The sequence below is a fragment of the Felis catus genome, chromosome B1 (assembly GCF_018350175.1).
Source record: "Felis catus isolate Fca126 chromosome B1, F.catus_Fca126_mat1.0, whole genome shotgun sequence".
In the NCBI taxonomy this organism is placed as follows: Eukaryota; Metazoa; Chordata; class Mammalia; order Carnivora; family Felidae; genus Felis; species Felis catus.
In genome coordinates, this window is record NC_058371.1 from 167,001,942 (window position 1) to 167,074,030 (window position 72,089).

A 72,089-nucleotide genomic window follows, 5' to 3' on the forward strand; every position below is an offset into this window, starting at 1 on the left:
TGTAGGAAAGAATCAGATTGTGTCCCTACATTACACCATACATAAAAATCAGTTCCTTGTGTATCAGAGTTCTACATGTGAAGGGAAAAATTATGAATATTTTAGAGGATAATAAAAATATCTTTATAATTTCAGGGTAATAAATGATTTATTAAAACACAATCAGTTATTAATTATAATAGAAAAGATTAAAGTATTCAATAGTATTACAAATCATTCTTCTACAAAGACAATGTAGAAAGCACGGAGTGTGAACAAATGTTTGCAACACACATAACCAACAAAATAATTGACAGTTAAAATATATTGAAAACTCCTACATTTAATTAGGAGAAGGAGAGAGAACCCACTTAAAAATAGAAGCTGTAAATGACCACTTCACAAGAGGAAACTCAATTAGACAATAAACAAATGAAAAGATGTCAACTAGTTAGCAAAAATTCAAATTAAAATCACATAGTAAATCTATTATGCACACATCAAATGGGAAAAAATGTAATTCTAATTTTGCAAAGGAGAACATTCATATGCTATTGAGAGTATAAAAGTTATTGCCACTTTGGAAAAAAATTGAAGTCATCTAATAAATTTGCATTCCCGCATATCCTATAACCCATCAGTTTCAGTCATAAATATATACCTTAGGAAAATTCTTGTACATTTGTGCTAGGATATTCATACAAAAATATATAGAGAACATTATTATTTATAGGAGAAGCAGGAGACAGTTTATCTCCATCAAGAGCAGAATGGGCAAACACGCTATTTTATACTATGAAATATTCTAGTGAGATGGCACATATCAAAATGATTAAGAATACAGTACTTGGAGCCAGATTACATAGATTCATATCTGAGTTTCATCAATAATGAACTCAGATTGGTATTATATTTAATAATAACTTCTAGAGTTAAATGAGGATGATATCATCATGGTTAAAACAATAAAATTGAATAAGTGACAGTTACATAACAGTGTAAATAGCTCTAATAAAGATAACATAGAGCAAAGACAAATATTGTATATGGCATAATTTCATTTGTATAAGCCTTAGAGACAGAAAAATATATATTATTGGGGATATATCCAGTAACATATGATATTAATATTATATATAGATATATAATATTATATAAAAATAATATAAATAATATATAAATAAATATATATATAAATATATATAAATATATATAAATAATAAAAATAATATATAAATAAATATATAAATATATATATATATTATATATAAATAAAAATAATATATATCAATATACAATATAGGGATGGCTGTTTGACTCAATTGGTTAAGCGTACAAGTTCTGATTTTGTCTCAGGTCATGATCTCACTGTTCATGAGTTTGAGCCCCACATCGGGCTCTGTGCTGGCAGTGCAGATCCTGCTTGGGATTCTTTGTCTCTCTCTCTCTCTCTCTCTCTCTCTCTCTCTCTCTCTCTCTCTCTCTCCTGTGTTTATGTTCTCTCTCTCTCTCAAAATAAATAAACATTTAAACATAAAAAATAAATAAATAGGAGTGCCTGGGTGGATAAGTTGGTTAAGTGTCCGACTTCGGCTCAGGTCACGATCTCACGGTTTGTGAGTTTGAGCCCCACATCGGGCTCTGTGCTGACAGCTCGGAGCCTGGAACCTGCTTCAGCTTCTGTGTCTCCCTCTCTCTCTGCCTCTCCCCTGCTCATGCTCTGTCTCTCTCTGTCTCTCAATAATAAATAAACGGTAAAAAAATTAAAAATATATATATATAACATATACATATGTTTATATATATGTAAACATATAAAGCATAAAAATAAAATGCAGTCCAAATGTCTACATAGTGTTTACTTTAAGGAGTGGTAGAGAGATATGATTATAAAAAACAGCATCAGGGTTATTGGGAAGATTCTCATTTGTGAACTGCATGGTAGGTACATGGTTGTTTTTATATTATGCTTTAATCTGCTCGTTTAGATTTTATTCACTATTCTATACATATATCTCACAATTAAAAATGCACAAACAAAAATAAATACATGGGTAAAATTAATTGGAACAAATGTGAGGTTTTGTTTACAATAACAAGATAGAAACTTACACCAAAATGCTTTCCTGAATGGCAGAGGTAAGAAAGGCCAGCCAGAAATTAGCTGTATGTGACATGTGATCACTGGGGTTCAGATAAGGATGGGAGGGAACAACATTTCTAATTTAATTACTTTGGTAATTTGTATATGTAGTGAATATAGTAATAGCTGCCTTTAGGGAGATGTTTCAGACTAATAATTTGTTTCCCTTTGACAGTAATGGTCTTTCCATGAATCCTTTATTCTGCCCAGCCTAGAAACTTCTTTTAATGTTTACTTTGAGAGAGAGAGAAAGAGCATGTGTGAGTGTGAATGGGGGAGGGGCAGAAAGAGAGCAAGACAGAATCCCAAACAGGTTCCACACTTTCAGCGCAGCGCCTGATGTGGAGCCCACGGAACCATGAGACCATAACCTGAAAAGAAATCAAGAGTTGGACGCTTAACTGACTGAGCTGCCCAGGCACCCATAGAAAGTTTGTTTTTAAGGTACAGATAACATAAAGTATGTGCTCTACTTATTATAAAACTGTCCATTGTGTAAAGACATCATTTTAAAAGAGAAGACAGTTTCTTTTACAATGAGAAGTTTATATGTGTACTAATTATCTAAATGTAACTATCTTAAGCTCAATTTATAATTGGGAGTGTCTTACACAATAAAACACAGTACTCAACTGAGTTGGGAACTGAAATTATTTTGAGCCTATAGTTTGGTCAAGAGCCAGGTGAATTGGTTAGTGAGCAGAGATGTTTCACCAAGCACTGTTCTCAAATCATTCTAATTATGATTTTTTTATAATCCTCCAGTGCGTCTCGATGGGACCAGACAGATACTTTAAATTTGGCTTTTTAATATTTTTTGTATTATGTGTACCAGTGTTTTGCTGATTGTTTAAATATTGGTTTTGGTTTAAATTCTGAAATAAAACTCCTATTTTTCGGAGTCTGTTATTCCAGAGTTAATCGTGTTATACAAAATATATATATATAGTAATAGTCCTTGGACTCCTACAAAAAGGGAAGGAACATTTATATTGCTTTAATGTAAGTAGATCCACAAGTTTAAATATAATCTATGTTCATATGACTGCTACAAGGTATCACTAACCATGAAACAAATGAATAAGTTATTTTTACCTAATATATTCCTATAAGAGTCCATTTACTGTGATGGTTGAAAGTTTTAGAAGCCCTGAAACAGAGTCTCTCAATATGCAAGTTGAAATCTCTTTCACTGTTGGTAAATAGAAACAAAAAATTAGAAGGTATAAGCTGAGGATATGTGGTTGTGCTGTAAGCCTGAAAATTTCTCTGAACCAAATAGGTTGTCATAAGTATCAAAGAGAGAAACAGAATGCAATGAGAATTCTTTTCAGGGTCCATACTCATAAAATTGTAAGGGATACTGAGGTAGTCTGGTTTAAAAATCTTCCTCTTAAGAAAATTAAGCTTCCAATGGGATAAAAATTTGTGCAAGATAAATAGTTATCAATTAATCAGGACCAAAATGTGAGTGTGCTAGCCCTCAATTGTTAGCTTTCCTTGACAACATATTGCTGAAAACTACGTTTATTTCAGGAGATGTGTAGTTATTTCCCAGTAGCAGCATTTTTCCCCCTCAGCTTCTTTTGCTCTTTTCTTCAGAACTATTTTTTTCTGGAATACAATATGAATTGAAATATATTTTAGCATTATATAAAATGTTATATAAATGAGGCTTGTCACAACCAAAGATTCTATTCTAAAACCCAGACTTGATAGTCATACAGAAATAGCATGATGACTAACCACCAGGGCTCTCCAGAAAGACTGGGAGCCTATTTAAAAGTTAATAAAAATTCTTCTCCGTATTCTCATTAGTCTTGGCTGACAGTCTCAATCACAATTCCATACAGACTAAAGTAGAATCATGAAAATTTCAAAGGCTGCACAACCAGAGGTAAAATCTCCCAATGCTGACAGCCAAACCTATGAGTCTGCAACATTTATCGTGTGCCTGCTATGGGACAGATGTTGAAACCCCATGACAGTGGTCAATGAAACCAAATCTCCTTCCTTCTCTGAAAAGAAAGAAAGAAAGAAGAAATGAATAAAGAAAGAAAGAAAGAAAGAAAGAAGAAAGGAAAGAAGGAAGGAAGGAAGGAAGGAAGGAAGGAAGGAAGGAAGAAGGAAGAAAGAAAAATAATTTCACAGTCTAGATAGGGAGAATAATACCTAGCATCTGTTGAATTCTTATAAGTTACCAACTGGCATCATATATATAATAACCATATTTCATGCTCACTCAATGATATATATTTTTCTTCCCATTTTACTGAGTAAGAAATTGAAGTACAAATAATTTAACTGAATGACTCAAGTCAATAAGCCATTCTATTTTTTTTAGCTTATATATTTCTCATAGGCTAAAGGTAGTTAAATACAAAATTATAATCTGCTCTGTGGATGCTATTTCCTGTATTTTTATATTAGGAAATCATGAGAATTATTTTTTTCTCAATGAAAACTATCAGCTAAGTGTACCCAATTCCCATCTGATTACATGTGTATTCTCCAGCAAGTCTTTCTCTGGTTCTAGTATCTCTTTTCAATTTTTACCAAACCCTGGGTATTGATACCACATGCCTAGACCTGAGTATCACTCATAAGAAAACTTACCATAGATATTTTATTTATTTATTTATTTATTTATTTATTTATTTATTTATTAAGACAGAGAGAGACAGAGCATGAGCACGGGAGGGTCAGAGAGAGAGGGAGACACAGAATCCGAATCAGGCTCCAGGCTCTGAGCTGTCAGCACAGAGTCTGACACGGCGCTCGAACTCACGGAGCGTGAGATCATGACCTGAGCTGAGGTCGGACGCTCAACCGACTGAGCCACCCAGGTGCCCCTAGATATTTTAGAATAAAAGTGACCCTACACATCACTAGAACTAATATTTTCTTTCTGTTTCTTCAGGTGAGGAGACTAAGCCTAGAAAAACAAAGCACTTTCAGAAAACCCAGAGCTGGATAGTTCATTGAAAAGTTTGGGGTAGGGGGCGCCTGGGTGGCGCAGTAGGTTAAGCGTCCGACTTCAGCCAGGTCATGATCTCGCGGTCCGTGAGTTCGAGCCCCGCCTCAGGCTCTGGGCTGATGGCTCGGAGCCTGGAGCCTGTTTCCGATTCTGTGTCTCCCTCTCTCTCTGCCCTCCCCCCCCCCCCCCCCCCCCCCCCGTTCATGCTCTGTCTCTCTCTGTCCCAAAAATAAATAAACGTTGAAAAGTTTGGGGTAGAGGGAGGGATGAGGATTAAAATCTGAGTTCTTGACTCTAATCTGGTAGTATTTTTCCATATTTTATTGTGTCTTAGCATTGAGATGGACTTTTACACTTTATTTTCCAAAATGAATATTGATAGATTGTAGGTAAAAGTCTGAATTTTCAGTATTCTATTTCCATCGGTTTCTTTCCACAACATTTAATTTTGAAAACATAACTTTTATTTTTGCTTTAATGTCTCATACTTTACTTGCCAGTTTATTAATTCAATAAATATTATTTATTGATCATAATGCACATACTACATATAGAAATATATATTTTTATGAATATCTATGTTAAAATTTACTGCCTTAGTTAATTACTCCAAGATATCAGTTCAAAAAAAAAAAAAAAGGAATCAGTTCAACTATCAGTTTAACACAATTGTTCTTACTTTCAAATCCAAATAAAAGTTTTAAATAATGCAGTCTCTTTAGAGAATAAAAAGTTTAAAATTTTGAATACTTAAAATGAGAATTCTAGATTAGTAACAATATCTATAATTTATATAGCATATAATAGATGCCAGCTAGGAAGAGTGGTAAACATTTTACAAATATATTCTAATTTATACCTCAAATTTAGCTTATGGGATTGGTACTAATGTTATTTTCATTCTATAAATGCAGAAACTGAAATTCAGGTAGGTTAAATCATTTACACCAGGCCATGTGTAGCTTACTAAGATGTAGAAACACAAAACCTCTCATTATCCCTTTGGTTTATTTTCCCACTCTAGAATGTTTACTGACTTAAATATCTGTTGCTAGTAGCAACAACATGGCATACAAACTGTTTTCTCTAAACACATATTGTGTGGAAGAATAGAAAATTTTAAATAATTTAAATAATCTAATTTTGTCATATGAAGAACTCGTATAGAAAATCATATTTTTTAACAAGCCGTTCCAACCAGCTGGCTCTTACTTCCAAGCCAGAGGGGAGAAGGTATAAACTAGGCATACATCACCCATCTTTGCCTGTCAAATCTGCAAATATTAAAACAAGATAAATTAAAAAGTAGAAATGGGTAAGTGAATCATATTTCTTTAATGTCTGTCTTTAAAGAAGCCCTCAAGCTTTATCATCCAATTTGTCAATTACAGTGATTTCTAAGATATAACACTTTGTCTGTATAGCCACAGCTCTTCCATAGAAGTTTCTGTTAAATTAAAAAGACATTTTGTTAGAATATCCAATAGAGGAAACATGTTGCAAGTCATGGAGGGAACTCTTCAAATTTAGTGCATTTTAGCTTCAGGCTTGAGACACAATTTAGGTCTTCAGGGTTTATTTGCTGTAATAGGGCTGTTAAATGGAGACATACTAAGCTTTTACACAATCTTTGGAATTGCACCCACAGGACCACTTGGTGCTGTTATCAAAAATAATTGCAAATAGAAAACACATTTTAAAATCTATTGTTTTAAAAGCTGTAGCCATGGAATCTGTGAACACTATTGTTCTACTAATGTCCCTAGGTTGGAAGAGACTATGTCAGTAGAGAGAATGGTCCTAGGTAATGATGTGCAGTACAGTGAAATACAGTAGGTTCAGCTGCAAACTCTTCCTGACTCTCACACATATGTTTACTTATTTTGTACAATTGTCTCATTAAGGGCAGGACTTGCAGGTGGGATTGAAATTTTGCCCTGGGTTGAAAATATTTCTCCAAGGAGTACTTTATATTAAATCTTTTAAGAGCTCCCTCAACTCTGAAATATCAGGGCTAGTACATCTACAGAAAAATATGGAATGTGATAACTATTGCTACATAAGCAGTCATATTACAATACATAAATGTAGCAAAGTAGCCCACTGTATACCTTAAGCTTATATGACGATAAATGTCAAATTTATTCAATTAAAAAAAGAAACGAAATAAAATAAGCAAACAGCAAAAGAGAGAAAGACGAAAATTGTAAATAGTGTAGTTTTCTCTGTGATTTGGGGGGAGGCACAATTACTTTTCTCTATAGCACAAGAAAAGAAAAATTAGATTGGTAGGGCTTCTTACGTCTAGGGAAAATGTGATATTTGTGGGGGTGCCTGGGTGGCTCAGTCAGTAAAGCGTCTGACCTCAGCTAAGGCTATGATCTCATGATTTGTGGGTTTGAGCCCCACGTTGGGCTCTGTGCTGACAGCGCAGAGCCTGGAGCTTGGATTCTGTGTCCCCCTTCCTCTCTGCCCCTCCCCTGTTCACACTCGGTCTCTCAAAAATAAACATTAATACAAAAAATATTTTTTAAATGTGTTGTTTGTAAAATTAAATCAGAAGTTGAAGAAGAAACTTAAATAACAGTGCTAAATAATTGCAAGTATCTATTGTAAGGTAGTATGAGAAGGTATGGGAACTTGTCTTTTATTTTGTATTCCAGTGAAATGAAAGTTTACATTTTCTAACTCAGCAGTTGGCAATGATTAGCTCTACTTTAATATTTTCTTTTTAGGAAACATAAAAGTCATGAAAGTCGTATTCACATGTATACCTGCTGTTAAGATCTTAATAACAGAAAGTGACTCAAAGTTAAAAAATAGAATAATGAATATAATATAGAAATGAATAATCCTATAGCTAAACTATTATTGAAATGTCTATATCTAAATAGTGAGCATCTGTTTTTCAAATAACACTTTTTAAAGTTAACCTATATCATATAAACTCTTTGAGACATGTACATAAATGCGATAATAATAATAACACAGTCTCTAAATATACACATGCACCCAAGTGAGTATCACTCTGATTTGTGCCAAATGATTTACTATGCATCCAGAAGTTGTACACCGAATAAACAGAACTCAATGAATCAGATAATCATGAAATGTCATCTCTTACTCTCCAATTAAATGCATTTCAATGATGCTGGGTTTTCTACTGATTTGAAAGGAAACTCTGGCAGAATCAATGTGTTTATATTTAAAACAATAATCAAATTAGACATTAAGTCTCAAATCACAGTTTATTTTCAGCATTAAAACTGTTCAGTTCAATTTTATTTCTGTAGAATAGCAACAAAAATTGGAAAACTCAATTTAATGTATCACTTATAACAGGATCAATAAGCATCAAATAACTATGAAATTTATCAAATATTGTGAATGACATATATCCTAAATTATTTAACATTACACAGAGAAATGTATGCAGTCTAAGTCAGACATACACCACACACAGATGAACTCAAGGTTAAACTGTTAATTCTCTATAACTTGTTAGATTCAATGAAAATTAATATCCCTGCAAGTTTCATTATTAGAACTGAGTATAGGGGCTCCTGGGTGGCTCAATCAGGTAAGTGTCCGACTTTGGCTCAGGTCATGATCTCAGGGCTTGTGGGTCAGAGCCCCACATAGACTCTATGCTGACAGTGCGGAGCCTGGACCATGCTTCAGATTCTATGTCTCTCTCTCTCTCTCTCTCTCTCTCAATCTCTCCTTTCTCTCTCTCTCTGCCCCTCCCTTGCTCACACTCTGTCTCTCTCTCTCTCTCTCTCTCAAAAATTAAATAAATATTTAAAAAATTGAGTATAAAGTCCATAGAGAGATTTATCATAAAGTTCATATGGAAATGCAAAAGGCCAAAAAATTAGATAAGCTATATGAGGAAAGTTGGAGAATTTTTATTACAAAATATTAATAATTAAGGCAATGGGAACAAATAAAGTGGGGACAGATAGAGTACAGAGCAACAGACAAATGGAACAGACTGTAGAGTCCAGAAAGAGATCTATACATATGCAATAGATTTATAATAAAAGGACCACTCAAATCCAACGAAGCAACAATGTTCTTTTCAACAAAATGTTCTGGATCTAGTGGAGTGTCAAATCGGGAAAAAGGTAAACCTTGACTCCTACTCTCACATCATATGCAAATATGAAAAACCCAGCTCTATTATAGACAATAATAAAATAAAATAATTAAACCCCTAAAGATAATAAGAGGAAAATGTCTTCATGAACTTGGGAGTAGGCAAAGATTTCCTAACCCATACATAAAAAACAAACAAACAAAAAAAACAGATTAATATAAAAACTGATAAATTGAACACTGTTAAAGCTTAAAGACGTTGTGCATTGAAAGATTCCTTTAATTAGTGAAAACATTCACAGACTGTGAGAAGATATTGCTAATACAGGTATCAAAAAGAACTCGTATCTAGAATACATAGAGTTTCTCTATAAATTAGAAAAGAAAGGATAAACTCTCCCGTCTTTCCAAGAGAAAATGAGCAAAATATTGGAAAAGGAACTTTATATTTTAAAAATTTTTTAATGTTTATTTTTGAGACAGAGAGAGACCGAGCATGAGCGGGGGAGGGGCAGAGAGAGAGGGAGACACAGAATCTGAAGCAGGCTCCAGGCTCCGAGCTGTCAGCACAGAGCCCAACGGGGGATTCAAACTCAGACTGCGAGATCATGATCTGTGGAACAGGCACTTTATAAAAGAGGACATCCAAATGTCCTATAAGCATATCTAAAGATGCTTAATCTCTTTAATCAAAAGGGACGATAATTTAAAAGAACAATGGAATAATCCTACAACCACGAGAATAAGATACTCTTCATGAGGACAAAGATAATGCTAAAACAACAAGAATTCTATCCATTTTGAATGGCTACAAAAGGAAAAAAAAATAGTGGCAAAACCAAGTGATAGTGGGATGTGTGTACAACTGCAATTCCCAAGAACTGCAGTTGCATTTTCAAAGAAAAAAAATAATGTTTATTTATATTTGAGAGGGACAGACATAGTGTGAGAGGTCGGGGGGTGGGGGGGCGGGGAGTGGCAAAGGGAGACAGAATCCCAAGCAGGCTCCAGGCTCTGAGCTGTCAGCACAGACCACAACGCGGGCTCTGTCTCCAACTCAGGAGCCTTGAGATCATGACTTGAGCTGAAGTCCGATGCTTAACCCCCCTGAGGCACCCAGGTGCCCCTGCAGTTGAAAATTTTAATTGTTAAATCTTTTTGAAAAAACTATTTGTCAGTGTTTGCCAAATGTAAATATATGCATATCCGATATTCCAGCCATTACCACCTCTACCCATCCTACTACTGCCCAAAAGTAACATGAAAATTTTGTATCAAAAGACATGCACAAGAATTTTCCTACCATTGTTATTTACAGTTGTCAAAACTGAAAATATTTCACTTGGCCATTAGCAACAGAGTAATAAATATATTGTGGGCTACTCATATAACATATATATAATGCTTCAATAGAGGAGAAACAACATGCAATGGAAATGAATTGTTTTGACGTAACATTAGGTAAAATGATCAAGTAAGTACACACAATTTTATTGCCTTTACATAACAAAATTTGGCTTAAGTACATTAATGTGGAAGAAGTCAGAAAGAGTTTCTCTGAGGAGGAAGCATGGTGAAGAAGTCTAGAATTCCTTAAACACTTGTGCATAGTCGTAAGTTTTGTTTTTTAATCATCTTTTTCTGCTAGTTCTACTATCTCTGTCATTTACAGATTTATTTCCCTACTGATTTTTTTTTTTTTTTTTTTTTTTTTTTTTTGGTTTTGAGTCACATTTTCTTGTTCTTGGCCTGCATGAGAATTTTTGATTGGATGTTAACATTGCAAATGTGATATTTTGAGTGTCTGGATTTATGTCTTCTGGGAAAGAATGCAATGCTTTGTTTTGCCACAGAATTGAGTTACATGCTGAGTACTTTGATTATTTTGAAATTTGTTTTTATAATTTGCCCAGGTGGCTCTAAGAGAGTCTGCACTTCAGAGAGTTCAGTGTCACTACAAAGTGACGACTCATCTGGGCTCTCTAGGATCACTCCGAGTGATCTCTGAGGGTGCTCCATTCTGGCTAGGGATAGTACATCTCATTGTGTACTGAGCTCTGGAAATTTTCAGTTTATAACTCTGGTTGTTGTTTGCCTGGTCCTTGGGAGTTTCACATTTCTCATGGCCGTCTAGTAGTCAGCAAACACTGTAGAGGCCACCACTGAAAATCTCCAGAGGTCTTTTTCTACACAGATCCTTCAGGCCCAGAAAACTATGCTGAAATTTCCAAGCACCTCAGCAACCCTAACTGTTATTACTAATTCCTTAACTCAGGGAGGCTCCCTTGTTCAGTTTGGGATTCCCTTCTTTGTACTGTGTACTGGAAAATGTCTTAAACAGGAAAGTCAGGATGATTTTAGGTCTTAGTCCATGTGTCTCCCTTTTCTCAGGGATCACAGTCATTTGTTGCCTATTGTCCGATGTCTGAAAAGAGTAATTCCATACATTTCGTTTTCTATGCTAGTTTTATTGCAGGAGGTTAAATCTGGTCCTTGTTAGACCATTAGGGCCGTTAGCCAAAGTCTTCATCTTTAATAATAGATTTTTTTATGTTTAAAAATTTTTTTATAATTGATTTTGCTCATTTTTGATATGTTTGATTTCTGAAAATCAGAAATCTATTTTATGTAATTCCTATTTTATATAATTCAATTAGTTGCTTTTGAAGTATAGTAAAATTTCGGAATGCAAGTAAATTGTTTGGTGAGTTTCCTCAAGGTGAGCAAACATTTCTAATAAATTTTAACCTGATAAACAAGTGATGTCTCGCAGTACAAGTAGGATGTGACGCTGAACGTCCCATGGTCACAACTGAGACAATGGTTCTTCTCTCTCTGTCTCTGTCTCTCTCTCTGTCTTGCTGTGAGATGGTGGGTGATCGTCTCCCATGCTTAGATGCTTGGTCTCAGGCCGTGGTGTTTGGCAACAATCAGTGATGTTTCAGAACATTGGAAGGTGCCCACAACTGGCACTAGTATACTTTTTGTCACTTCAAAGCACCTGTGGACAGTCCTTTGCTTTTCCATACAAGAGGAAGCCTAGGAATGCTTTGCCTCATTCTAGGTCAGGCTGCCTGCAGATATAGACCCTTTCCTCCGCTACCTTATTGCCAGTTCCACTAAGTACGGTATATGACAAGAGTTTCTTAATACTGTTCTGTAGTCAACATCCGTGGGAGTGTATACAATGACCCCCATGCAGAAAAAGATTCCTTTGAACCAATAGATAGCAGTGATCCCGTTAGTGATAGTGAAAGTTGTCCTACATAATAACCCTTCTCTCTCTTGTCTCCCTCACATCAGCCACAAAGGTTTTCAAAGATAAGTGCAGGTTAATTTATTACTTTTAAGATTTGTATTTTCTTTATTATTTTGTATTATATTACAGTTTTGTAATCATTTTATATGAATATTTTTGGGTTGTGGAAAGAATTATCCGAGTTTCCATTATTTCTTATGGGAAAATTCACTTTGATATACAAGTGCTTTGTATTCCAAGCATGTTTCCAGAATGAATTAGGCTCGCAAGGCAATGTTGTACTGTACTTATAAGGTACTCAAACTGTGACCATCTGTCTTTTGTCACCTATCATTTTTTACCAGCTACTAAGTTCTTCATTGATTAATCCTCTTATATGTATATTTCTCACAGAGCAATGAGGGAATCTAAACTCTATTTATCAAAGGTTAAAACTGTGCTAAGTATTAAATGGATAAATAGAATAATAACATATCAATTTAAAATTTTTTTTAACATTCATTTGTATTTGAGAGACTGAGAGAGAAAGGGCACAAGTGGGGGAGGGGCAGAGACACAAATGTGAAGCAGGCTCCAGGCTCTGAGCTGTCAGCACAGAGCCTGATGCAGGGCTGGAGCCCAGGACTGTGAGATCGTGACCTGAGCTGAAGTCAGGCGCCCAATGCACAGAGCCACCCAGGCTCCCCAATAACATATCAATTTAACTTATAGGCAAGGTAATATTCTCAAAGTGGCATAGCATAATTTAATGCACCCAAACAAGGGTTGAACCCCAGGTCTGTTTTTATTAGCACTGTATCCATTAGCAAGTTTTAATTCCTTATGAACCCCAATGTTCTTATCCCTAAAATGGAAATAATAATTTGTCACTTGATGTGATTAAAAGAGATAAAGCATGCTTTTAGTGAACAGTCAATATTATGATAACACCTTCATTATTTTCTACTATTTCTATTTTTATTGCAAGTTTCCTAAAAGCTAAGTTATCTGATTTTTAAGCACAGAAAAAGTAAACAAAGCCTTTAATTGTCCTTACAAAATGAAGAAATTTTAAATTGAATTTTTGGTATTAATAAGGAACTCTGATTTATTATATTTAATAATACAATCAATATTATAATATATATTTATAATATAATAAATCTTGTTTATTAATATATTATCATATTCTTTGTTATTAATACATATGTAGACAAATTTAATTCATAGACAGTTACTTGTAACCATGTTTCTGAGCTATTTCATATGTCTTGTGTCTCTGTTTCAACCACTAATATGTGTCTTGAGCATAACAAACAAACCACTGGTAATTCAATACCATATGCTAAGAAATCAAATTCATTGGTAATGTATATGCTGTTGAAAAGATGAACAAGATGAATTATACCATGAGATAAGGAGCCTTGTCTTCAAGGTTTCTACAAAATTCTGGAATCAGCTACTTTATTATCCTGACACTTTCTATTAATGATAAGCCGGTTCAATACATTAAAATACTTTCTAGTGGACTACACATTCATTATGGTAATACAGTTATAGAAGCATAATCACAAAAGACATAAACTGTGGCAAACTTGCCTGATGTGTGCAAGGATGACGTTACATACTATTTAATTCTAACTGTCGTTGCTGATGTCAATTGCAGGATTCATTTTAATACAGGAAGAAATTAGTGAAATTAGGCATCATTAAATAAAATGATCTCAACATAAACTTTCGCAGTGTTCTGCTGAAATAAAATAAAGGAAAAGTTTCAAAATATTCAGTAATCATGGAGGGTGATTTGATGTTGAATATTCATTGTGATTTCTTCATTGACTCATGTTATATAGAAGGGTATTTCTTAATTTACAATGTAAAAGGAATGTTAATAATCTTTTAATTATTGGCTTCCAATATGATTACAATGTAGTGAGATAATATTCTCCTTATGAATTGAATGCTGAAATTTGTTGAGGCTTGGTGTAGTTAGTTTTACCATTCTCTGTATTCAATTATGCTTATTCCTCTGGATCTTTAAGTACTCATTTGTGCTTTATCTTCGATTTTCAGGAATTCAATTATGTTATAAGTGTGATTTTATTTGTATTTATCTTTCTTGGGGTTCATTGAACTTGAAACTGTGAAATTATGTTTTCCACCAATTTTGAGAAAATGTCAGCCATTATTTCTTCCCATTTGTTTTCAATATTTTCTCTCTCCTCTAGCCCGGAGTCTGTCATTATTGATTTGCTAGACCACTTTATATTGTTCCACAGTGCACTGATACAGTGTTCACTTTTATTCAATTTTTTTTAATCTCTGTTCTGAAAATTGGATAATTTCTATTAATTTAGCTCATTCAGTACTTTTTAAATGGGCTTTATTTTTAGAACAGTTTTAGGTTTGTAGAAAATCAAGCAGGAAAGAGATTTCCCACATAACTCCTATCCTCACAAGTGCATAGTCACACTCTTTTCAACATCTCCCACCACAGTGGTACATTTATTACAACTGATTAAACCTACATTGACACATCATTATCACTCAAATTCATAGTTTACTTTAGGGTTCACCCTTGATATTGTACATTCAATAGGTTTTGACAAATGTATAATTGTCATTATACTCACCATCCATCCCTCCCTACTTCCAAACCTTTAGAAACAACTTTTTACCATCTCCATAGTTATTCCTTTTCCATAATGGCAAAGGTTTAGAATCAACCAGAATGCAACCTTCTTGGTTGCATTCACTTGGTGATATGCATTTACGTTCCTCCATGTCTTTCCATGATGTAATAGCTCATTTCTTTTTAGTGCTAAACAATATTCCATTGTCTGGATGTACCACAGTTTACTTAGTCATTCATCCACTGAAGGATATTTTGAATGCTTTCAGTTTGGGCAATTATGAATACTACTGTCATCATCCACTTACAGGTTTGTGTTTGGATGTAAGTTTTCAATTCCTCTGAGTAGATACAAAAGAGCACAATTGCTGGGTTTCATGGTAAGAGTATGTTTAATTTTGTAAAAAACCACCAAACTGTCTTCTAAAATGGCTATGTTGTGTATTACTACCAGCAATGATTGAGAGTTCCTATGGCTCCACAATCTTGCTTGTATTTGCTGTTGTCAGAGGTCCAGATTTAGGCCATTTCTCAAAGTGAAGTGTAGTGGCATGTAATTGTTGTTTTAATTTGTGTCTTTCTGATGAAACATGATGTGGAACATCTTTCCATATGCTTTTTTTTGCCATCTGCATACAGTCTTTGCTGAAGTGTTTAAGGTCTTAGCCTATTTTTTAAATCAGGTTGTATATTCTCTTATTATAGAGAATCTTTGTATATTGTGGTAACAGTCTTTTGTCAGATATGTCTTTTGTAAATGTTTTCTCCTAATCTGTGGCTTGTGTTTTCATTCTCTTGACAGTGTCTTTTGCAGAACAGACATTTTTTAACTTTTAATAAAATCCAGCTTATCAATTATTCCTTTCATGGAGCATACCTTTGGTGTTTCACCTAAAAATTCATCACCATTCCCATACCTAGAACAAATAATCCCAAGTGTTTCATAGAGCCACAAAAGACCCAGAATAGCCAAAAACAATCGTGAAAAAGAATAATAAAGCTGTAGTTATCACAATTCCAGATTTCAAGATATAGTACAAAGCCATACTAATCAAAACAGGAAGGTACTGGCAAAACAAAACAAAACAAAACAAGCAAGCACATAGATCAATGAAACAGAATAGAGAGCCCAGAAATATACCTGCACTTATATGGCCAATTATTCTATGAAAAAGAAGGAAAAATATGCAGTAGGAAAAAGGCAGTCTCTTCAATAAATGGTGCTGGAAAAATTGGATAGCCAAATACAAAAAAAAAAAAAAAAAAGAAAGAAAGAAAGAAAAGAAAAAAAGAAACTAGACCACTCTCTAACACCATTACACAAAAATAAACTCAAAATGGACTAAAGACTTAAATGTGATGCCTGAAACTATACAAATCCTAAATGAAATCACAAGGATGAAACTCTGATATTGGTTATGACAACATTTTTCTATGTATATCTCCTAAGGCAAGAGAAACAAAAGTGAAAATAAACTATCGGGACTACACCAAAATAAAAAGCATTTGTACAGCAAAGGAAACAATCAACAACAGAAAAAGTCAACCTAATGAGTGGGAGAAGAAGTTTGCAAAGGATATATCCAATAATTGGTTAATATTCAAAATATAAAAATAACTTTATACAATTCAACACCAAATAACCCACAACTAATCTGATTAAAATATGGGCAGAGGACCTGAAAAGGAATTTTTCCAAAGAAGACATATGGGTGGCCAACAGACACATGAAAACATACTCAACACCACTAATAATCAGGGAAATGCACATTAAAACCATAAACCATGAGCTATCACCTCATGCCTGTTAGAATGGCTAAAATCAAGAAGACAGAAACACCATATGTTGGTGAGGATGTGGAAAAAAAAAGAACCTTCATGAACTGTTGGTGGGAATGAAAATTGGTGAAGCCATTGTGGAAGACAGTATGGAGGTTCCTCAAAAAATTAAAAATAAAAGTACTATATGATCCAGTAATTCAACTATTGGGTGTTTACTCAAAAAAATGAAAATACTAATTCAAAAATATATATACACCCCTATGGTTATTGCAGCCTTATTTACAATAGCCAAGATATGAAAACAACCTAAATGTGCATCGATAGATGAATAGATAAGATGTGGTTCATATATACAATGGAATATATGCAGCCTTTTTAAAGGCTGCCATGTCATTGTGACAACATTAATAAACCCAGAAGGTATTATGCTAGTTGAAATAAGTCAGACTGAGAAAGAAAAATACCATATGATTTCACTCATATGTGGAATCTAAAAAAAAGAAAAAAAAAAGAAAAAAAGAAAAAAACAAGCAAACAAAAAGTGGAATCAGAGAACTGATGGTTGCCAAAGGGGAGGTGGATTGGGGATAGGAAAAACAGGTGAAGGGGAGTGGGAGATTCACTCTTCCAGTTGTGGAATGAATACATCATGCGAATAAAAGGCACCGTATTGGGAATATAGTTAATGATATCATAGCGTTATATGATGACAAGGCAGCTACACCTGTGGTGAGCAGAGCATCACACACAGAGAAGTTGAATCACTAATGTCATACTGTTTGTCAACTATACTCAAATATTTGAAAAATTATTTCAAAAATAAATAAAAAGTCATTTCCAAACCCAAAGTCATCTAGATTTTTCCTGTTGTCTTCTAGAAGTCTTATAGCTCTGTATCATTTTTAGGTCTATGATTCATTGAGTTAATTTTTGTTAAGGGTGTAAGGTTTGTGTTCAGATTCATTCTTTTGTATGTAGATGTCTTATTTTTTTCTTTTTTTTTAAGTTTATTTATTTTGATAGAGAGAATGAGAGCAGGGGCAGGGGCAGAGAGAGAGGGAGTGAAAGATAATCCCAGGCAGACTTTAAACTGTCAGCACAGAACCTGACAAGGGGCTCAAACTCACAAACCATGAGATCATGATTTGCACTGAAATCAAGACTCAGTCACTTATGGGGTGCGTTGGTGGCTCAGTCGGTTAAACAACTGACTTCAGCACAGGTCATAATCTTGCAGTTCCTGAGTTCAAGCACCATGTCAGGCTCTGTGCTGACAAGCCCAGACACTGGAGCCTGTTTCAGATTTTGTGTCTCCCTCTCTCTCTGCTCCTCCCCCACTCACGCTCTGTGCTTTCTCTATCAAAAATAAATAATCATTAAAAAAAAAAAAAGACTTGGAGACTTAACCGATTGAGCCACCCCAGCACCCTTAGATGTCCTATTTTCCCAGCACTAATTGTTGCAGAGACAGTCTTTCCTCCATTGTGTGCCTCTGCTCCTTTGTCACATATCAGTTGACTATATTTGTGTGGGTCTATTTTGGAGCTCTCTGTTCTATTCCAGTGATCTGTCTACTCTTTTACCAATACCATGCTGTCCTGATTACTGTAGCTTCATAAAGAATGTTGAGTTCAGGTAATGTCAATCCTCCAACATAACAATGTTCTCAGACACAAAGAGGAATGAAGGAAGTATTCTAAGATGGATCCAACCTATTGCAAACATGTGCATATGGACTCTGTAATTAATCATTAGAAAGCAACTCATGGGATAAATTCATGCTTAAAAGGAAAATGGCATCTTTTAAAAAAAAAAACACATGTGCTACTAGCATGATTAGGCTGAAATGTGAACTGAAGCAATGATTTTAACCTTATATAGAGGCAATATAAACATGCATTTTACATATTTTAATAGTGATGAAATGCAAACATATCTTACATTTGGTACCAAAAGAAATGTTCCAGGCAAAGGTGTTAGATGGGAATTTTCTGTGATTGCTAATTTATTAATTCATAGAATTTATATACTAATCTATCTGTCATCTGATTTCTTTGTTTTGATGTTATCACATATTTGCTTTTTAATTAAATATGAAGTTTAATGAGGCCTAACATGTCTTCTAAAGTTTTAAACTCTGAAGCACAACTGAAATAAAATTGCCAAGCATTTAAGATATTAACATTTTGACACATGGTAATACAATTAAAAAAAAAACAGTAAAAATTGCCAAGCATCTTATAATTAGAGCTTTACAAATGTAGACGTTTGGAAAAATTCAGTTTAATTGAAGAGATTTACAGATAATAGCTAAACAAGAAATACAGCACATCTGTGTTCTTCATCATACATCAAATTTAACCATTGGCTTTAAAAAGTTCTGCATCTTTATAACATCATTCAAAAACAAAACTGATTTTGAGACTCTTTAATATGTGAATATATGGAAAGTTTAGACTCATACGGGATTACTGAATCTGTGTACTGCTGTCTAGACTATCATTCCCTCCCCCCTTACAAGACCAGCAGCACTATGGCCACTATTTTATTTGTGATCATCATCGCTAATCTCATTATGCCTTTTATCTTTGCATCAATTCTAAAACATAAACGCACAACCCTCAAATTATCCCTCAGCTTCGGAATTCACTTTCTATTACTTTATGGAGAATAAGAAAACACTCTGGACCTACGCAAATCTCCATCTTTATTTTTCTCCATATTACTTAAAATATCTAAATAGAATGTATTTTATTTATTTTTAAATTTATCTACTGTTTCCACTCCGTAGAATATAATAAAATCAATAAAAGCAAAGCCTGTATTGCCCATTGCTATATCCCAGCACCTAGAACAGGCTATAACCTATAATAGGCTTTCGGTAAACATGGGTTAAGTGAATATATACCTCCCGAAGAAAGAAATATATTTACAAATTAATGCTGATTGTTACATGCATATTTTTAATTTATTCCTCCCCCCCCCCCACCCAAATAAATCCCGAAATATGCCTCTTAGTTCAGGCTGGTACAGAAAAATACCATACACTGGGTGGCTTATATACAACAGATTCAGAGGCTGGGAAGTACAAGATAAAAACTAGCACAATCTGTTTCTGGTGACAGCTCACTTTCTGGTTCACAGTGTCTTCTCCTTGTGTTGTCATATGGTAATAAGGGATACGGGAGACTTCTGGGCCTTTTATTTTTTTAAGTTTATTTACTTACTTAGAGAGCACATGGGAGGGGCAGAGAGAGAGGAAGACAGGGAGAATCCCAAGCAGGCTCTGCACTGTCAGCACAGAGCTGATTCCGGGCTTGATCTTACAAACCGTGAGATCACGACCTGAGCCGAAATCAAGATGGGACGCGCTTAACCAACTGAACCACCCAGGCACCCCTGGGCCTTTTTAATAAGAGCACTAATCATCTTCTACCTCCTAATACCATCAATTTGGGGTTTAGATTTTGGTAAATAAATTCTGGGGATGACACAAATAGTCAGACCATAGCAGTGTCTTACAAATGATCAGATTAAGCCACATAAACAAGAGAAAAAATTAGTTCAAGAAAAGCACATACCTTCAAGGTCACAGAAAACCACCCGGGGGGGGGGAATGTTTTTATGAAAATAAAAAAATAATCCTGTGTTAGATATATTTCCAAGGCAGCAGATATTTAAGGTAGAGTTAGAAATACAGGTTATTGGGGTGCCTGCGTGACTCAGTCGGTTAAGTGTCCAGCCCTTGATTTCAGATAAGGTCATTATCTCTTGGTTTCCTGGGTTTAAACCCTGCGTTGGAGATTCTCTGTCTCCCTCTCTCTCTGACCCTCCCCCACTGTGCTGCTTCTGTCTCTCTCAAAATAAATAAATAAATAAACTTAAAAAAAAAAGGAACACAAGTTTATTGAGGGATAATACCTATGAAAATTAAAAGGGAGAGAGAAAATAGGCAGGAAAAACCTTCAGACTATAGTGCAAGTCCAACATCTCTGAAAGAAGAGGGGTCGGGAAAGGGATAGTGGGTAGAAAGAGCTTCAAAGTATAGTACAATTCCATAATGGAGTCCTGAACTGACCACAACAGTAAGTTCTTGTACCTCCGTGGTGCTTAGTCATTGACGACTTTCTAGAACGCACAAGGCCAAGGCTGGCAAGCTGAGGTACAGCCTAAAGGCAACCACAGCTGGAGACTGTGAGCCAGTTTCACAACCCACAGCTGGTTCTCTTTTTACCAGTTACCTGAAAGGCCTACTTCTGAGGCTGCCACAAATTATGAACTTTAGTTGAGGGGCTACATCTTTGGATTGAAGATGAGCAATAATTTTCTTCTTCTAGGGCGAGGTAACATAATAAGTCTGGCATGGTCACACTACTATCCTAACAGATGTATATCAAATGACTGTATCTGAAGAAAGAAATGAGAAACAAATTCTGAGGCCTAGAAATCCTGTCGTATGTATAAATCATATGTACCAAATCAAAGTTGGGCTTTGCCCAATACACACATTCTCAAAGTTTAAAATATTAAAATACTGAGCCTGGAAGCTCTATTAATAGAATCATTCAGTTCTGTAATTGAACCATCACTGAGGCAATATTTAAAATGATTTTTTTTCCCTAAGAATGCATGTATTTATTTTTGTTTATGTTTATTTCTGTTTTGTTGTTATTGTTGGGGAGGGGAGAGAACAGGAGGGTTAGTTTTCAACTCGTTCTCAATCTATATCTATATCTATATCTATACATCTATATATAGATTCTAGAAAATCTATCTATACATCTATATCTACCTATATATGTATATATAAAAATAGGTGTGTAGATAGATAGATAGATAGATAGATATAGATGTATAGATAGATAGATTTTCTAGAATGTGATCAAGAATGTTAGTCTAGGGGGCATAGATGCTGCCATCTGTAATGGTCCAGTACAGGAGCTACCATGGGGGAATGAACAAAAGGAGAAACAGTAGTGACTATGTAGGTTTTCCATTTGGGCCATATTCCTACTGTCAAGTAATATCGCATGAAATATACTACCGTAGTGATGAGTAACTCAAGTAAAACTTACCTAAATAAAATAGGTAAGTTATAGTTCTGTCCAACTGTCAGGTTAAAATGTAATGTATTAGATCTCTATTGGTGCAGTACACATTATCACAAACTTAGTGTCATGAAACAACACAATTTATGATCTTACATATTATCTAGGTCAGAAGTTAAGATCAGCCAGGATTTCATAAAGTTGAAATCACAGTGTTGACAGGGTTGCCTGCCTTATAGAGGCTCTGGAAAATATCTGCTTCCAAAGTCTTTCAAGTTGTTGGCTGACTCCATTTCCTTGGAATTTTAGAACTGAGGCCCCTATTTTCTCACTGGCTGTCAGTCTCACTGCCTTTGCTCCTAGATGCACTTTTTGTCATGCTTTCCATGTTGCCCCTCCAACAATGGCACAGTAGCCCCTCTTGTGGCTTTAAATGTCTGACTTCTGCTATCTCATCTCTCTGACTTGACTTTAGAACGTTCTCTGCCCTTAGGGAGTGTGTGATTAGATTGGACCAGTGAGATAATCTGAAATAATCTCTCTGTTTTAAGGTCCATAGTCTTAATGACAACTGTAAAATCCTTTGCCATATAAAAAATTCATCAATTCTAGGGATTTTGGTCTGGATGTCTTTGTGGGTCCATTCTGATGACATACAGTGAAGGTCCTATATATACTTTTAACAATGAATTGTACTTTTAAAAATAAAATGAAATTACAAATTACTGAAGTCAAGGGGTGTCTGGGTGGTTTAGCTGGTTAAGCGTCCTACTTCAGCTCAGGTCATGATCTCATGGTTTGTGAGTTCAAGCCCAGCATCAAGCTCTCTGCTGACAGCTCTGAGCTTTGGATTGTGTCTCCTTCTCTCTCTACCCCTCCCCCACTCAACACTTCTCTTTCTCTCAAAAATAAATAAACATTAAAAAATTTAAGAAAAACAACTTACTCAAATCAAGTTTGAATAAAAATAAAATACTTGCATATACATATATACATATATGAATATAAATGTATGTGAACCTTCATTTCCTTCAAATTTAAATTATTAATGCCAAGATACATTTTCCCATCTACTTCCAAAATGCTTTGGTCTTACATTCCGTTTAAATGTGTAGAAAAAAAAATCAAATCAAGACGTATTTTAAGAATCCAAACATCTTTGAATAAGTGATTTTGATTTAGAAAATTATTAAAGCAATCTCATTAACCAAATATTGAGGGACTCTCATGATGTCTACACTTAATTTTCTTCCTGTTCTTCAACATGGACAGTAATTGTCCCTTTTCCCATTGAAGGACACATGAGCCGTTTTTGAATTATGGTTACATTTTACTGCTTAAATTCAGGGAAACAATATTGTTTTAAAATAAGCTGTATTATCTTTAATTTCTCTGTGGGATATTCTGGAAAAAAGTGAAAATGATTTTAGCTACTGTAGCACTGCCTACATCAAAATAGAATTATAATTATGTTGCAGGTGGGAAACTACTCAAGGTACCTGCAGAGCACAGATAAAGTGGTTCATTGGCCATCCATTTCCCAGGCTATTTAGCTTAATCTGAAGAATATGTATAATGAATATTAATCCAAATAGCCCTGAACTCTAGCCATTTAGAGAAAGCACGTCTGAATCTTCCTTAAAAATAGGCTTAGTAATACAATTTTTTTTTCTGGTTCTAATAATTATACTGGCTATTTAAAAACCTATCAGGAAGCCCATATTGTTATTCTAAAATACTTATCCAGAATTTTCACCCTCTTGAGATTACCCCACAACAAAGGGAGTAACGATGCCCTGCATGTGTACAGTGTCAGGTGTTCAAAGTATCACATCATAGCTAAACATACGTAAACTCCTAATCTGCATAATTACAGCAGGTAGATAGCTCAAGTGTAGCAGAAAATTCCCGAAGTATGAGCTATTACATCTTCCTTTTAAAAAAGTGTCAGGGGCGCCTGGGTGGCGCAGTCGGTTAAGCGTCCGACTTCAGCCAGGTCACGATCTCGCGGTCTGGGAGTTCGAGCCCTGCGTCGGGCTCTGGGCTGATGGCTCAGAGCCTAGAGTCTGGAGCCTGTTTCCGATTCTGTGTCTCCCTCTCTCTCTGCCCCTCCCCCGTTCATGCTCTGTCTCTCTCTGTCCCAAAAAATAAATAAACGTTGAAAAAAAAATTAAAAAAATAAAAATAAAAAATAAAAAAGTGTCAAAAAGGAAAGCACAACTTGCCCATTCCTACAAAAACATTTGTGGTGTATATAATAAATGTCCACATATATTTTAAGATATTGTGACATTATGCCAAATAGGCCTGCTCATTGGCTCTGTCAGTTACATATCAGCTGTGATTGTTGACAAGTAGCTTGTGGCTTGGAACACACATAACAATCTAGCAAGCAAATATGATGCCAAATAAATCAATGCGAGCTCTAATGCGTTGATGTTCACAGGTTGGCAAAATCTTTTCCACAATTCTGCTGATTATCCTTATTTATTTAAGGTATAGTATCTATAAAATTTACATAATGACCAACATCACTTTTAATAATTAAAATTAATATTTATTGAATTCAGCTATATAGTTAAAATAAAGTCAGTATTAGAGATACTTTATCTGGAAGATAAATCTTAAATATATAGTTACCTGGAAGATAAATCTACGTAAGACTAATAACTTACAACGGAGTCGTCTGTAAATCTCATATACTAATTTATGATGTATAGTCAAAGTATGACTAAGTGATTTGAGTTAGAGATGAGATAAATAAATTTTCATAGATCAGCCTTAAAAATTATATTCAAAATTATATAAAATGTTTGTATAACTCAAAAAATATCCATGCATCCTACCAATCCATACAAAAGACATGATTAGCTAAGATAAGTCATTCTCATTCCCTAATCAAGGATCTTATCTTGGGAGGAAAACAAAATGTATTAATTGGTTTGTAATAAATATATGTGACATTAATAAATGAATGGAAATTATAAACAGAAAGCAAACGAAGGGAAATTATTTCTTTTCTTCGTTTGACATGAGTCAATAATCTTATTAAACTCATCTTACTACTATTAATTCCTGACGTTACAACTTTTTCTTGGCTGGTATAAATCTTTATCCAGAAAATTAATAAAACACAAAAATGCACAAATTGTAATGTGTAATCTAAATTCTTCATTCTCCCTTAAGTTAAAAAAAATAAGTAGATCAATCTCAGTTTATTCAATCTATTTTAAAGAAGTGAGATCTCTATAAATAATCTAAATATATCCTATAATACACAAGAAGATTTTTTTTTTTAAGTTTTAACTTAAATCTTATTTTGGTTGTAATCTAATTTGACAATTGGAATAAAACAAAAAGTTTTATGGATAGTCCCAGAAAGACAATGTTGCTTATGAATTAACTTAGCATCTGCTCCATGTACAATTTTTACTTTCGTATTTCTTGAATAATGTTAAGGAAATCTCTCTAAAGTAGTCAGCGAGAATTTTTATAGCTTGAAGTCTATGCTGCATAATTTGAAGGTTATTTAAAATTTTTGAATAACAGTGAATGGGCTCCATGTATCTCCATCCAATTCTAATTCAAAATTAAATGTTATTATCTTTAGTCATAGGGTATTCACCATTGAAAATTTAATTGAGTCAAATTTCTAGATTAGATATTCTCAATGGATTTTGTTCAAGGACAAAATTCCAAATGATAAAATCTTTGTGAATAAAATGGAAGGGTTTAAATAAAACAAACAACACACTAAACAAGTCAGTAATAATTACATTGAAATCATTATTTTCCAGTATATTTCACAGTTTCTACAAACAGTGACAATGTTTCCCTGTTTATTTGGCAATCCTTCAACACTGTCACTTAGGTTTTAGGTTTTAGTCCTGATCCCTTTATATGAGATCCCATGGTGTAAATTTTTAAATTCATTTTTAAACTCTTGCCTCTTACTATTAGTAAAGTAATTCCGATCTAGAAAAATCCTTGGCAGACATCTACATAACATCAGATATAGTTAGTTAAGACAAAAATACATTTTGAATACTTATTAATATTTAGCATCTGTGAGATTTCAATGCATCAGGACACAGTGCCTGAAATAGTTACTCTAGAACCATCAATGATCAGTGAACATAGGGCACCCATCAGAATGGTAACTTTTAATACTATTCCATTTGTTCTAGAGGTATGATCCCTCTCTTAGAATGAACAATGGAGGCTATTGAATGTTTGATTCAAAATTCAATTATCCCTGTGCTCACACCATTGCCATGGCCTCAAAGTGGTCATAATAATGTACTTCCCCATCTTTTGCTTTTACCTTGAATATGACTTCCATTGGCTATTGTCATATATGTGGAAGTGAGTGTTCTAGTTTCAAGGCTAGAAAGTAAGTGATTTCGTGTTTCCACTTGCTTTACTGTAATTCATGCCACTGCCCATTAATGGAACATATCACACTGTGCCTTTGTTCACTCAAGTTGCTGTAACAGATCAAGTGGCTTATAAACAAACAACAGAATATAATTTCTTGCAGTTTTGGAGGCTGGAAATCCAAGATTAAGCCATCTAGAAGATTCAGTAAGACTCTCTTACTATTTCATAGATGGACATCTTCTCTCTGTAACCTCAAATGGTATAAGGGGTAAGGGAGCTCTTTGGACCTCTTTTATAAGGGTACTAATCTCATTCATGAAGGCTCCCTCCTTGTGGCTTAATCGAATCCCAAAGTTCTACTTTATTTTTTAAGGGATGGAAAAGAAATATCATTTTTTTAATTTTTAAATTTTTTAAAGATTTTATTAAATTCCAGTTAGTTAACATACAATGTAATAATAGTTTCAGGTATACAATATAGTGATTTAACACTTGCACATAACACCAAGTGCTCATCACAACAAGTACATGCCTCCTAATCCACCTTTCTTCTGGTAACCATCAGTTTGTTCTCTATAATAAGAATCTGTTCTTGGTTTGCCTCTCTCTCTCTTTTTTCCCTTTGCTTATTTGTTTTGTTTCTTAAATTCTACATCTGAGTGAAATCACATGCTATTTGTCTTTCTCTGACTTATTTCACTTAGCACAATACTCTCTAGCTCCATCCACGTCATTGCAAATGGCAATATTTCATTCTTTTTAATGGCTGAGTAGTATTCCATTACACATATAAAATATGTATATGTATATTCATTCCACATCTTCTTTATCCATTCATCAGTCAATGGACACTTGGGCTGTTTCCATAATTTGGCTATTGTACATAAAGCTGCTGTAAAAATCAGGGTGCATGTATACCTTTGAATTAGTATTTTTTTTTTTTTTATTTATTTGGGCAAATTCTTAGTAGTCCAATTGCTGGATCATAGGGTAGTTCTATTTTTTCAACTTTTTGAGGAACTTCCATACTGGTTCCCAAAGTGGCTACACCTGTTTACACTCCCACCAACAGTGTAAGAGGGTTCCCATTTGTCCACATCCTCACCAACACCTGTTGTTTCTTGTGTTGTTGATTTTTGCCATTCTGACAGGTGTGAGGTGATATCTCATTATAGTTTTAGTTTGTATTTCCCTGATGATCAGGGATTTTGAGTTTCTTTCATGTGTTTGTTGGTCATCTGTATGTATTATTTGGAAAAATGTCTATTCATTTCTTCTGCCCATTTTTAAATTGGATTATTCATTTTTTGGGTGTTGAATTTGATAAGTTCTTTATAAATTTTGGATATTAACCCTTTATCAGATATATTATTTGCATATATCTTTTCCCATTTCATAGGTTGCCATTTAGTTTGTTGATGGTTTGTCTATTGGGCAGAAGATTTTTTTGTTTGTTGTTGTTGTTTTGTTTTGTTTTGTTTTTTGATAAAGTCCCAATAATTTATTTTTGCTTTACACTCCCTTGCCTCAGGAGACATATCTAGCAAGAAGTTGCTATGGCCAATGTCAAAGAGGTTACTGCCTGTGTTCTCCTCTAGGATTTTCAGTTTCAGGTTTCACATTCAGGTCTTTAATCCATTTTGAATTTCTTTTTCTTTTTTCTTTTTGAAAATGTTTATTTTTGAGAGAGAGAGATGGAGTGTGACAGGGTAGGGGCACAGAGAGAGGAGACACAATCTGGAGCAGGCTCCAGGCTCTGAGCTGCCAGCACACAGACGGACACAGGGCTAGAACCCATGAACCATGATATTATGACTGAGCCGAAGTTGGACTCTTAACCTACTGAGCCACCCAGGCACCCCTTGAATATATTTTTCTGACTGGTGTAAGAAGTGCTTCAGTTTGATTCTTTTGCATGTTGCTGTCCAGTTTTCCCAACACCATTTGTTAAAGAGACTATTTTTTCCTATTGGATAAACTTTCCAGCTTTGCCAGAGATTAATTGACCATACAGTTGTAGGTTTATTTCTGGGTTTTCTATTCTGTTCCATTGATCTTTGTGTCTATTTTTGTGCTAGTACCATTCTGTTTTGATCACTACACCTTTGTAATATACCTTGAAGTATGGAATTGTGATGCCTCCAACTTCGCTTTTCATTTTCAAGGTTGTTTTGGCTATTTGGAGTGTTTTGTAGTTCCATACAAATTTTAGGATTGTTTCTTCTAGCTCTATGAAAAATGTTGGTGGTATTTTGATAAGAATTGCGTCAAATGTGTAGATTGCTTTGAGTAGTACAGACATTTCAACAATATTTGTTATTTCAATCCATGAGCATGCTTAATACTGTCACCTTGTGGTTTTGGATTTCAACATGTGAAATTTGTGGGGACAGAAACACTAAGACCATAACACCCAGCTAATACTGTTTTCTAAGGAGAACTAGATGAATCTCCCCAACTGACCCATGAGAAGTGTAGTGCCACACAAGAAAAGCCCCATCTAGAATCACTGAACAAAAGTCTTTCAGATTCATGAGAATACATAGTATTTGTTTTAAGCAATGGAGAGTAGAGGAGAATTGACATATAGCATTTCCATGGCAGTGTTCCCGCCAGACAGAGATAGAATGTCATAAAGATTCAGGTCCTCCTTAATTAATTTTCTAAAATGAGTGTAATCCAAAAAACCAAAACCAAAACCAAAACAAAACAAAACAACTTTTTTTAGAAAATGGAGTTTAAACATGCCCATGCTAGCATTCACATGGGGTAAAAAAAAAAAAAAAAAATGAGGAGGCAACTATCTTGGAGAGTTTTCCAAAAGAAAAGCAAAATGGGTAGACTAGCACATAATACAACCAAGTGTAATTAAACCAGAAACTAAAAGTGTGAAATTATCACACAAGTAAACAAATCAATGGAACACAATAAAAAATATAGAGATGAATGACAATGTATACAAAAATTTAGGATATGGTTAAGGCAATGTCTCAAAATAGTAGAATAATTATTTTTTTTTAAAAAAGAAAATAGCTGAAGCACAGCTCATATGACCTCTCTGAAGACATCATACAAGACTTACAAGTACAATGCATTGTTAATAAACTGCAATTGGTTTAATATTATATCCACTTCTGTTTGTTCTCCTTCCTTTCCTTCTTCCTCACTCTCCTTTGCCCTTCACTTCTAATTCCCTGAAACTATGTCCCTTCTCTTAATAAAGTGTTATTGCATTATATTTTTGTCTCGGGTTATACTTTCCAGGTAGCGTAGATTAAGGTACAAGAAAATTTGCCCTCTTACCATTACATTTAAAATTTTACATTTAAAAATAATTTTAGTATGTAGAAATTTTAAACTTTTATCAAATTCATCATGTGAAAGAAGCATTCTTTAGAATTATTATTTGGAGTGGATTTTATTATAGCAGATGTCATTGTTAACAATTATGAATACATATTATGGCTTTTTTCCTTTGTATTACAAAGGGGAGTTAAACTAATAGATTTTCTAATGCTGGCATCTTGGTTGTGATGTGTTATTCTTTTAATGTATCAATGGATTGTAGTTGCTAATGTTTTATTTTAGTACTTTGGCCCTGGTAATATATTAGGAATATATTTTTATATATTTGTAAGATTTTATTATTAATGACACCCCTGGATTTACATTAAAATTATTCAAAGTTTTCCTTCTTTCTATATCTTGAAGAATTTGAATATAAATAGAATGATATGTTTCATGAGGTTTTAATAGAATCGGTTATGCAAACATGTGAGTCTGGCACTTTTGGAGCAGATTTTTCTTGGTTCCATTTCTTAACTGCTTCGTTCAAATATCTTAACTGCTTATTTCAATGGATAAGTTCTGATTTCTTGTATTCAACGCTTCTCCTCTTAGTGCCTATTTTCTATTTTCCTTACTTCCTGTGTAAAGGCCAAATATATATCATTGGCTTTTGTAAAAGCCCTTGACTAATAAACTTATGGTCAAGTCTGAGGATCAGAGATAATAATTAAAAACCCTTTCTTGAGACAACCAATCATACAAGCACCTCTCAGCACCGTCCTCTCTTCCCTTTTCAAGAATGCATAGGATGTGAGCAGATCCACTTGTTTGAAGAACTAATTCCACATACTTGACTTCTGTGTCTGGCTCTTCATTGGTTCCATACTTAGGCATGTAAGATGAATACATTTTTGTCAGTTACAAGTGGGGTATGGAAGTCTTCTGTTGTTTTATAGTTGTCTATTTATCCCTTCAGATCTGTGAGTATTTACTTTATGTTGGGTGCATAATTATGTATGACTGTTATAACTTCTAGATTAATTGACCCCTTTATCATTATAAAATAGCCTTCTCTGTTCTTTACGGCAGCTTTGAGTTAAAGTCAATTCTGTCTTATGTAAGTATAGTTACCACCACTTTCTTTTGGTTTCCACTTGAAAAGAATATCTTCTTCCATTCCTTCACTTTCAGTCTTTGTTTCCCTGAAGCTGAAGTAAGTCTCTTAAAGGAATATCTAGCTGGGTCTTGCTTTTTATCCATCCAGCCAATCTATGCCTTTTGATTGGAGAAGTCAATCCATATACACTTAGAGTGATTATTGATAGGTAAGGATTCGCTAATTGTTTTCTAGCTGTTTATAATTTTCTCATTGCTTTTTTCCCTCTTGCTGACCTCCTTTGTGACTTGATGAATTCCTGTCATGGTATGATTTGATTTTTTTTCTCTATCTTGTATTTATTGGCTGTAGGTTTTTATGCTGTGGTTACCATGAGGCTTATATAACACATCTTATAAATATTAACTATTCTTTGCTAACAACTCAACTTTGATTGCATACAAAATCTTTCCCCTTTTACTCTTTCCCCTTTATGTTTTTTATTTTCCCAATTTACCTCTTTTTATGTTGTGTATTCATTAACAAATTCTAGTAGCTATACTTATTTTTAATAATTTTGTCCTTTAGGGGTACATGGGTGGCTCAGTCAGTTAAGCGTCTGACTCTTGATTTTGGCTCAGGTCGTGATCTCACAGTTCGTAGGATCAAGCCTTGCATCAGGTTCTGTGCTGACAGCTTGGAACCTGCTTAGCACAGGGGAGGGGGTGCGGATTGCAGGTAAGCTTCCTGTGGAGTCTCCTTCCTTGAGGCGGGGAGAGAGAGAGACAAGCAAGGCCCCCAAGGAGGGCGGATACGTCTGTGGTCTCCCTCCTTAGCATTTTACAGATTAACACTTTCAACTCAGAACCTATGCATTCTGAGACCATCCAGGCCTGCTGGCACAGAGGCTGCAGGCTGCACTGGGGGCAAGAAGAGGGGGATGCAGGGCCCGCTGATTAACATCTGCCCAGGAAACACAAATGCCAGTGACCATGTCAGCTCCAAGCTGGCCCATGGACTAACCCACAGGCCAGACCCTGAGCTCCACCTGTGATGGTTTGCCTGTTTTGTCCCCAGTGTGTTCTCCAACCACACAGAAAATTCTGGAGTGCAAATATGTAGAGTGAGGCTATAGGAAGGGGGTGTCTTCACTGACCTCTTGGAACATGTCCTTATCTGAGAAAAAGGGGATCAATCATCACCGCTGAAACTCACTTTCGTGAGTATGTCTGTTGTGAAATTTTTGGATGGTGTTTTTATGATTTTTCTCCCCAAATTTACTTTGCTACCTGAGATGAAGGAAATTTTCCTGTTGTTGTTGACTTCTTAAAGTTCCCCCTCTTTTTACAAAAGTAAAAGACAGGGGATCATGAAAGGAGGTGAGAGCACCTGCTTAAGGACGTAGTAAGGGAGGAGGGTCCTCAGACCCGGGGTCCACAGGACACGTGGCGGACACCATGGGGCTTGCGAGAGGCTGCCAGAGGCTGGGCCACAGTACACGGACCCCCACGGAGCTGTCGCAGTGGGCCGAGGTGGCAGTTGGCGGGAGGCAGGGTGAGATTCTTCAGGTGCTCTGTTCTGCAGCGCTTCTGGAAGGTGGTGCACTTGGCGGAGAACTTGTAGTCCTGCCAGCTGCCGGTGCAGGGCCTCACTTGCGTGAGTTTTCAGTTATGCCTTGAGACGCAAGGATTTTGGTCAACTCCTCGCCATATGCCATACGTGTAGTGGCACTTGTGCTTTCTCTGCGGGTTTGGGGGGGGGGTGGGTAACTCCAGGTCCCCACCACTCTGGCCCCGCTGGCCCTTTGACGCCAGCTTGATGCCCCTCCCTGGGCCAGCTCCCAATGGGACTCCTGCCCCTCTGCTGGAGCTGAGGCTCACTCCTTGAGGGGCACTAACTCTGCACCTTCACCACTGGGGTTGGTGGGCTGGTGGGGTAGGTCGCAGGTGGGGAGCTGGTGCCAGGGAGTCCCCGCCTTCCAGCCAGGCGCCCTCTCTGTCCTCCACCACCCTTGCACTTGCTGGTTGAGGTCACCACCGAGATGAGGCACTGTCTTCCTTGGGAGCATTTACTCCATCTGGGGCAGTGTGGTGGCCACAGCAGGAGCTATGCCCTTGATGTGGTATCTAGCAGCTCCAGGCCCAGGTAGGAACCTGGCTGGGCAAGGACGCAAAAGAAACAGAACAAGATTCCAGATATAAAATAAATAAGTCTTAGGGATACAATAAATGTACAGCATGGTGACTGCTGTTAATAGTACTGTATTGTATATTGAAAATTGGTGGGAGAGTGGCTCTTAAAATTCCTCATCACCAGAAAAGAAAGACCTATTTTCAATTCATTATTAGGTAAATCACAGCTCTCCGTGTTTGGGGGATTGGTTACTGGAAGATTTGTGTGATTCTTTGTTGCTGTCAAGTTTCCTTGATTTTCATGTTCCTTGAAGTCTTCCCCATGTTTATCTTCATATCTGAAGTAGCAGTCAGTCCCTCCAGCCTTTAATTTCTTCAGTAGAGAAATACTTTATGCCTGCCCTGCTGGGGATTCTGAGGCTTTTTCAAATCTCCCACGGATATACCTGTTCTACATTTCCTCTTGTAGCAGAATTTGTAAGCTCAGGTACCTTCTCTCAATGCCAAGCAGGTTGCTCACGGCCTCCCATTTGCTTTCCCAATGGTCATGTTAAAGCTGAGATTTGTGGTCTCTTATTGGCCTGCAGATTCATACTGCTCTTCTGCACAAGCTCACTAGTCAATACCAAAGTTCGTTCTTACACAGCTAATGGAGTGTGCACAGTGAATTGTTGGGGGTGTGTGTGGGTGAGGTGCACAGAGCACTACTGGTGCCCATAGGCCGGTTTGGGGGATCCACAGGTGAGGCATACCCAGCAGCTGATGGACAGCCCTCCTGATGGAATCCACACTGCGGTTAGAGGGATCCAAGCCAACATCCCTTTAATGCTCTCTGAGACTCCTATCAGCCACACTCCCAGTATCTTCCCTCCCCACAGTCATGCAGCTCATGACTCAGTACTCTCTGTTTTTTGAGAGAGATATTGGCCTCTTTGGTAGCAGCCTTCACAGTTAGGAATCTGGATGCCCAATTATATCCAATGAGAAATCATGGGCCAAAACTGTCTCTTTAGCACCAACCTGTGCCATCTTGGGGAAGGTGTCATACAGGTAAAGTCAAACTACTCCTCTTACCCTCTAATGCATCCATACTCAAATTTTTCTTCTTCCAGTAGTGTGTGGAACTATCTACTGGATTACCGGACTTCCACAGAGACTCTCTCATCCATGGCTGATTGTCTAATCCTGTGTTCTCTGGGGGCTCCCAGAGGTGGAGAAGTACAGGAGCCAGTTCATGGGCCACTGCAGGGTCCACAGTGGAGACCAAGGTCTGTATGCCTATTACCCAATGCCCGGGTAGTTAGCAAATTTATATGCTTGATATGGTCTGGGTCCCTGTAATGTTAACATTCTAAATGTTCTACAGAAACAAAAAAGACACTTGGGGTTTCCCTATTGATTTGTGGTTAATTGAACCCCATTTATCTGAATCATAAGTGTATAATATACTCATAACCACTGAAATTAATTCCACGGAGGCTTCAAAACAAAAGTATTGAATTTCAAACAATGTTGTTTTTCTGTGCAATAGTCTTATTAGTCATTACCTATAAGTATAATTACATTATCTAAAATTTAAAAGTATATTTAATATTTCTTTCGTGTTTTCTATCTATATAATTGTCAGTGGCTCTATATAGACTTGAGTGAAAGTGGTAAACATTTTTATGGACTGTCATCATCATTGATTCAATACATCTGTTAACATCCAGATAGTGTTTATTACTTTCAATGAATTATGCAGGTAGAATACCATGTTAGATGTTATTGTATTGAGGATGATATTTCTTATTTTACCATTTTGTGAAATGGAAAACATTAGATAATGCTGATACTGTAACACACATTTTCCAATGTGTTTCTTCTGACCAAACAATTAAGGAACTGTTCAGGTATATTCACTGCATGCATCCTTACAAAGTTGGCATATGATATTTAATTCATGAGTGTGAACAAGATATGTCACCTGGAATATAGTGATGTGTACTTTGGCCTTCAAAGCAATCTTTACAAAAGGCTCAGAAAATCCTGAGGCTCCTGCACTAATCTTATAAAGAATGCAAATATCACATTTGAAAGGTTGTTCTGCTTTAGGACAAAGTATTTTTGATCTAATGTTAAAATAGAACATCAATACCAAGGCTGGAGCGAAGGCTGTTAAACACACAACAATACATTTCATAGATTTTGTACATGCTTCAAATATTTGTATATACCATCAGGACATGACCTTAAATTGTTAAAATGTGTTAGTTCATCTCATTTCTACATTCAGCACTTGACACATACTCAATGTATATTGGCTTTGTGGTTTTAGTTATTTTGCCTCTAATTAATATTCTCTGATTATGATTTTCTGTTGTAAATTAGAAGTTATCATGTAACACTATACATACATATATTTATATGAAATTATAGGTTTATGTATAATCTACTAAAATGTTATTATATTCTAATACCAAGTAACTTTCTCTTTTCATTAATGCATATATCAGGATATTTGCAGTTGCAAAGGAAAGCGTAAAATCTCCAACTAGCTTAAATAAAATCAGTTAATTTCTCTCTGTATTATGACAGAGATCACTAATAAAACTTGTAGACTTACAATGCTACTTTAGCTGACAATTAAGAAATAATAAAAGCTAACCTCCTCCCTCAATATCCATCTTAATTGCCTCAAATAGCTGTGCTTCTGCTTAATTTGTGTCTGCCTGTGAGCTAATTATTATGGATACTCTGACTAGTTTAGGTTGCAGGTTCATCAATGTAGGCATGAGAGTTAAGTTCCGTATCAAGTGAGTGTCTTTTTCTGAAAAAAAAAAAAATTATTTAAAAACAAGAGTAATGGACATTTTGCCAATGTTTATAGTGTTAAAAGCCTCTGGCCTTACAGACTACAGCCTACTGCTTCAGGAATTTGGCCTCGAACATGTACATATAACCTCTGAGGGTCAGGGGAGCTTTGATCTCCCTCAAACTACCACTGCTACTTCCTGTACTCAGTAATGCTAGGTTGGTGAGGAAGATACTACCCTGGACCCCAAATTTGGAAAATCCTCCAGCACAGGATGACCTTTCGGACATTTCACTCCCTTTGTGAAAACCTAAAACCGCTTCTTTGCTCTTAGGAAAAGTCAAATCATAATCCTTTCTCTTTGCTTGCTCTTCTTGTACCTAACTACATCTTTCAAGAAGTCTTCATCCTACGCTGTCTTCAGTAATATTTTTTGTTCTTTCAAAATACCATACTCCTTTATTAGATGCTTTCACTAGATATATGAATATGCAGTTCCCTCTGTTAAGATCCACTTGCCTCAGCCTCTTCACTAAGCTAGCATCTAGTCACTTGTATATTTTTAGCATGTATCATTTACTTTGGGAAAGGATATATGATACCATATATCATTCACTAAAATAAATCTGGCAGCCAATTGGTCAGCTTCTCCATCATACTCTACATCTGATCTTGTACCCATATTGGCAATATTATATATGTGCATTGTAAAATAAGAAGAAAACACATATTAGGGCCAATAAGTTAAAATGCCTGTGAAAACAACCAAATGCCCAAGTCTAAGCTCTAGATCTAAGGTTTAGGACAAAGTTCTTCATGTTATCGTTTGCAAAAGTTATACTATGAAGGCAGTTTTGAAATTCTATAAGGTGAACTATAGGGCTTCCCTATCTCTTATTGTTCTGTCAATGACATAGTTGTTTTGCCTTATAAAATCATGTGTATTGGTGAATATTTTTCTGGCCATGCCAAAACATAATTTTGGATTTACATAAAAGTAACAGAATCAAGATAGGTAAAGGAAGAGAAGCTTAAAGTAAAGTAGGAAGCCTGTTTGCGAATTAATATTTCCTTGTTGCCTGCTCTAGACTCCTCTTATGCTGACAACTTTTTACAATTTCTATCTATGTCTTTGTGCTGTTTTTATATCCTCTGCAATCCAGTGTAAGAGTTCCTTCCCATATGTCAACCCTGATTTAGAGACAAGGAAATATACTGACATTTTGGCTGCTCAGAAAGTAATAAATATTCCTCAAATTACTAATACAATCAATTGTTCACTCTGTCTTGCAGAATTATTAGAGTAGTAAGTTGATTTCTCAGCTATGCTCAGAGATTATTATTAAATAAAAACAGCACAAGCTGCTCATGGTTACTGCTTCACTGTCTTGCATTGACTGACCATCTTCTGTTATTCAAAACAAAGGAAATTGTTTCATTATTGTTTGTAACTTTTCACATGTGCAGAAACTGGCATAATTTGTAATCACATACGTTTCAATAGTGACATGGCAAAATAAAGGTAGAACTAACAAAGAACACATCTGAGACCTATGATGGCTATTGCACTGTTTCCCAGGTTGTGAACCTCTTTAAGATATAGAATAAATCCAGGCATAAATAGAGTGAGACCATAGGACTCAAGTCATAGGATTTGACCATTTGGTCCTACCCACAATGTGATGTGATAATTTGTCTATAAGATTAAGCAAGCAATGAACTCAGAAAACATATTTCCAACTTACTGAAGTATAATCAATGTTATTTTAATTGTGTCGTTCCATGAGTTATGACATATTATACATATATGTACACATTATGTATATGTATATATATTACACTTATATATAGCATGTATTCATTCATCTTATCATAAACACAGCCTCTCTATATATATATTTACGTATATATTATGTAGTCCTTGATTCATGCAATATTTGCTACTGTGACTATAGATTAGTTTTGCCCACTCTAGAATTTCTTATACATAATGTATTAATTAATTAGTTAATTAATTAATTTCCTGGGACATCTATAAAAAATCGCCACAAACCTGGTGGATTAAAACAACAGAGTGTGTTGAGTTTATAAATTTGTTGTGGGGAAATGGTTATCTTAAGAAATTCAAAAAAATAACAAAATTGATGCAAGTACTGCACACTGAAATTTACTAAACATTGAGAAAAGTTTAATAAGGCAATGGCTTCGTTTTTACTTTGGGAATCCATCAGAAGGATGAAATTTAAGGGGAGAGATATGAAGCATGAGAAAGATACCACCTGCCATTGTTTTTTTTTTTTTTTAATTTTTTTTCAACGTTTTTTTTTTTATTTATTTTTGGGACAGAGAGAGACAGAGCATGAACGGGGGAGGGGCAGAGAGAGAGGGAGACACAGAATCAGAAACAGGCTCCAGGCTCTGAGCCATCAGCCCAGAGCCCGACGCGGGGCTCGAACTCACGGATCCACCTGCCATTGTTGAAAAAAGAGGGAGATAATGGAAACATGAGAAGAAATGGGGTAGCCTCTAGGAGCAAAGGCCAGCCCTTCCATGATCATTAGCAAGGGAATAGTTTCCTTAATCCTACAAGTGAAAGAAAATGAATCTTGCCAACTGAATGAGCTTGACATGACATTCATCCCTAGAGCCTCCAGAAAGGAGCACAGCTCTTTTGGGTCTTATAAGAAAAAGCAGAGGGAACGTTTATTTTAGACATCTGTAATATGAGATAGTAATCAAAGGTACACAATATATTTACTATAGTCTTAAATGTTTTACCCATTTTCATTTCCCAGAAAAACCAATGCTCATATTCCAGGTACAAGAGGGAAAACATAATAGGCATAGCAGATTTTGGCTGTTATGTGCATTTCCTTCCATGACACTTTTTCTCACACTATTTATACTGAATATATGCCAATAATGGACATGCTTTAGATCAGAGACGGTGCCAGACTATGTGAACAAAAGGTTAATATGAAACAGAAAAGAAAAGATAACTGAACACAATTACATATCCAGGGAGATTTTTCACACTGTACAAGTGTTTGTTTCTTTTTAGCTGCTCATAACTTAAATCATAGACTCTAAAAAAAGAGTTTGCAAACCTCAGTTTATTGCTGTAGAATTTACAAGAAAGTAAGGTATGGTGGCTTACCCAAAATCCCAACTGGAGAGTAATACAATCTGAAATAGAGCCTAAGGCCCCTTATTTCTCTAAAAATAAGTAACTGTCTCCAGTTTAAAAAAATGTATTTCCATACATTATGTTTTGTTAAAATGAATTGTGTGTGTGTGTATATATATATATATATATATATATTCAATGATTAGTTTAAAACAATTTACTTTAAATTGTATATAAAGAGCTAAACATTAACACAAAATAATCTTTTAAAAATAATCCATCAAGTGCAAAATAATAGCCATCATTTTCTCAACATCCGATATGATTCTCTTTTGAGTGCTTACTGAGCATGTATTTGACTCTAGTGACCGAATATAGTATAAAGACGATTACAATAACTAGATTTAATGCAGCTAGCTAGTTTAGAAACAAGGCATAGATACAGCAGTATACACAAAGAATCCAGAGCACTTAATCTAAAATGAAAATATTTTAAGCCTTCATATTTAATCGAAATTGAATTTGTATGGTTAAAGTGTGCACATCAAGGAATTTCTTTCATTAAAGTCATCATTAACTTAATTTTTAAACATTTCCCCTTCGTATGCTAAGAGATTTCTACTTACAGACTTCTTCCATAAACCAATGTTCACACCATGGTCAGGATTTAGACTAAGTGAGGTGATCTAAACTACACTATTGTAATTGCCCCGTACTTGATAGTGTCAATGTGATGAGAACTGATAAGGGCTAGTGTACGTTTTGTATCTGCTGATAGAAATTCCTATTTGTTGTCAATGTAGCATACCCTTCTGCTTAAGCATAATTCTTTAAGAAAATCAACAGTAATATGAAAAGCAAAATGAGATAAGGAGAATAGAATAAAGGATGAAAAGGAAAATAAATGAGACTAAGAACGCTTCAGATGGTTCAGTACAGGATAAAATAAGGCAAATGATTTATGGGCTTCAAAGTCTGATTGCTTCCATAAGACCACATAGGTTACATTCATCTAATGTGGATTGCAAATAAACGGAAGGTATTGCTCTGAACAGACTTACACAATATCAATATTTCTCATATAGAAGCATTACCTTAAAGAATACAAAAATAAAATTTAAATATTTTTGAATATGTCTTTATGGGTCGTTTAAGTAATGCCCTCAAAGAGAGTGCTCAATACTAGGTTCTAGTTGAAATTTAGTATTAAGCATAATATCAAGAGATACTTTATCAGGGAAATCCAAGTTTTATATCAAGTTGTTTATATCATAGTCATTATATAATTTGGAAAATTTGAGTTATGTTACATTTTATATGCTTATCTGATGGAGGATGAGCATGAGAGGGATCGTACATGCTTATGATTAAAGTTAGTAGGTTTTCTTATTATTCCACAAATGTTCAGGGAACATCCTTCACGTGTTTTGTTTCACTCTTTCCTTTCAAATTCATCTTTCAAAACTGTTCTGAAATATCATTAACCTTGTCTTTTCCTAAAATATTAAAATTCTTCTTTCAATATTCCAAGTAATTGGGAACATAATAAATAATAAAACAATTTTTAGGATATGGCATACAAAAATGGAGAATATTTTTAAAATAAAACAGCTGCAGGTTTTAATGTTGGTATTAAACAAAATTCCAGACATTTGCAGCACAAGTATTACTAAGAGAATGATCAAATAATGAATCCAGTCTAGCATTACACAATACATTTCTGTTCTTCCGCTATTATTACCATTCTCTTTTGTAGCATAGTGTAAAATAGTTCATGGGACTTGGCATCAGAAAGATATCAATTATCATCCTACTTCTGCCATTTATGGGCTTCATGAACTTGTTCAAGTTACTTATACTCTTGGGAAATCTGTATTCTCAAATGCAAATCATGGTTAATAAAGACTGTGTTATGAAGAAGATTAAATATGTCAAAGAGATGGTATGTATATGTGTTTATTTCCCTTCTCTTTTCCTTTCTTTACTGGGAGAAAGAGCCCTAGTAAATCTGAGAAAGGATATACCCTTTAAATTTATGCAGCCCTGGGGGCACCTGGGTGGCTCAGTCAGTTAAGCATCTGACTTCGGCTCAGGTCATGATCTCATGGTTCATGAGTTCAAGCTCCGTCTTGTCAGCTGTGCTGACAGCTGAGAACTTGGAGTCTGCTTGAAATTATGTGTCTCCCTCTCTCTCTGCTCTCTCCCATTGCACTCTGTCCCTGTCTCTCTCTCTTTCTTTCGAAAATAAATAAACATTACAAAAAATTTAAAAAATTATGTAGCCCTTAACACACTCTTCAGAATTATTTTTGTGGCATGTCTCCCATCTTATTATTGGGTGGGGAAATGGAGTCAAGTGTAAGGTATGATACAGGATAATGAAAATCATGTGCCTTGAGAAATCAAGGGAAATACCAGGAATAATAAAAAATCAAAATATTTATTTAATAAATAAATGGGTAGAGGGCAATAATTGAAAGACTTGAGTCATAAGGATTCACTTAGGGAACCTGTTTTATATGAAAATTCTGGGTCCTACCAAAACCTCTTAACTGAGTATGAGAGGATCAAATAGCCAAACTCTCAAACTCTAAAGCAGGTGGTTCATGGAGGGGGGGGGGGGGGGAGAAGAAAAGAAAAAGAAAAAGAGGATCTAAGATATACACATGAAAACAAAACTCTAAATGCCTAGTTATACTGATTCTGTTTCTTCTGATTCCTGGGATGGTATCCAAATGGTTAGAATTTTGATTGGAGCAGAGTTTTGCAAATGTTGGTACTCAAACTAATCATTTGAGCAAGCTTATAAAATATTGCAAAACAACTCCCAAACTGCTGGATAAAAAACATAAGAAATCAGGCAAACATATAAATATTTATAACGGTTCTGAGATAATTCTGATACAAGTTTAGTGGTTTTGGCAAGAAACAAATCTGTAACCTATATTGACTGAATAATATATTGCTAAAAATGTGACACCCAAATCTTAGGGCAAGTCTTCATGTGAATGACAAAACCCATTCATTTATAGACTTACACATTTTTACAAATGTTTTGATTATGTTACATGGGGAATGGGATTGTTTGCACATTAAATTCTGAAGAAGAATTTCCGATTGTAGGGTGCTTAGTTCACTAACTACCCTATACAAGAAGAAAAATTTAGAAGCCTCATCAGGAAGGTTTGATTTGACTCCTTGGATGTTATTTACTGATACAAGACAGAGAAAAGTAGTCTAACGAAATGTTTTTGAAAACATTTGACTGAGAAAGAACAGTTTTTCTAATGTATTCTATATTAGCTTTTTATCATTTGATCATTTGGTGATCAAATTTTTGGGCTGGACAGTCTACTATACTATATTACGTATACTTAAATCAATATGCGCTAATATAGAATCCAAATGAATTACAAATTGGTAGCACCTTTGCTGTTTCAGTAAAATGCATTTCATTTTTTAAAAATTTTTTTAATGTTTATTTATTCTTGAGAGAGAGACGTACACACACAGAGCAAGTGGGGGAGGTGCAGAGAGAGACGGAGACACAGAATCCGAAGCCGGCTCCAGGCTCTGAGCTGTCAGCACAGAGCCCCATGCGGGACTCGAACCCACGAACCGTGAGATCATGACCTGAGCCGAAGTTGGACACTCAACCAACTGAGCCACTCAGGTGCCCCGCTGCATTTCATTTTTAAGTTATTATTTTGTATGCCTTTCTTTATGTAAAACAAATATACAAAATATGTAAAAGAGACCAGCTTTCTTTGGCGTTACCTGGAGTTAGGGAACAGAAACAAGTGCCTTCCTGCTTATCTCCTGCTTCTGGAGATATGAGAATAGTTTGAAATCTAGCCATCTAGTATTAAAAAAAGATATGCTAAATACATTCTTGGTATTCAGGTAAATTAAAAGCAAGTATTGAGCAGAGACTAAAGAATTCTATGATATGTGTGGGTTTATGCACTTATGTGTGTTTATGTGATATTTATTTGTAACTGTTGTGGAATCTCCATTATATGATCTTTTCACTTAGCTAATGAGTAAATCTGAACAACATCTATCTTTAAGTAGAGCTTTACTCATTTCAGCTATGTGTTCCATATCTAGTACACTGTGTTAAAAGCTAAAAAATAATAAATAATAACATGCATTTTTGAAAATCACCTAGAATAGCAAGATAATGTTTCTTGCAAGATATGAAAATTAAACTGTGAAAGCAAAGGACCTTAACTGGAACATAGATACATAGATATATAAAATATAGAATATGGGTTTTGATAAATGTGGTTGTGACTCAGATAACCCTACATAGTTATCTCACATAACTCTATCTAGAAATAAAAATAAATTATTTTATACAATGTACCAGGCTATACGGAGTCCACAGCTTAAAAGATAATAATTTATGACAGTTAAAAAGGTAATTAATGTGTAATATGAAGATGTGCACAGGAAACATGTAATTCTAGATGCAAATATAATTTGGGAAGAAGTCAGAAGCCTTTAAAAAAAATGCTTCCATGTAACCACAGGTGCTGAAGGTCCCAGCACCAGCATTTGAAGCAACCAATCTTGTGAGCAAAGATAGGTTCAAGAATTTTCGGAAGCATATTAATTTGCATAATGCGAAGTTAATAGGAAAGGAGGCATCAGTTGAATACATAACTGAGAAAGTATTCCCTACCAAGGCAGAAAACACAAACTGATGATCCATAGGCAGAATAAATTTCAGTTAGAACTGCACCATTCAATAATGAAAGAAGATCTGTTTCTAAATATACATTCATGCTGTTTGTAGTGAACACAGGCACATAAAATACAACAGCAGTCTGTTATCATTCCTATTTTAGCTTTGCCAATTTAGTTTAAATTCGTAATGAATATCACTACACTAATGATATGTAAAATTATAAAATATAGTCTATTTTACTAGAAAAAAATAAATTTCTGCCAAGTTAAATTAATTGAAATCAAATAAATAGTATTTCATACTTTGCTGTTTTGAAACATAATCATTAAAATGAGATAGTATTTCATGGCGGGATTTATATATTTTAGTGATTTTCACAAACTTGGAGGTCTGCAAAGGTCTTGTAAAGCACTGCTTACAAGTGTCCAATTTTCAATATGTCTTCTTTCAGCAAACCTGATATGCAAATATGCTGGTTGTTCATTCTTTTAAGGTATTAAATAAACTAGCAAATTTCTACTTTAGTATGTCATTTTATTTGACAGCTTATATATAGAAAAATATGACTTTCAGAAGGATGTAAGAAGTTTTCACTTTCCTAATTGCATTATGTATGAGGACTTTTCTTTAACTTTTTCCACTAAAGAACTTTGCCAATTTAATGATTCTTTGAGTTATGTGGAGAAGCTAATTTTTTTTCCTGTGAAACATGGAAACTTGGGAACCTATTTTTGCTCTGAGGAGGTTGTTTCAACCTCTAAACTTTCTATCTATGTCAGGGTAGGCTAGACTTATGCTGTAGGAATAAATCACCCCCAAAATCTCACCGACTACACAAAGCCAAAGTTCCTTTTTTTCCTCATTCCAAGTTCAGTGTGATTTCAGGTACTTCTCAACAAAAGCTGTCTCCCATGTGGAAACTCTGTGATTCAAGCCACTTCCGTCTTGTGGCTCTTCTCTCACAAGGTGAAGCTTTATTATTGTTCTGGCAGGGGAAGAGAGAATAGAACTCTCTAGTTACTCACTTTCTACCTAAGTCTAGAAATAACACATTTCTCCCACTCCACATTTTCATGACCAGAAATACTCACATGATCCCACATAATTAAAAGAAATATTGAACGTGCAGCCTGTTTTGTGCAAGAAAAGGGAAAGCAGATATGATGATGAGTACTAGTAATCTCTATGTCGGAAACTTAACCCAAATCTATAATGTTTTTGTGTAAAATAGTAAAATCAGTCAAATGTGATAGCAATGACATAAATAATTATATAAAACTACTGTCTGTAAGATCATTTAGTTTATTTACCACAATGAATATAACAGTTTTGCAGAACCAAACAAATGAGGGGAAGTCACCTAAGAAAACACTGGATAGAATAATGACTAGCCCCTAAATGGGAAGTTTTCCCATACAACCTTAGAAGAAATAAAACTAACTGTAACCTGTGCCTGGAGCACAATTAGGAAATACAGTTTGCTAAAAACTGCAGTTTACATGTATAAGGGGAAAAACATCCAAAATTACTATAGCCTACTCTACATACCTTTTCTAAGAGAAACAGGAAGGTTATTGATGAAATAGATAGAGTGATAGAGTCCTTAAAGTAGGAGAACACATATAGAATCATTCTTAAAGGAGAAAGTCTGACTCTGTGTGACAAAATAATCACAACATGTCAAATACCTGTAGACCAGAGCAATGGTTACGAAGGCACCAAAAAGGAAAGACCTGGAACATGTGTGGAGTCAAAGATAATGTAGTAGAAAACCATCACTTTGGGGGATGATAGAGGCCACATGAAAAGGTGGCATTATTTGGAAGCATGGTGGTAAAGGGAGAGAAGGAAAAATGCAGTGGAAACATGTAATATTCAGAAACAAAATAAAATCACAGCATCAGAAGAAACTCTACATCTCTCCTGTCCCCAACACACACAGGAAACAGGCAGCAATTAGGTAAGGAAACTTCTCTGTGTCATCAGAATATAGTGATCTTGAACTAAGAATCTTAGTAAGACATTCAAACCATGCATACTAATCTACATATAATTAACTGTAATTAATGTTTCAGAAATATAAAAGATATTTTTAAAATACACAGAAAAACTCGCATTGTTTCCCTTCAGATCTACTCAAAGATGAAAGTAGAAAGTGACTCTCAAAACTGTCAGGTAGATGCAAATACACACAAACCGTTATGAAACAAAGAAAAAGTATAATACAAGACCCTAATATAAACTAAATAGCATAAAGTAATGGAAAAAGTGAAAGACAGGGAGCCAACGACTTGAGTATGAATGGATCACAAATAAGCTAAAAAAAAAAAAAAAAACCCACGGGAAACCTGAATTCACCTTGAAAACAATATTCTGAATGAAAGACACCAGTCACAAAAAAGAGAATATAGTTTTAAAAAATAATGTTTATTTTTATTTCGCTTATGTGAAATGTCCAGATTAAGCAAATGTTTAGAGAAAGGAAGCAAACTCACGGTTGTCTAAGGCTGGGGAGATCGATGGGAAGTAACTGCTAATGGGCACAGGTTTCTTTTTTTTTCTTTTTGTTTGGGGGGTGATGAAAATGCTCATAATTTACATTATGGTGATGTTTGCAAATTCTGTGAATATCCTAAAAACTATTGAGCCACATACTTTAAATTGGTGCGTTGTGTGGTATATGGATTCTTTCTCTCTCTCTCTCTCTCTCTCTCTCTCTCTCTCTCTCTTTTTTTTTTTTCTTTTGAGAGAGATAGAGGGAGAAAGAGAATCCCAAGCAGGCTCCATTGTGTCAGTGCAAAGACTAGTGTGGGGTTTGAACTCACGACCGGCAAGATCCTAATCTGATCTGAAGCCGAGTCCAATGCTTAATCAACTGAGCCACCCAGGTGCCCCTGATCATTTCTTAATAAAACTGTAAAACAAAGAAACAGATGTGTACCCACATACATACACACATGGAAATTTGAAATCAAATTGCCTGAACTGAGGAAAGAAATCCAAGGAAAAGACAAAAGCATCCAAAATCAAAGACTACTTTTTAAAAATTTCAAAAGAGAATTATTTAATTGAAATGAAGGAATCTGAGGGGTAAAAACAAAGAGAACTACAATGAAAAAAATAAGAGATAAAAACAGAGGAGAGAAAGCCATAGATTTAGAATATAGGGACTAAAGACACAGGTATATATCTTTTTATTACAATTTACTTTATCGCATTTTGTAGATACTACATTTTTTTACACATTAAAGTTTTGGGGCAAAACTGCACTGAACAAGTATATTAGCACTGTTTTCCACCAGCACTTTATGCCTCTATGTGACATTTTCATAATCCTCACAATATTTCAAACTTTTTCATTATATCTATATTGGTGGTCTGTGATCAGTAACCTTGTTTTTTGTATTTGTTTCAGGGTGCCACAAACCATGCTCACATAAAACAGTGAACTTAATCATTAAATGTTGTGTGTGTTCTGACTGTTCCACCAAATGGCCATTCTGTCTGTCTCCCTCTCCTCGGCCTTTCATTCCCTGAAATACAGCAATATTGAAATTAAGCCAATTAGTAAATAATCCTACAATGGCCTCTAAGTGTTCATGTGAAAGGAAGAGTCACATGTCTTTCACTGTAAATCAAAAACTAAAAATGATTGGAGCACCTGGCTTAGTCTGTTGAGAGTCCAACTTTGGCTCAGGTCATGATCTCACAGTTTGTGAGTTCGAGCCCCACACTGGGCTCATGGTCGTTAGCGCGGAACCTGCTTCGGATCTTCTGTCTCCCTATCTCTCTGCCCCTCCTCTGCTTGTGCTTTGTCTCTCACTCTCAAAACTAAATAAACATTAAAAAAATTAAAAAAAAAACATTTAAAGGTAAAAAAAAAAAACCAAAAAAAACAAACAAACCAGAAATGATTAAGCTTAGTGAGGAAGGCGTTTTAAAAGCCAAGATAGCCCCAAAGCTATCTTGTACCAAACCGCCAAATTGTGAATGCAAAGGGAAAGTACTTGAAGGAATTAAAAGTGCTACTCTAGTGTACACATGAACAATAAGGAAGTGAAACAGCCTTATTGTTGATATGGAGAATGTTCGAGTGGTCTGGATAGAAGACCAAATCAGCCACAACGTTACCTTAAGCAAAAGCCTAATCCAGAGCAAGGCCCCAACTGTCTTCAATTCTCTGAAGGCTGAGGGAGGGGAGGAGGCTGAAGAGAAGTATGAGATACACAGAGTTTGATTCATGAGGTTTAAGGACAGAAGCTGCTTCCATAATGTAAACATAAAAGGTGAAGCAGGTGATGGGGCGCCTGGGTGGCGCAGTCGGTTAAGCGTCCGACTTCAGCCAGGTCACGATCTCGCGGTCCATGAGTTCGAGCCCTGCGTCAGGCTCTGGGCTGATGGCTCAGAGCCTGGAGCCTGTTTCCGATTCTGTGTCTCCCTCTCTGCCCCTCCCCCTTCGTGCTCTGTCTCTCTCTGTCCCAAAAATAAATAAACGTTGAAAAAAAAGGTGAAGCAGGTGCAAATGCTAATGCAGAAGCTGCAGCAAGTTATCCAGAGGGCCTCACTAACATAATTCAAAGGTAGCTACACTAAACAACAGATCTTCAATGTACGTGAAACAACCTTGTGTTGGAAGAAGATGACATCTAGGTCTTTCACAGCTCGAAAGAAGCTGTGGTTTCAAGTCCCCAGTTTTCAACAAAATACCACCTGGAATACAACACAACAGGGGTGGGTGGAAGCCTACTCCAAGCACAATATAAATCTTCAGAAACTGTTCCTAAAGAAATACAAGTATTAGATTTATTAGACAAAGATTTTAAAATAATTGCCTTAAATATGTTCAAAGAGCTAAAGGAAAACAGAAAAATAATTAAAGGAAATCTGGAATACGATATATGAGTAAAGTGAAAATATAAGTAAAGTGATAGAAAATATTAAAAAAAAAGAATCAAACAGAAATTTGCAGATGAAAAGTAAAAATTGAACTGAAAATTTCCCTAGGCAGATAGGACAGCATCCTTGAACAGGCAAAATAATCAACACACTTGAAGACAAGTCATTTGAAATTACTGAGTCTAACAAGAAGAAGAAAAATCAGTGAAGAGAGCATAATGCACATATTGGACAAATCAGGTGGACAATATTTGCATATGGGAGTCCCAGGAGGGAAAGAGAGAAAGGGTTATAGAACTTGCTTTAAGAAATAATGGCCGGGGTGCCTGGGTGGCTCAGTTGGTTGGGCAGCCAACTTTGGTCATGATCTCACGGTTCATGAGTTCGAGCCCCACATTGGGCTCTGTGCTGACAGCTCAGAGACTGGAGCCTGCTTCAGATTGTGTTTACGTCTCTCTCTGGCCCTCCCCTGCTCATTCTCTGTCTCTCTGTCAAAAATAAACAACAACAACAAAAAAAACATTAAAAAAAAGAAATAATGGCCAAAAACTTACCAAATTTGAGGAAATATGTTGATAATAAATATGAGAAGTTCAATGAACTCAAAGTATGCTAAACACTAAGCAACTCATGTCAAGATAAAACGTAATCAAATTATCAAAAGACAAAGACAGAGAATCTTGAAAGGAGCAAGAAAAAAGTGGTCCATCATATATAATGGGTCTTCAGTAAGATTATAAGTGGATTTCTCCAGAGAAAACTTGGAGGCCAGAAGGCAGTGAGGTGGCATATTTATAATGTTGAAAGTAAACACGCAAACAAAATTGTCTACTGAGAAGTCAACATGTAGTAAAACTATACTTCAAAAATGAGAAATCGAGACATTTTCAGATAAAGAAAAACTGAGGAAATGTATTACCACTAGATCTGATCTGCAAAAGATGTTAAAAGGAGTTCTTCAAGTTGAAATGAAAAAAGAAAAAAAAAAGAATATAGTTCAAAGTACCTATTGTAAGTTCACAAAATAAAATTAAAGACTGAAGTCATTTCTATATTATGTGTACAATATTAGTAGATAATAAATGAGGATTTATTTCAGGATTTGCACCTTGAACTGTTATACCATCAAATTTAAAAGATGTAGGCAAAGGCAGTACTTTTGTTGTCTAAATAAAAATAAAATATTATGCTAAAACTAAAAGAAATGAACAATTCTAGATAGTAACTCAAAGTCACATGAAAAGATAAATTTCTCTAATAAACGTAAATATATTCACAAATATAAAAGCCAGTATTATAATTTTGGTTTTTAATTCCACTTTTTATTTTTCTACATGATTTAAAAGATAAATGCAGGAAAATAATTATACATTTATTCTAATATGACTATAATTATAAATTATAAATATATCTAATATAAAAATGTAATGTGTGATAAAGATTGATTAAAGTTATATGGTATCATTTTAAAATAGACTGTTATAACTTTAATGTTATATATAATACCCATGGTAACCAACAGGAAATATAAATGGAAAGGGGGAACAAAAAGAAAAAAAGAAAAGAAAGAAAGAAAAGAAAAAATCTATAAGAAATAGAGAAAAAATTATAATAAATCTCCCCATTTCCTAAACTACTTTAAATGTAAATAGATTAAATGCCTCAAAGTAAAGATGATTGGCTGATTGGCATAATGAAAAAAAAAAACAGGATACAATTATGGGATGCTACAAGAGACTCACTTTAGATCTAAGTGCATGCATAGATTGAAAATGAAAGGATAGACAAAGATATTCTGTGCAAATAGTAACCAAATGAGATTAGGATAAGATTATTATTAGGAAAAAATAAATTTTAAATGAAAAACTGTTTCAAGAGAGAAGGAAAAGACATAATATACGAAAGGATTAATTATATAAAAAGATCGATTCATCAAGGAGATTTGAAAATTATAAACATATATGCTGCAGATATCAGAGTTCCTAAATAAGTGAAGAAAACACTGACAGAACTGAAGGGAAATATATAAAGTTCTACAGTAATAGAAGACTTCAATACCCCAGTTTCAATAGTAGATGGAACAGCTAGACAAAATATCAACAAGGAAATGGAGGAGTTAAACAACACTATAAACATATATAAACAGATATTTACAGACTACTCCACAACAAAAGGAAACAACATATTCTTCTCAGGTGCACATTGTCTAGGATAAACCACATGTTAGGTCACTAAACAAGTTTTAACAGCTTATAAAAGATTGAAATCAAGCAAAGTATCTTTTCTGATCACAGTGAAAGGAAACTGGACGTAAACAGCAGGTGGGAAAACTGGCAAATCCACAAAAATGTAGAATTTTGTTTTTAATGTTTATTTTTGAGAGAGGAGAGAGACAGAGTGGGAGTGGGGGAGGGGCAGAGAGAGAGGGAGACACAGAATCTGAAGCAGGCTCCATGCTCCGAGCTGTCAACACAGAGCCTGGCATGGAACCTGATGTGGGGCATGATCTCGTGAACCTCGAGATCAGGACCTGAGCTGAAGTAGGATGCCTAACCAACTGAGCCACCCAGGTGCCCCCAAATATGTAGAAATTTTAAAACTTACTCTTAAACAGCTGCCATCAGAAGAAAGAAGAAATCACAAGAGAAACTTAAAAGTATCTTGAGGCAAATGAAAATGAAAACAAAACTCACAAAAACATATGATGCGGTAATTTATAGATACAAATGCTTACATTAAAACATGGATCTCAAATCAACAACATAAGTTTATATCTGAATTAACCACAAGAGTATGCTAAACTAAAAGCTACCAAAGGGAAGGAAATAATAAAAAACAAAAAAAAATTGAAAAAGAGATCAATAAAATAGAGAACAAAAAATAATAAAGAAAATCAATGAAACCAAGATTTGATTCTACAAAAAGTTCAACAGAATTGACAAACTTTAAGCAAGACTGATTAAGAAGAGAGGAGTCAAATAACTAACTTCAGAAATGAGATGACATTACTACCAGTTTTATAGAAATCAAAAGGACTACACAAGATTACTATGAATTATTGTGTGTCAACAAATTGTATAACTTTGGTGAGACAGATAAATTCCTAAAACAACCTACCAAGACTAAATCATGAAGACGTAAAAAATCTGTATACATTTGTAGCTAGTAATTCTATTGAACTAGTCATCAAAAATTTCCCAACAAAATAAATCCCAGGACCATATGGCTTCACTGGCAAATTCTACTATACACTTAAACAATTAACACCAATTATTCTGAAACTCTTCCAAAAAAATTGAAGAGGAAGTAACACTTCCAAACTCATTTTGTGAGGCCAGCATTACTCTGATGCCAAAGGCAGATAAAGACATTACAAGAAAGGAAACTACAGGCCAATATTTCTGTGTGTTAACATAAAAATTCTCAACAGAATACCAGCAAACATAATTCAACAGCATGTTACAAGGATTATGCAACATAACCAAGTAGGATTTATTCCTAGAATGCAAGAAAGGTTCAACATGTAAAAATCAATCATGAAATACACCATGCCAACAGAACAAATTAAAAAAAAAAAAAAAACCCAAAAAATCAGCTCAATGGATGTGGGAAAAAAATTGTTAAAATTCAACACCTTTTAGGGGAAAAACATTCAGCAAATGAAAAAAAGCAGAAAACTACCTCAACACAATAAAGGTCATGCATGAAAAATCCAAACTAACTTTATATATTATGGTGAAAGACTGAAAGATTTTCCTCAGAGATCAGGAACAAGACAAGAATGCCTGGTATCACCACTTCTATTCAACATAAATTAGAAGTCCTAAACAGAGCAGCTCAATTAAAATAAATAAGCTTGAAAGAATGAATGAGTGAGTGAGTGAGAGAGAGAAAATGAAAGAAAGAAACAAAGAAAGAAAGAAAGAAAGAAAGAAAGAAAGAAAGAGAGAGAGAGAAAGAAAGAAAGAAAGAAAGAAGGAAAGAAAGGCTTCTAAATTGGAAACGAAGAAATAAAATTTTATCTTTTCACAAGCAACATGATTTTATGTGTAGAATATTTCTATAATTCCATACAAATACAAACATATAATAAACAAACTAAGCAAAGTTGCAGTATACAAAATCAACACCCAAAAATCAGCTGCAACTTTATACATTATCAATAAACAATCAGAAAGGAAATTAAGAATTATTTCACCGACAATAGCATCAAAATAATAAAATATTCAGGAATGAACTATGCCAGGGGTTAAAAGTTTGTACACTGTAACAAAGCAAGGAGTGAACAAATGGAAAGATATCACAGATTTATGGCTTGGAACACTTAATATTATCAATATGTCAATGCTACTCAAAGCAATTTACAGATCAGATGCAATTTCCATCAAAATCTAAATGATGTTTTTTTGCAGAAGTAGAAAAATTCATCCTAAAATTTATGTAGTATCTAAATGAACTCCACATAGCAACAATCTAGAAAAAGAAAAACAAAGTAGGAAGTCTCATTCTTTGTGATTTCAAAACTTAACACAAAATGACGAGAATCAAAACAGTATGGTATGGCATAAATAAAGACATCTAGATCAATGGGATAGAATAGAGAAACTAGAAATAAGTCCTCGAATATGTGGTCAAGTGATTTTTGGCAAGGGCGCCATTACTATTAAATTGGGAAAGGGCAATCTTCAATAAACTGTGTTGGGAAAACTGGATATCCACTTACAAAAGAACGAAAGTGGGCTCTTACCTCAAAAAACACAAAAACTAACCCAAAATGGATCAAAGACCTAAATTTAAAAGCTGGACTATAAAACTCTCAGGAGAAGACATAGGGGAAAATCTTTACAACATTGGATTTGGCATTATATGACACCAAAAACATAGGCAACAACAACAACGAGAAACAAAAACAAAACCAAAAATAGATAAATTTGACCTCAGTAAAGTTAAAAACTTTTGTGCATCAAAGACACTATCAACAGAGTGAATAGTCAACCCATGAAATAGAAGAAAATATTTGCAAATTATACTTCTGAAAAAGGGGTTAATATCAAGAATATATAAGGAACTCCTACAACTATACAACAAAAAACACCAAACCACTCACTTACAGTACTGGCAAAGGACCTCAATAGACATTTCTCCAGATATATAAATGATCAATAAGCATATGAAAAGATTATCAAAAACACTAGTCATTAGGGAAATGCAAACCAAACCACAATGACATACCACTTCATCACCATTAGGACAGCTATCATGGGAACAAAGAAACAAACAAAATAACAAGTGTTGACAAAGGTAAAGAAAAATTGGAATTCTTTTGCAGTACTTGTAGAAATGTAAAATGGTGTAGTCAAAATGGAAATCGATATGGTGGTTCCCTCCCAAATTAGACTTACAATTCTATGTGATCTATCAACTCCATTTCCGAGTTTATACATAGAAGAACTAAAGCGGGGAATTCAACAGATATCCTCTTATTTTTTTAATTTAAATTTTAGTTAGTTAACATATAGTGCAATATTGGTTTCAGGGGTAGAATTCAGTGGTTCATCACTCACATACAACACCCAGTGCTCATCCCCACAAGTGCCCTCCTTAATACCCATCACCCATTGAGCCGATCTTCCACCCACCTTCCTCCATCAGCCCTCAGTTTGTTCTCTATTGTTAAAAGTCTCTGTGGTTTGTTTCCCTCATCTTTTTTTCAACAGATATTTATATACCTGTGTTCATAGCAGCATTATTCACAATAGCCTAAAGAAGGAAGCAACCCAAATGTACATTGCTAAATGAATGGATAAACAAGATGAGGCAAATACATTCTATAGAATATTATTTAGCCTCAAAAAGAAGAAAGTTCTTGGGGTGCCTGAGTGGCTCAGATGGTTAAGCATCCATTCAACTCTTGAGTTCAGCTCAGGTCATGATCTTCCAGTTCGTGAGATCAAGCCCCACGTTGGGCTCAGTGCTGATAGCACAAAGGCTGCTTAAGATTCTCTCCCCCTCTCTCTCCCCCTCTCCCCCCACTCTCTCTTTATCAAAATAAATAAATAAACTTAAAAATGGAAGTTCTGATGTATGCTACACAGAATGATCTTTATAGATGCTGCAATGAGTGAAACAAGCCAGTCACAAAAGGAAGAATACATTCACTGTTTTTAAAAAGTCACCATAATCCATCTCCAGACTTTGTTCATTTTCCCAAACATAAACTTCCTTCCCAAAGGCTCTTTATTACCCCCTCCCTCCAGCCCCTGATCACAACCATTCTACTTTCTTCTCTATGAATTTGACTTCTTCAGGCACCTCATGTAAGTGGAATCATACAGTATTTGTTCTTTTGTGACTGACTTGTTTCGTTTACCACAACATCTGTAAAGATCATCCCTGTGTAGCATACATCCAAACTTTCTTTTTGAGGCTAAATAATATTCTGCAGTATGTGTATGTCTCATCTTGTTTATCCATTCATTAGTCAACATACATTCGGGTTGTTTCCTTCTTTAGGCAATTGTGAATAATGTTACTGTGAACATGGACATATAAATATCTGTTGAACTCCCCACCTCCGTTCTTCTAGGTATAAACCCAGCAATACAGTAGCTGGATCACACGGAATTGTATGTCTAATTTTTTTGAGGAACTGATTCCTCAAAAGGATACCGATTTTGAGGATACTGATTTCCATGGTGGCTACACCATTTTACATTCTTACCAACAGTGCAGCAGAGCAGAAGAGTTCCAATTTCTCCCTATTCATGTCAGCACTTGTTATTTTTGTTTGTTTTCATAATAGCATAGCTCTGCCACAGAGATTGGGCCTTTTCTTATGCTCTTGTCCTGCAGCAGTAGACTGCTCTTGTTTGTTACTCCGTGCTGGGATTTTAATGGTGGCAATTCTCCTGATGCAGCCTCAGTCTTAGTAAGGGTCCGTGTACCCAGGCCAAGGGGATAGATAGCACGTTCTCAGTGTTTTTGCCATTCTTCTTTGTGGCAGCAAATTGATTTCTATCTGTGTTAGGGTTTAGGAAGAAGGGAATTTGTTGCTCCTTGGTAAGTAGTAGCAAAACTTCTGTTGTCTATCAGTGCAAGGTCCATGGTCTAAGAGACTTTGTAGATCTTCCTTTGATGCAAAGAACTTTTACACTTCCTCTAGAAGCTGTACACATTTGCCTGCTTTATGGTATTGACAAAGAGAATCTCCTATCTTTGCACAGATTTTGCTCCCACCACTCCCATGAAGACCGTAGGGTTGAGAGGGTTTGCTGCCCTCACCTCCACCTCAGCAGCTAAAAACTTGCTTCCTGTAAGAGGGTCCAGAAAAGCAGTTAGCATGGACGAAAATCATTTCATGCATACCTGTACCACTGAGAGGGCTCATTCCTGTCTCTAGCCCTGCCCAGCCTTTCTCCTGAGCATGTGGAGGAAGCTTGTGGGAAGAGTCCTCCACATGTCTGTGGCTCCAGTTACTTTAAACCCATAGGCAAGGCCAACTAGATCTTTAGTATTTCATCAACATTTTAGATGACTTCTCACATGCGTCTTTTGTTTCCACCTGTGGCTTCTCTGCTCGGACAAAAATGACAGAGTTCAGTTGTCCCTTTCCTCCTGGGAGATGTTTTTCACTCTTGAAATTCAGTTCCTTTGGTGGTCTTTTGACAAGTCTTCTGAGAAGTTACGCTTTTTAATTTTTTTTTTGCCTTTTGAGTTGTTAGGATGGGAGTCATATTCTCTTGCTTCCTATATCTTAAGAGGAAGCAGTACTCTCTGGATCATTTACTGTTCTCTTTTGTTAATTACACTGCAAGTTTCATAAAGCTTTCATTCATTACTATAAATTGAGGTATGTAACAGGGCCCAGAATATAATAAGACTTAGATTCAAAATTTGAGTAATTAGTACATTAACTAGAGAATACATATTCTAAAAGGAAAATAAATAATATTTGGTTATACACACAAATCCCTTCTCTTACTTCCCCCCAAAAGCAACATACTTCTTTTTTTTAAGTTTATTCATTTATTTTGAGAGACAGAGAGCGTGCAAGCAGAGCAGGGGCAGAGAGAGAGGGAGCATCCCCACCAGGCTTCACAATGTCAGTGCGGACCCTGACGGGGGGGGGGGTGCAGGGCTCAAACTCATGAAAATATGAGATCATGACCTGAGCCAAAATCAAGAGTCAGATGCTTAACAACTGAGCCACCCAGGCACCCAGAAAAGACACATACTTCTATTTTATTCTCATGTCACCAAACTTTATTCCTGCAGAGTGCTTGTCACAATCATATCCCATGTGTTTGTATGGAGATATGAATGCAAATCTTTGATTGTTTGTTTCTCCCACAAAACTGTAAGATTCACAAGGACATATTTTTTGTTTACTATTGTTTTCCTAACACCTAGAACATTATCTGAAGCAAGTCCTCATAAAGTTGTTGAATGAATCAATAAATGATAGAGACATAAAATAGGTAACATCAGGAAAGTACCAGCAAAAAATCATAAGATAACACAATATTTTCATTTCAAATGTGACAAAGAAGTTTAGGCAATAACATCTAAAGGGAATATGTAAAAAATTTCATTCAAACTCCCTGTTGTATAAAGCAAGAAATTAAGGGCAGGAGAAATTAAACATTTCTCCCAAAGTCACAGAACTCATTAGTGGCCGAGCCTGGAATAGAAACTAGGTCTCCTGACTCTAAATCCATTGCTCTCAATTTGGGTGCTCTGAGAAAAACCCTTTAAGACATTGGTTTATGGATGTAAAAATGCATGTGTTGAGAAACAGGGGAAAAGGAAGATAGCCTTCTAAAATATGTCTCAGCCAAGGCACCTCAACAGATGGCCATGTTGCAGCAACTTTCTCAGGGAAGTTATATTCAGAAAAGGCAACGCATCACCAGGTCTCATAATCCCAATGGACGGTAAATGATTTCATAGTGTATCAGGCAGCCCAGCAACCGACATTTCAATATTTCCTTCGAAAGGGAAGATGAATGTAAAATTGCTTTACCTTCATGCTCTAGCTGGTGATTTCCCTGCTGTGCCCTTCATAACACTGAGAGGAAAAAAAAAGGAAGGGTATGAATAGAGTGTGCTAGCCATTCAACGTATTCATAAGCTCAGAAAAAAAAAACAACAATAAGGTTTTTACTGATATTAATAACAACAAAAACAGCTACAGTAATAATGATTCCTAACATGAACTAAATGCAATGTAATTTGATTATTACTCAAATACTAAAACCTTCACCCAACAATCATATAATATCAAGAGGGTCCTTTTTTTTTTTTCTTTTTTAAATAGGTGATGGAAAACATAGGCTTAGAGACTTTAAAGATCTCAGAAATCCAGGAAGAGGTAGTGCTAAAATTTAAAGTTAAGTTGTTTAACTTACTATAACATACATAAATAACACAGGAATAGAATGTAAATAAATAATGTATTCATCTCCAAAATATTACTTGTATGCCTTTGTTAGTTTCTTGATTGATATGGTCAAGGCCTGAATTTGTTGTCATGATAAGAAATCAATTTAAAATTTTTTTTTAAGTTTATTAATTTATTTTGAGAGGGAGGGGGGAGGGACGAGAGAGGAAGAGAGAGAGAAGCCCAAGCAGGTTCTGTTCTGTCAGTGCAGAGCCCAAAGTGGGGCTTGAACTCAGGAACCATGAGATCATGATGTGAGCCAAAATCAAGAGTAGGACACTTAACCAACTAAGTCACTTAGGTGACCCAATTTTTTAACTTTTAAAGCGTACGTGAAACCATGTCCCAAGAAACTATATGATTATTTTCTCCCTCTCTCTCTCTCTCTCTCTTTAATGTTTATTTATTTATTTTTGAGAGAGAGAGAACACAAACGGGGAGGGGCAGAGAGAGAGAAACACAGAGTTGATAGCAGGCTCCAGGCTCTTAAGCTGTCAGCACAAAGCTCGACAGGGCTTGTACCCATGAACTGTGAGATCATGACCTGAGCCAGTCAGACGCTTAACCGACTGAGCCACTCAGGCACCCCTATATCATTATTTTCTAACCCCCATCTCTGGCATCTCTGTCCAATAGAAATATAATTACAGCTACCTATTTAATTTCACATTTTTTGTTAGCTACATTTTTAAAAAGTAAAAATATACAGGTAAAATTAACTTTTGTAAAATATTTTATTTAACTCCATAATTCAATATTATTGTAGAAATATTATATGCTTGGCGGAGAAATATATAATGTGTGAAAGAAATAAAAATTGGCAAAAAAATTTATAAGAGTAGTCAGACATAATTTACAGAAAATCATAGCTTAAAGCTAAGGCTGCCCAATGTTCTAAGAAAGGTTTAAAAAATTAGAAAAAATAAGTCTGGATTTTAGACCTCTGTCATTCAGAAGGAAACTTTGATACAAGTAACAAAGAATTACATAAATATTTAAAAACATAGGATTATTTGGCTTTTCCCATACTTATATTTAATAAAATAATACAAAATATGTTGTGAAGAAAATGTTCCATGCTCAAATAAATTTGGGAAACACTGAGCTATGCAAATTTAAATATTTCAACTGCAGATTTCTCAGAAGCTTTACTATGTTGACATATATTCCAAATCTCCAAGAATCCTAAATAAAATATTTTATGTTTCAAGTATATTTGACTTAAGACCTCTATTAATGAAGAAATGTTGTTCTCTATTATGGGAAATCAAATAAACAAAGAATGAAACAATGCTGAATTTACAGATATCACATTCTGATTTTGGACTTCTGTTAGTGCAGTGGCCTTAGGTGCCACTTAATTTTCTTTAAGAAAAAAAAAATTTAACGTTTATTTATTATTGAGAGGCAGAGAGACACAGATCATGAGCCAGGGAGGGGCCAAGAGATGGCGAGACACAGAATCGGAAGCAGGCTCCAGGCTCTGAGCTGTCAGCACAGAGCCTGAAGCGGGGCTTGAACTCAAACGCAAGATCATGACCTGAACCAAAGTCGGACGCTTAACTAACTGAGCCACCCAGGGGCCCCGATGCCACTTAATTTTCTAAATGAGGTTCCCTCACCAAACAACGAGAAATGAAATTTGCTTATTCAGTGATACATTCACAACCTACAACTGATTTCCTATTAAAGCCGCCATTGCTGATATCGACATTTCTCATATGAAACATTAAAGTTTCGTATGGCAAAGTTTGTCATAAAATAGCTGTGCCATTTGGGATAAGCCACTTAACCTTCCTGAGCCTGTTTCTTTACTCCCACATTAAGAATATTGCAGTAGATGACTTACAAGGGACTTTATAGCAGTGAAATGAACAGGTCAGTTTGGAGTCTTTACTAGTTTCATTCCACTTAAAGACAAGTTTTAGAGTATCCCAGAACATGTCCCTGCAATAACACTAACACTACAGAATCTCATCCAAATTTACTTAATACTCATTTTTATTTTATAAAATACACTTTCTCTCTTTTTTTTTTATAGCAGTTTTAGGTTCATAGCTTTAATAGTGTGTGGAAGATACAAACTACCCTATGACCCAGTAAGCACTGCCTACCTGACCAATGGTCCAATCAACAGAATATCAGTTAACTACCATAACGATATTTGAGGAAAATAACAAAGCTGCAAATCCAAGAATAAAGGATTTAATGTGTCCATTATTTGGTAGACTGAACAAAATATAGGCAGATTTTGGCCTAAAATAAGTGTTCAACAGTTAAATTGTTTACTGAAAAGAACAAGGTCTTTGGGGCCAGATTGACTGGAATGGAATACAGAATTTACCACTTACTAGCTATTTGATCCTGGATAACTTAATTTGCCACTCTCTACTTCAGTTACCACTTCTGTAAGCTTACAGTAATAATTTATAATTCATGAAGTTAATGTGTATATAAATGAGAAAAATATTTTAAAATGTCCAGTTCAGTGCCTAGCACAAGAATAAATGATACATTTTCCTTTGTCTTTCTGAACCTTGATTTCTTAGACCATTAATCTCTCTACTTTCCTTCACTTCTCTAAAAGTCAAGTAAATCTGCCTGATAATACTTTCTATTGAGCTTTCAGGCCTTTTCTTCCAAAATCTAAATTCTCTTTTTAACTGAGATTTGGTATTGTCAGCTTCTAGTAGGATAATCAGACTTCTAAAATGTTTACTACATTTAACTAAAAGTATATCCAGGAACTGTTCATGTTCAACATTTAATATTTGATTGCATACAAATGTTTAAAACAAAGTTTCAAGCCTCAAAAGCAACAGAAGTACCATGTGCTTCCAAAGTACTGTATGATTTATGGGAAAAGTTTTATCATTGCTGTTTCACAGATCAATTAAGACCATGGAGGCTCAGGGAAATGATGTGAATCCCCAAAAGGCAGAAGGCTGACTTGGGACTAAATCTTTGTCACATAAATAACCCTAGTTGTGAACGGTTGTCTTTAGGACACTCCTCAGGCCAAGGCACAAGATTGTTATTAGGTTTCTCTTATATTATTTATTCCTAATCCCCATTCTTATTCCTATTCCCATGGTAAACACTATGATGGAAACAATTTCTCAGATCCCACATCAAAGGAGGCCTTGTGGCCCCAGCTGTCAGCCATGGGACTCCAATGGTTAACATTGTTACAATCTGATTCAGTTGCAGAAAACCTTTGGAGAGCCTCCCATATTGAATAACCAATCAAAGCAGGGGTATAAAAGACTTGTCCATTTCAGCACCCTTAAAAAACAATTCTTCGGGTTGTATATGCTCCAGATCTTCCTGTGGGATGGCTGAGATTTTGTTCATTCGCCTCACAGTTAAATTTCTTCTTCCTCCACCCAAATATGCTTTCTCCCTCTTTTTCACGGCTCTCGATGCCAGCCTGTCAAATTTCCATCACGGGTTCTGGAGAACCCACCCTAACAGCAGGCACCAGCTCTAATGTGCATGATGTATAAGAGTATCTGTTTCTTCCAGCATCAGGAACAGAATGTGCTGTCATGCTTTTCACTTTTAATGAGCTGTGACTATTAATGTGTGCAAGCAGGTATCAGGGAATTAGTCAAACTTGCTGCCAAGAGTAAGTTTTCCTAAACAAAATAAAACAAATATATAGATATATCTTTGTATCTCTCTGCAGCATATTTTAAAATCCACTCCCAGTTAAACAACTAGTTTAAACACCTTGCATTTCATACATCCTATTAAAAGCCATGGGGGCATTAAATTGCTAGATGGGAACATCCTATTTTCCCATACAAACCTTCCCCCATTTGGTTCACAGGTGTCATCCCAGATACACGTAGCTTATATTTGTGAGCATGAACATTTTTTCATATGTTTGAGGACAAATTTTATATATGTTTTTAATAAATTGTCTTTTTTATAAAAAGTCTTTTGGGACTTTGTCTATTTTTTTTTGTCTGTCAATTTTTAAGATGTATTTGAGATCCTGTTTTCATTTCCTTTAGATGTGTACCCAGAGGTGGGATTGCTGAATCATACGGTAGTTCTATTTTTAACTTTATTTTACTTTATGCATTGTGCACACTGCTTAATAACATATACTAAAATTCCTATTATTTCACCACTTAATTATGGAGCTTCATGCATCATATATCAATTCCCATTATGTACACGGGTTTTTCACAATTTTCTATTATATGAACATATATTTTCCTATTCAGTTACATTTTTGTCTTATTGGTGGTTTCCTTTGCTGTGCAAAAGCTTTTTATTCTGAGGTAGTCCCAGTAGTTTATTTTTTTCCCTTGCCTATTAAGAGACATATCTAGAAAAGTGTCAAAAAATTATTGCCTATGTTCTCTTCAATTTTTTTATGGTTTCAATGTCTCATACTTAGGCCTTTAATCCCTTTTGAGTTTATTTTTATGTATGGTGTTAGAAGGTGGTCCAGTTTCATTATTTTATACGTAGCTGTCCAGTTTTCCCAGCACCATTGATTAAAGAGACTGTCTTTTCCCTTTTGCATATTCTTGTCTCCTTTGTCATAGATTAATTGACATGTTGACTGTATAATGTGGGTTGATTCCTGAGCTCTCTATTCTGGTGCATTGACCTATGTCTCATTTTTGTGCCACCACCATACTATTTTGATTAGTACAGTTTTGTCATATATCTCAAAATCTGGAATTGTTCTTCTTTTGCAAGATCGCTTTGGCTATTAGGGGTCTTTTGTGGTTCCATGCAAATTTTAGGATTATTTGTTCTAGTGCTGTGAAAAACGCTGCTGGTGTTTTCATAGGAATTTCATTAAATGTGTAGATTGCTTTGAGTAGTATGGAAATTTTAACAATATTAGTTCTCTTAATCCATAAGCATGGACTATATTTCCATTGGTCATGTCTTCTTCAATTTCTTTCATTGGTGTTTTATAGTTTTCAGAGTACAGATTTTTCACTTCCTTGGTTAAGCTTATTCCTAGGCATTTTATTCTTTTTGGTACAATTGGAAATGGGACTAGTTTCATAATTTCTCTTTCTTCTACTTCATTATTAGTGTATAGAAACACTACTGATTTCTGGGTATTTATGTTGTGTTCTGCAACTTTACTGAATCCATTTATTACTTCTAGGTTTTTTTTTTTTGGTGGAGATTTTGTATTCTAAATATAATGTCATCTGCAAATAGTGATGAGATCTTGCCGTTTGAGACAACATGTTTGGACCTAGAGATTATTATGCTAAGTGCAATAAGTCATACTTAGGAAGAAAAATACCATATGATTTCACTTATATGTGAAATACAAAACAAATAAATAAATGAATAAACAAAAAGCAGAATCAGACCTATAAATTCCTTCTGGTTGCCAGAGGGAAGGGAGGTGGGAAAAGGGCAAAATGGGTGAAGAGGAGTGGAAGATACAGATTTCCAGGCATGGAATGAATAAATCATGGAAATAAAAGGCACAACATAGGGAATATAGTCAATATTTTAACAGCATTGTATAGTACCAAATGGTAATTACACTTGTGGTGAGCAGAACGCAATGTATAGAGATGTTGTACATTTGAAACTAATGCAGCATTGTATGTTAACTATACTCAAATGTTTTTTTTTAATGATGTGGCCAAAGAACATAAAAAAGACAATTCAAAAAACATACAAGTGTCAAACTTTACATAGAGTATTGAACCTAATAATGAAATAAAGGATAATTTAAATGAAAAAAAATTATCCTTTGTATTTTATTTGTTTACTTGTATGTTTTTAAAGTGTACTGCAAAAATAAAATTATATAGAAAAGGATTGCTATAGTCTTATAGGATATATTTAGTATTGGAATCCATGCTCTCCAATATTCCATTCACTCTACAACAGTGCTATCCAGGAGACCTTTCTGGTAGTACTATTGGTAATATCTACATCTGCATTTTTTTCCAAAAATGTTTATGCATTTTTTGAGAGAGAGAGATTGAAAAAGAGACAGAAAGAGAGCAAGGCAGGGCAGAGAGAGAGGGAGAGAGAGAATCCCAAGCAGGCTCCACACTGTCAGCACAGAACCTGATGTGGGACTTGATCTCATGAACCGTGAGATCATGACCTGAGCTGAAGTCAGACGCTTTATTTACTGACTGAGCCACCCGGGCACCCCATCTGCATTGTTTGATACAGGAGCCAGTAACCACATGTGGTCATTGAACAGTGACATATAGCTTACTGTGACTAAGAAATAAATTTAATCATATTTAAATTTAAGTATTTAGTCTAATTTGTAAAAGTCAAATGTTTTTAGTGGCTACCATATTAGACAATGTGATTCCATAATATCAGTACCAATGAGGGGCACCGGGTGGCTCAGTCGGTTAAGCATCTGACTTCGGCTCAGGCCATGATCTCATGGTTCGTGAGATCAAGCCCCACATCAGGCTCTGACAGCTCAGAGTATCTAGCCTGCTTCAGATTCTGTGTCCTCCTCTCTCTTGGCCCCTCCCCAGCTCACACTCTGTCTCACTCTCTCTCTCCCTAAAATAAACAAACATTAAAAAAAAATTATAATATCAGTACCAGTGAAAAAGAAACTCTGATTTTTTTTTTTTTTTTTTTTTTTTGAGAAAGAGGGAGAGAAACCACAAGTTGTTAGAGGGAGAGAGAATCAAGCAGGTTCCAGGCCCCATGCAGGGCTTGATCTCATAACCCTTAGATCATGACTTGAGCCAAAATCAAGAGTTGGATGCTTAATTGACTGAGCCACCCAGGTGTCCCAGAAACATATTAAAGATCTATATTTGATCATATAGATGTCATTTTTGAATTAAGTGTTTCGAACTAGAAACTTTCTCCTTTAGAGTTCTGTGTTATGTCCTATATCCTTCCTTCTGCTGGTACTAAAATGTATATGCAATATTATATAGAACAATGGAAAAGCATTCTGAAGAGAATAGAGAAATTTGGGGAAATGCTCTTATATATGGCTTTCAAGCACTCAGTTTTTACTTTTTCTAGTCTGAAGTCACATCTGGCTCTTTTCTTTTCAAAAGAATTATCTTCCAAATGATATAACCTATGTTTTCATTCCCATTAAATATGTGTGTACATATTTTTGAGCATGTGGTATAACAAAAAGTAAAAAAAAAAAAAAAGGATGATTACTTTAAATTTGTTCTAATACCCGGTTTTTAACTTTAACCTTAGTACTATAGATGTAGATGTAAAATTTTAAAAAATAGTGATGATAATGACAAATCCGTTGATCAACGTTCTCCTCACCCAATGCTCAGTATTGAGCTTTATGATTTTTTATGATCATAAAGTATTCTGGTGATTTTAAAGTCAGCAATAAGTAATATCTGACATGTATATAGACATTCTGTTATTAGATTCAATTATTTTTATCAATTTCTTAGGAAACTAGACACAATAGTTCTCTTTCCCTATCTGTAAGTTTCTTTGATAGAGACCGAATGACACAGAAAGAATACAAGTATTCAGTGAGGCTTGGCTATTTGTATTTGGATCTTTGTGCATCTGTTGACTTTTATTTTTTTAGCCCATGGCAAGGACTTATGAGTCCTCACCCTGAGATATTGGAAGAAGACACAGCCTAGCCACTCTTCTGATTCTTCATTTATCTCTGCCTCTTCATCATGCTTGTAAACAGCCAAAACTGCATGCCTATTTTTGGATTTTCCCCAATGAGATGTGTGTGCCTGTTGGATTTTGAACATCTTCTTAATTTTGGATTCAAGTTGGACACTGCCACTCTCATTTCCTCTTCCACATCAATTTTTGCAGAATGCATCCTGTCTGTCACAGCATCTTATACTTTCATTATAGTTCTGAAATAAATACTATATAAACTTCTTAAAAATATAATAATATGTATTAGGAGGGGATTACATACCCTTGAATGTTAGGTGCAGTTCACCAGGGAAAACAAACAAACAAAACACATGGGACTAAGGCATTTTAGGGTGAGGAAGTGTAATATTTTAATTAACTTCTTAGTTACTGAAAAGCTATTAGCTTGAGATTGCTGTTTATTTTTCTATAAATTTTTGCATTTTAATTTTTTTGCGTAAATTTATTCCCTTCAAATATACTCATAAATTGACAAGGATTAAATTTTTTATATTATTCATTTATCATAAAATCTCTGCTATGTCTGCAGCTGAATTTATTCTGAACTTTGTTCATTCACATTTTCTTTTTTCCTTTATTAATGATTCCCAAGATTTATGCATCATCTTAAGCATTTCAAAGAACCATTCTTCTTTTTTATATTTTTGCTGTCTTCTATTCCCTTTTATATATCATTGATTTACTCACACAAATATTCCTCAAAAGTTTTTTAGGCTTTCTAACGTTCTTCCAATCTTACTATTTCAGAAGAATTTGTTCCATTTATGCGTTCCTCACTACCACAGGAGGGAAAAATCCTGACTCAGTAATAAATGTCCTCTAACCACACCACCCACTATAAATACCGTTATTTTTTTAAATCCCTTCAAACTAAAACTCTTAAACACATTTATCTGTGCTATAATCACCATTTTGTCTTCTCCCATGTTGTGTGAGGCCCACTCCCATGTTGTGTGAGGCCCACTAATTTTGGCCCCATTAGTACAATGAGATATACTTTGCCAGTGTCAATAATGATATTTTTATTACTATATTCAAGGTCAAGCTTCAGTTTGCAATTTATTTGCCTATAGATAGAAAATGATGCAATTTCTCATTAAAAATGTTTTTAGTTTTTTTAATTGAGACATATTTGACATATAATAATTAATATTTAATAACTAATATTAATAATTATAATCTTCCTAACTTACAGCTTTGATTTATGTAATGAGTTCAAATGGCTGTAATATACTTCCATGTTTTTAATGAATTGATCACTTCTTTATTTTATATGGTTAAATAACCAAATAGTTCATAATGTGGTATGAAAAAAAATGGAAGTAAATTGTATAAATATCACTAGAAGATCAATATATGATAATTAATTCCCTTGAACATATTTCCATTATAAGTTTTTAAAATACATTTCTATTAAAAATAAACTTTATTATTATTATTATTATTTTACATCTAACATTATTGAGCTGCATTCTTAACTTGGCTTCTCAGATGCCACTCTGAGTCCTCTATCAATACTACCCCACCCTCTTAGCTGGCTTGTTTGTTTCCCCATCTGTTCTATAAGGGATTTTATATATATATATATATATATATATATATATATACACACACACACACACACACACATATATATATATTTTAATATATTTTATATATGTGTGTATATATATATATATATATATATATATATATTAAATCCCTTCTATCTAAGGGATACTTAAAATTATCCTATTGGGTCTCATGGCTGTACATGTCATCTGTGTGGTGATTGCCTGTATCTTTCTCCTTAAAATCAGGATTGCCTATTCAGTATTTTCACTTGATTATCCAATAATCTTCTCCTATTCAACACATCTTAAATCAAGCTGATCTTCTCTAGCCCTTGTTCCAACTTGTTTTCTTTAAAGGCTTTGTAATCTCAGTGCACTTTTCCATGCTTCATCCAGATGCTCAGGACAAAACAAAACAAAACCAAAAAACAAAACAAAACAAAAAACAAGTAAAAACATCATTCAGGTTATCCAAATCTAAGGGCTTGAATATAGAAAAAATACCTTATCAAATTAGTTCCACTAGGTTTCAAAATGCAGATTAACTGGGGCGCCTGAGTGGCTCAGTCTGTCGGTTGAGGGTCTGACTTCGGCTCAGGTCATGATCTCACGGTTTGTGGGTTTGAGCCTTGCATCGGGCTCTGTGCTGACAGCTCCGAGCCTGGAGCCTGCCTTAGATTCTGTGTCTCCCCCTCTCTCTCTCTCTCCTGCTCGCTCTCTGTCTCAAAAATTAAAACATTAAAAAAATTTTTTAAGGGCAAATTGCTTCTTGTAGTTTGGAAAAAAAATAACTTTCTATAGTACAAACTTAGCAAAATATTTAACCTAAAAAATAATATCCTGTATTACAATATGTATGTTTTATGCATTGCAAAGTTCTGGGACTTTCTAAGTTCGCAAGATGACATGAGGGACATTTCCGTTGGCGATGCCGCAGGAATTATGTTTTTCCCAAACACAGCAGGATTTAGACTATTTTCAGATAACTGTAAATGCAAGCTTGTCTTCCATGTGTAAACAGAGATAGCCTATATAGTAATATCAATAAGTACTATCTAAAATGCTCTATACTGTCTGAGCTCAGGAAAACAACTATAACTTGACAATTTAGTAGAACTTACTTATTATAGCATACTTTTCCCTTTAAAATTATCATAAGCAAAGCCAACAAGTCAACAATATTAAAGGGATCTAATGGAATCTATAAAGTACCTATAAAATACTGATTTCTGTATTATTTATAACCTGTAATTCTGGCTATGTCTATGTAATTTAAAATGATTACATGAAACAGGAAGATATGGGAAATCACTGGATCCCAAATAATTGTTTCTTTTTTTCCCCCCAGGTTATTATGTTTTTAATGGAGATGAAAAGTATTAAGTATTAAAAGTAAAAGTATTGGGGCGCCTGGGTGGCTCAGTCAGTTCAGAGTCCGACTTTGGCTCAGGTCATGATCTCGCAGTTTGTGAGTTCAAGCCCTGCGTCAGGCTCTGTGCTGACAGCTCAGAGCCTGGGGCCTGCTTTGAATTCTGTGTCTCCCTCTCTCTGCCCCTTCCACGCTCGTGCTCTGTCTCTTTCTGTCTCTCAAAGATGAATAAACGTTAAAAAAAAAGTTAAAAGTAAAAGTATTAAGGAGGCATCATTTCATACATGTGAAATTTGTGGCAAAATATAAAACTGGTTAGAATTCTAATTTTCCAAAATCTTTAACACTAATATAGTAATTTAACAAAATTTTATAATTCTTTAATTGAAAGATGTTTATGAAATGAAATTGAAAACTTTAAATATCCACTCCCAGCCTTTTTGCTGCAGTTCTGTGGTGCACAATCTCTAAAATGGTTCAAGTAATCCCCAACTCCTGGTTTTCATGTCCTTGTAAATGTTCTCCCCCTTGCTTGTGGGCTGGTCCTACTGATTCACTCTATTCGCATCTAATGAGTAGAGTAAGTAATGGGATATTATTTCTGGGATGAGGTTACAAAGTACTCTGACTTCCTGTCTCTCTCTCTCCCTTCTCACACGTTCTCAGTCTGATGAAAAAGAAAAAAAAAAGAAAAAAAAGCCAACCGACTTTCTAGCTGAGCTGTGGACAGGCTGGCACGGAAGGGAACTGATGCTGTTAGGACCCAGTGAGGATGGTTCTGCCAACAGTTCTGCTTGGAAATGAGATTCCATGTAAGACCTCAAACCTGATGATTGCAGTCTTGGAACAGACCTTGAGACAAAGCTCAACGTGCCTAGATTACTGACCCGGAGAAACTGTGAGAAACGGATCATAAATGTTTGGTTTAAGCCACTAATTTGGGGGAGGGTGATTTGTTACATAACAATAGATAACTGGTATAAATCCCGACAGAAATAATAGTTCCATATCTGTAGTTAATTCATTAATTCAAGATAAGTACCTTTGTGACATTCTGGATGGTGTAGTCTTACTATAACTCACTTGTATTTGTTCCAGGGCACATAGTTCATGATCAATAGACACTACTGATACTCACTAAAGCCAAAAAGCGGATGTTATTTAGACTTGAGATAAAGAGGGACTAAATTTTACCTTCTGTTAGGCAACAATTGTTCTGAAATGTAATGTTCACGTATGATGTTTAAAGTGCTGAGTCAGCATATATATTTAAGTACTGGCATTAATTATGAGAGTGGGCTAGTATGAAGTTTTTAAAGGAACAGGATACTAGTAAGCAAAAATTGGCTAGGGATGAAATTGTATTGCATTTGGAGTGGATTTAACAAATGTCTCTGTAACTAGAAATTTTGTTTTCTTTTCCTAGTGTACTTTAGGATTGTATGGTTTATTAAACACACATAAAGGAGAGAGGAGGGAATCAGATGCGCTTTTCAGAATACATTATTACAGGATAACAACAAGTGTGTTCAGTGCCATTTTTCCCATGTGACTTGGTTTATCAAAAATCAACTAATCATTATGACTGCAATGTGATATAAATACAAACTACTTTATAGAAACTGAGGAATCAGTTTCTTCTTTAAGGTACGCCTTAACCCCATAATCAAAGCAGATACATTTCATGACCTGTAGTTCTTCCCTCTGTGAGTTTATCCACATTTAAATTTTCATATTTAAGTTCTAAGTATCTTGTGTGTGCCATATATTTATTTTGTGACTTTCTGTGTCTGGAACAAATCTTCCCTTCCTAACTTACAGCTTTGGTTTACGTAATGAGTTCAAATGGCTGTTATCTACTTTCATGTTTTTAATGATTTCATCACTTCTTACTTCTATATGGTTAAATAACCAAATAGCTCATAATGTGGTGTGAAAAAATGGATGTAAATTGTATAAATATCATCAGAACACCAATATAAGATAATTCTCTAGCATATATCTCCATTGTAAGTTTTTAAAATATCTTTATATTTCAAAAAATACACTTAGTGTTATGAATTTCATCAGTATCAGTTAAATTTATACTTTTAGATGTACAATAAGTGTATCATCTTTTCCAGAATTCCCTTTTTAGTTCCACAGATGAGAATGTAAACCTAAAGGACCAGGGCTGATGCTTTGCTGAAGATAGGAATTGAACTCATTTCACCTGCTCCCAATTCAGTGCATCCTATGCATGACTTTCATTGTACCTCTTATTATATATCTGCTCCAGTAAGTCTCAGTAATTAAGAACCCAGTCATATTTTTAGTAGAAAATCATATAAGGGACTGAGGAAAGTACTTGCCAGGTGTTTCTCACCTGGTGTTTCTCAACATACTTACATGAAAAGGTATGTACTCATACAGCTTGAAATTACCTTTGAAAAGGAATTACGGGACATTAACTATATGCCAGAGCATGTCCTAAGCATTTTGCATGGTTAACTATGTAATCCTCACAACAATCCTCTGAAACACATACAAATGTTATGCACAGTTTGCAGATGACGGATAATTTATATAACTTGCCAGTGTTTATCAGTTATTATATGGCAGACATATACTTTGAGCCTGGAAGTCTGGCTCCAAAACCATGACTTTGATCCTCATACTATATTTCTCTTTCTTGAGCATACTAATTTCAGGGCAACTCACATGACAGCCTGAATAACTTAAGGGTCAAAGATGTCAATGTTGTCATTTGTTTATTTTCTTTTACTATGTTTGCTTATGTGCCAACATAATATGTGTTATGTGTTATGTGTTATAACCCAACAACTGAGAATTGCTCTAAATTTTCTGAATTATAGGCTTAAAATTCTGTACTTTTTATGATTATTGTGCTTTTATTCAAATTTAAGGGATCTTGAAATTGAACAAGAAAAACACTATGAATATATTTTATAAACACAGTTTGGAAAATTGGTCTAAAATTACCCTCTGTTTTAATCTTTCTGGGTCCTTGATTAAAACAATATGATTTGGGAGTTTTCCCCTGTTAGGAAACAGTCCTAATTTGAAGCAGTTACAGTGAATGTACATGGGAAACATGGGATTTTATATTTCTTCTTGATAAATACAACTTCCTACTCAGCATGTATAGCATATTTTTATTTTTCTTTATTTTATTTTCTATTTTTTAATGTTTATTTATTTTGAGAGAACGAGCAAGAGCATGAGCATGGGGAGGGGCAGAGAGAGAGGGAAAGAGAGAGAATCCCAAGCAGGCTCTGTGCTGACAGGGATCCTAGATGTGGGATCACTCTAACCAACCATGAATGACCTGACCAGAAATCAAGAGTCAGACGCTTAACTCGCTTAACTGGCTGAACCACCCTGGCACCCCTTTAAAATGTTACTTAGTATATAGGCTCTGTGCTGACAGTGTAGAACCTGCTTGAGATTCTCTCTCTCTCTCTCTCTCTGTCTCTCTCTCTCTGCCCCTCCTCTGCTTGTTCTCTCTCTGTCTCTCTCTCCTTCTGTCTCTGTCAAAAGAAAGAAATAAACTTTTTTTAAAAAAAAACGTTGCTTGGGGCTCCTGGGTGGCGCAGTCGGTTAAGCGTCCGACTTCAGCCAGGTCACGATCTCGCGGTCCGGGAGTTCGAGCCCCGCATCGGGCTCTGGGCTGATGGCTCGGAGCCTGGAGCCTGTTTCCGATTCTGTGTCTCCCTCTCTCTCTGCCCCTCCCCCGTTCATGCTCTGTCTCTCTCTGTCCCAAAAATAAATAAAC

The 72,089-nt window shown here is 35.1% G+C and overlaps 1 long non-coding RNA gene across 1 annotated transcript; it reads left to right on the forward strand.

The window, feature by feature from the left end:
* The first annotated feature begins 6,170 nt into the window (after positions 1-6,170).
* Positions 6,171-34,066, forward strand: LOC123385080. Its single transcript, XR_006597120.1, has 2 exons — positions 6,171-6,414; positions 33,906-34,066. It is a non-coding gene; the product is annotated as an uncharacterized LOC123385080 (long non-coding RNA).
* The last annotated feature ends 38,023 nt before the right edge of the window (positions 34,067-72,089 follow it).